Source organism: Mauremys mutica, chromosome 6 (genome assembly GCF_020497125.1).
Source record: "Mauremys mutica isolate MM-2020 ecotype Southern chromosome 6, ASM2049712v1, whole genome shotgun sequence".
Classification (NCBI taxonomy): domain Eukaryota; kingdom Metazoa; phylum Chordata; order Testudines; family Geoemydidae; genus Mauremys; species Mauremys mutica.
Window position 1 is genome coordinate 2462113 of NC_059077.1, and position 69927 is coordinate 2532039.

General features: G+C 60.0%; 1 protein-coding gene across 4 annotated transcripts; it reads right to left on the minus strand.

The window, feature by feature from the left end:
• Nucleotides 1-5884: 5884 nt before the first annotated feature.
• On the minus strand, nt 5885-43222 carry PHF24 (PHD finger protein 24). Of its 4 annotated transcripts, none has more exons than XM_045021444.1 (8): nt 42765-43222; nt 24260-24647; nt 19404-19589; nt 17003-17081; nt 16231-16433; nt 14612-14778; nt 14106-14207; nt 5885-11020 (listed from the first exon to the last, which is right to left on the minus strand). In XM_045021444.1, the coding sequence occupies exons 2-8, from the start codon at nt 24638-24640 to the stop codon at nt 10924-10926; spliced, it is 1215 nt and encodes a 404-aa protein (XP_044877379.1). In that variant the 5' UTR covers nt 24641-24647; nt 42765-43222; the 3' UTR covers nt 5885-10923. The 4 variants fall into 4 exon arrangements, with proteins under 4 accessions (XP_044877379.1, XP_044877376.1, XP_044877378.1 ...); XM_045021441.1 differs by having other exon boundaries at nt 5885-11023; XM_045021443.1 differs by lacking the exon at nt 42765-43222 and adding an exon at nt 35816-35831 and having other exon boundaries at nt 5885-11023.
• Nucleotides 43223-69927: the final 26705 nt, after the last annotated feature.

Sequence of the window (69927 nt, forward strand, 5' to 3'; positions counted from 1 at the left end):
GTTTCAGGGGGGCTGCCAAGCAGGGCCGGCATGAGACTTGCTGGGGCCCAGGGCAGAAAACGGAGCCCCACCGCATGGGGCTGATGCCCAGGGCCCTGAGCCCTGCCGCCCGGGGCTGAAGCCGAAGCCTGAGCAACTTCGCTTCATGCGGCCCCGTGTGGTGTGGGGCCCAGGGCAGTTGTCCTGCTTGCTGCCCCCTAACGCGGGTCCCAGCTCTTCTCTGCAGAAGAGCAGTTGTGGAACAAGCAGCCGTGGCGTTTTCATAGCAGGTGGGGGCTGTGGGTGGCCCGGGGTGTCACTGCCATGCCCTAGCCTGGCCAGGGTGTGTAAATGCTGCAGTGCGGCGTGCTGGGTCTCCCCGGGGCATGGGGCTGCTGGGGCGAGGAGGATCTGCTGGGCCTAGGGAGCAGCGAGGCCTGAGCTCCTGCCCGGAGCGAGAGGCTGGTGCTCAGAGCGCAGGGACCATCCCAGCCTCGCCAGCAGAGCGCCAGCCCATGCCAATCGCCGGCACCGGGCCCTGGCCTGCTGCCCTCTGACGGGCCCTGGGGAGAGGATCGCGAGACCCTCGCTAAAGAGCCGTGGCCCGGCCGGTGCCCGAGGAGCCACCCGGGGTGGCAGGTGGGACGGTTCACAAGATGCCCAGCAGGTGGCACTCACAGACCACCTCAGCAGCGAGCGGCTGGGGGGCTGCGGGGGGGCTAATGCAGATCCCTTCCCTGTGCCCCCCCCCAGGCTGCTGCCTCCTCCGGTCCCACCCCCCAGCCCCCCCCCAGGCCTTCCCAGCGGAGCAGACCCGTCAATGGGCCCCCCCACAAGCTGCGCCCGCGTGGTCCGCCTGACACTCGGGCCTACACTGGCTGGTGCCCAGGGAGCTGCTGCCGGCTGCGCTGCCCCCAGCCCCAGCGGGGCTCCGGCCCCCTGCCCCCAGCCCCACAGCCTGGCCAGCGCTACGGGGCGCGATCGGTACCTCTCTTCTCCTCCACCGCGGCGCTGAGGCAGAAGCGGGTGAGAAGCAGGACCAGGACAGCAGCTCGCCCGGTCCAGAGATGCCCACTGGCTGCTGCCCCGGCTGGCAGCTCCAGTCCCCCATCCTGGGCAGGGCTCGGTTTGGGTCTCTCCTCGTCCTCTCCCCGGGTCCACGCCCTGCGGCTCTGCTGAACGGCTGCCCGGGCACTGGGCGGAGACACTGGCACTGGGGCTAAGGGGTACGGGCACTGCGCTCCCCGGTGCCTGGCAGCAGCCCCCACCCCGTGTGCGCCTGGGGTGTGTCTGGGAGCTGGCGGGCTGCATGCACCTAGGAGCCGGGAGGCTCCCCCCCCCCGGTGATTTAAAAGGGCCTGGGGGCCCCTGGGCAATTGCCCCCTTTGCCCCCCCCCCCATTGGCGGATCTGCTCTCGCTCCCTCTGCGGGCCTAGGGCGTCCCTCCGCACTCACATCTGCAATTAGGGGAGAGCATGGCCCTCGTCTCCCCACGGGCAGCGGCTGGTCCGGAGGGGCCGACGGGGAGAACCCGTCCCCACGAGCCCCTGGAGAGCAGCGCCTCCGCCCCAAACCCAGCAGGGACAATTAGCTCCTCTAGTCCAGCACAGGCCACCACACCGGGCCTGCTTTGCCCTGCAGCGAGCCCAGGAACTTGGCTGGCTAAAGCGGCTCCTGGCCGAGTCAGAGACACGGAGCCCAGAAGGGACCCTGGTGGGCGTCTCGTCCGACCTCCCGCACAGCGCAGGCCGAGACCGCCCGGAAGTGAGACCAACAGCCAGTCTGGATTTAAAACTTGCCAGGGAGGGAGAATCCACCAGAACCCTCAGTAAATTGTTCTGCTGGTTAATGCCCCTCACTGGTAACCGTCCGCCTCATTCCCAGTCTGTGTGTCTGGCTTCCGCTTCCAGCCACGGACCTGCCTCTGCGAGACTGAAATGATCGAATTTCTGTTCCCCGTGTAGGTTCTCACAGACTGGGATCAGGTCACCCCGTAACCTTCCCCTTGCCCAGCTAGGCAGACCGAGCTCCTGTGGGCTTTCATCCTTTCATCAGCCTCGGGGCTCCTCTCTGACCCCCTCCGATCTCTCAACATCCTTCTGGGACTGTGGCCACCAGACCTGGGCCCAGGAGCCCAGCAGCGGTCGCACCAGTGCCAGGTACAGAGGGAAAATCACCTCCCTGCTGCTACTGGAGATTCCCCAGTTTATGCATCCCGGGATTGCATGAGCCCTTCTGGCCTGTGTCAGACTGTGAGCTCATGTTCAGCTGATTATCCACCATCATCCCCAAATCTTTTTCAGGGTCACGGCTTCCCTGGCTAGCGTCCCGCACCCCGTAAGTATGGCCTGCTGTGCTCTTTGGCCCTAGCTGTGTGACCTTACCCGTGGCTGTATTGACATGCACGTTGTTTGCTTGCGCCCACTTTCCCAAGCCCCCCAGATCGCTCTGTATCGGAGACCTGCCCTCGGGGTTACTAACCCCCCAATCCTGGTGTCAGCTGCAAACTTCATCTGTGAGGATTTTATGCTTTCTGCTAGGTTGCTGATAAATATGTGGGGCCCAGCGTGTACTGAGACCTCCTCCCCCTTGATCCTGGTGAATCACAACTCCCCCCAGGGGACGGGCAGGTGTGACATTGACAAGTACCTGTGAAGGGAGAGCGTGGGAGGACGCAGCTGGCTTAGGAGCACTACATAGGGGACGGGAGTGCAGTGCCACCCTCCTGATTCACCCCCCAGCCCAGAGCACAGGGGTGTCCCGGCTTGGCAGGATGGGTCTGGCTGAACACCTCCCCTGCTAACACAGAGCTGGAGCCAGTCCTTGCCCTGTCTTCTGAGCGCAGATGCACTACGGAAATGTCCCCTTTCATGCCGGGCTCTGCACCTTGTCAGCTCTTCGCAGCTGCATGCTGAATGTTAGCCCAGGCGAGCTGGGACCTTGGGACAGCCCCAGGCTCTCACGCTGGACTGCCCTGGGCCTGAAGGAGGAATAACAAAGTGGGAATTTGTCTTAATATTTTGTATGAATACTGTTTGTGCCTCAGTTTCCCCTATGTGCTGCATGGCTAACTAGGTGGTGGGACGGTCTAGGTTGGATGTTAGGAAACACTATTTCACTAGTAGGGTGGTGAAGCACTGGGATGGGTTCCCTAGGGAGGGGGTGGAATCTCCTTCCTTAGAGGTTTTTAAGGTCAGGCTTGACAAAGCCCTGCTATCCCTGCACTGTGCCCCCTTCACCCCTAATTCCTGCACCTCCCTCCTGCCCCCAACCCCTGCACTGTGCCCCCTTCACCCCAATCCCTGCCCCCTCCTGAGCCCCTAACCCCTGCACTGTGCCCCCTTCACCCCCAATCCCTACATCCCCTTCACTCCCAACCTCTGCCCCCTCCTGCCCCCCAACCCCTGCACTGTGGCCCCTTCACCTCAACCCCTGCTCACTTCCTGTGCCCCAATCCCCACGTCCCCTTCACTCCTACCCCCTGCACCTCCCTCCTGAGCCCTAACCCCTGCACTGTGCCCCCTTCACCCCAATCCCTGCCCCTCCTGAGCCCTAACCCCTGCACCGTGCCCCCTTCACCCCAATCCCTGCCCCCTCCTGAGCCCCCAACCCCTGCACCGTGCCCCCTTCACCCCAATCCCTGCCCCCTCCTGAGCCCCCAACCCCTGCACCGTGCCCCCTTCACCCCAATCCCTGCCCCTCCTGAGCCCCTAAATCCCTGCACCATGCCCACTTCACCCCATCTCTGCCCCTCCTGAGCCCCTAACCCCTGCACCGTGCCCCCTTCACCCCAATCCCTGCCCCTCCTGAGCCCCTAACTCCTGCACCCTCCTCCTGCACCCATGTGGGGAAACTGACCTGGATGCTCAAAGCAGCTCACATTGCTGCTCGCTCCCCACTGGGCTGCTGCTCCTCCGCCCCGGGCTGTGGGGGCGGGGGGGAGGGATTTCCCTAGCACCCCCTAGTTCCATGCAGTGTTGCCAGTGGAAACACTCGTGAAGTGATTTGTAAGCGAGGTCTGGATGAGCTCTCCCCTGACAGCCAGCAAGGGACCAGCCAAAGTGGATCCCTGGGGCAGCCCAGCTCTGCCTGCTGGCTCCGTAGGCAGAGCTGGTGGCCAGTGTGATGCCGAAGCCTTTCCACCCACCGCTGGCTCATCGCTGGCTGCCAGGGGCGAGCTCACCCAGCAGCGTCTGGTGAGCCCTGCCTGCGGTGCTCAGCCACAGCGCAAACCGCTGGCTCTGGAGGGATAATTTGTCCTTGGTTCGGAGCATAAGAACGGCCAGACTGGGTCAGACCAATGACCCGTCTAGCCCAGTATCCCACTGGCCCCTCCCCCGGAGTCGCGTCTGGGCCGCAATTCCCACTGCCCCCTCTGCCTGTCAAGATGTGGGGCAGTGCAGGGAGGGGGCTGGGCGTGTGGTCGCCATTGTGAGCGGTTTCATTTAACGTGCTGCTTTTTCATGTATGTCCTGTGGCCTTGTGCCAGGCTCCCAAACCGCCTGGCCTGGCTGCAACAGCTCAACATGCCAGACTCCGCTCCCAGTTACCCTGGGGGAAATCCAGAGACCTGTGCCCCATGTAAACGCGCCAGACCCTCTGCCTCCGAGCAGGCCGTGAGCCGTGAGCGGCTCTGAGCGAGCCTGGGGAGAGATGTCAGAGGCTGTGACTCAGCACATCACAAGCTCCATGCTCCGAAATGCAGCCTCTGCGTTTTTCCTCTGCAGAATAATCCTGTATTCCAAGGCCGGGACGTGTCCTTGCCCCTCCCTGCTGCATTCCCACCAGGCCCCCAAAGATCCGGGCTGCACACACCCACCTCCGGGTCGGGAACCAGCCGGGAGTCCCCGAGGGGCCAGAGGGGTCGCTGCCTTGCCATGCCAGCTGTTCCCCCTGCCCGGCCGAGAGCACTGATCTGGGAAGCCAGACACAGGGGGGTCAATTCATCATGGCTGGGGGGGTGGGGGCATTGCTGGTACAACTCCCAGCACCCCAGGGAGCATGAGCCGGGGGCTGGAGAGAGCGTCTCCCCTCTGCGCACTCCCAGCCCCCCAAAGCTGCAGCCAGTGTGGCCCCTTTGCAAAGCCCAGCCCAAAGCAGGAGCCTTGGTGGCGCGGGCTGAGGCTCAGACAAGAAGGCTTGCCCAATGGTTAGGGCACTAGCCTCGGACTTGGGAGGCCAGGGGTCTAAGCCCCTGCACTGCCACAGCCTCCCCGTGTGACCCTGGGCAAGTCCCTTTGCCTTGCGGTGCTGCGGTTCCCCAGCTGGGGATAATGCCTCGCTGAGCGGCTAATGCTGGGGTGGCGCTCAGTTACCGCAGCGATGGGCACGAGGGCAGCTGGATGGCGTCTCACCAGGCACAGCCCTGGAGGGGCCCTGGCAGCCGGTTCCCCTCTGATTTGGGTGGGGCGGAGTGCCCAGAATGGATGCGCCCACTTCTGGAGTGTGTTGGGCCTGAGCTGCACAGGCCCCGCCACTGCTGAGGATGCTAAACAAAGGCCCGGGTGGGACCTGAGTTCAAGTTCACAGCAGGTCCCCTGGCTTCCGAGCTGGTGGAGGGAGCTCTGCCCGGGGGGCTGGTGCTGGGGAGGGGCTGCTCAGGGCCTCTCTGGAGAGAGGGAACCAGGAATCACCTCACAAGCCACCGGTACTCGAGGGCAGCGGCCCAGGACAGAAGGGGCCACTGAGCGAAGTTCCCTGCCCCAGGGCATCTGGGCTCTGGACTCCCCAGGTGCTGCAGGCCCGTGATGCACCAGACAGGGTTACTGGACACTGGGTCACTGCAGCAGCCCCCCTGGGGCTAACCAGCAGGGGCTGGACTGGGGGGGCACCTTAGGAACCCCCCAGAGCCGCTGGGGACTCAGTGATACTGAAATCCAAAGACCAACAGATCTAGCGAGGTTGGACACAGCTGTTTAATGGACACATCTTGCTGCACAGCCCTTCTCACGTCCGCGGCCCCAGCCGTTACCCCGCTCCCGCCGACAGCAGGCGATGGTGCTGTCTCAGCAGTGCCGCCGGCAGGGTCAAGCCTGGGGGGCTGATGCCCCCATGTGCCCCCACGCCCGCTGCAGTCATTGGCACCTGCACAAAGTGGGGGTAAAATGCAGAGGGGTCGGGCTCCGCACAGGGGAACGGGCCCCTTCATCTGTACACTGAGCCCAGCCTCCACATGGCGTGTGGGAATTTGGGTAACCGACGGCTCTGTCCCCCATCAGCTCTAGCCCCCCGTGACCCTGGCCTCCTCGCTGCCTTGCCCCACGCACTTGTACACAGCCAGCGAGACCTGTGCCCCCAGCCAGCCCGCGGGGCTCACCACCACAGCTCCATGCATAAGACAGCATAGCCAGTGCACAGGCTGCAATGCATGTTGGGACGTGTAGTCTCTGCAGCTTGTGCCTCTGCTAAAGCTGATGGAGGCTGCCTGCCGCTCCTTTTTCTGCAAACCAAGGGCAGCCTTCAGGGCCCAAAGCTTGAGCCGCACCCTGGCTCACCAGCCAGAGACAAGCAGGCTGAGGGCTTCAGAGCAGCGCAGAGGGTGCAGAGGCAGGACTGCCCTCATTTCGATGGAGGATGTGGCTGGCTCCCCATCCGGTTACCTCCTGGGCTCAAGCAGAGAGATCCTGGAAGCTACCTGCTTTCCTGTGCCCGTGTCTTCTCCGTCCCACTAACTCAGCAGTGGAGGGACCCCCCATATATTATCCCTGTCTTGTACGTGCCCTCAGTTCACTACTGAAGTGCACTCGGCGATGTGCCAGCCATGGAGTGCGAGCACGAGGAGCGCTCGTCCCCAGCACACTGGCTGCTAGTGCTGCCTGAGCGCTGCGGCCACGCTGCGAGCGCTGCCCCGACTCCCCCGGGGAGGAAAGGTACCGCTGGGCGCTGACGCGGGCGTGAGAGCAGGGCCGGCTCGGACGTGCAGCTCATTCAGTAGCCCTGGTGGGTGGTGTCACTGCAGCTGCCTCGCGTGGCTTCTCGCCATGCCATGCCCCTGGTGGTGTCTGTTGGGGCAGCTCCACGTTCCTTCCCTCTCTGCCCTCGTGAAAGGGGCTGCCCCAGGGAGGGGAGGATTTCACAAGCAGGACCTGTGGGGGGTGGCCTTGGCTCGGACGCCCACGGGTCGAACGTGACTGAGGGTGCGCTGCAATGCAGCCCACAGCTCCACTCCATTCTGACGCAGGGCTGTGTGGTATGCAGAGACCGCGGGTCCCAGGATGTGCTCCGCCTTGATCTGGGGGGCATCGCGGCTGGGGCCTGTCGTCTCCTCTGGGGATGTGAGGGTGGGGACAATCTGCTCGGTGCAGCTTGCCAGCTGTTTGCAAGGTGCGAACAGAGTCATGCGGTGGCAAAGTCTGGGTGTATTGCTCCACTCTGTGCCCACGTACCAGGGCGAGAGGCACCGGAGGAACCCCTTAGATAGACAGCATGGCGGGGCTCCCGTTTGGGTCACTCCTGCGCACTTGAATCTTTTTACGTTCAGCAGCAGCAATCCTTCATCCTCTCCCCACGCACATCAGGTGTGGCCCCAGGTCACCGTCACCGTCCCGGTGGACATGAGGCAGGGCTGCTGAGACGGTGAATCGGGCAAGCCTGTAACGAGGAACTGGGATGGATGGAGCAGGAGGGGGCATTGCAGGCAGCAGGGCAGGCTTCCTTCTGAAAACAGGACAATGTTCTGGGCAGGTCCCTGAGAAACCAAGAGCTGCTGTGCTCCGAATATACTTGAAACAAGGGTAACTGGCCAGTGACCCCCAGGAATGGAGAGCTGCTGGATCTGGAGTGAGCGGTCATCCAGGAGCTGCTTCCCAGGAGACAGAGCGAACCCACTGGCCATCCAGTGACCACGGACTCGCTGACGCCGGGGTGGGTTGTATCTAGCCCCTCCCATCACAATGGGATGGATTCCTCCAGCACAGTCTCTGGCGCCGTGTCCTCTCCTTTCAGCCTTCCCAAGCCAGGCCCATTGGCAGATCTAGCAAGCGAAAGCGAAAGCATTTGCCACACTGGACCAGAGAGTTGGATCCTGCCTGTGGCAAGGGCGGCTATCGGGTGCTTCCGAAGTGACCCCCCGACATGTGACAATGCCCCATGGGTGGAAATTCCCTCCCGAGTCCTGCGGTGCTCCAGGCAGAGCTGTCGGGAAGGACTTTGTTTCCGGCGGTAGCTGGGCACGGCTTTGAAGCAGGCCATGTCTGATGTAACTGTTTTATCTCCACTAGGTTGAACTGTGACCGATTTCCCTCTCCCATTAGCTGAGCCAGCATTTGCTGCAGCCGCTCAGCTCATATGCGGCTGGCTCTGGGGATGGCCAAGTGCTTATTAACGAGAGGCAGAGCCCGCAGGGGGGTGGGGGAGTTCTCTGATGTTCTTGGTGCAGCTCACGGAGCCTCTGTCTACACAGGAGAGCTCTTGCTGTGAGAGGCTCACACCTTCTGCTTTCCCTCCCCGGAGAAACAGGACAAGAGCAAACCTCAGTTCTGCCCAGCACTGCTACCGGAGAGGCCCAAGCCCGCTGATTCTGAGCCCCTGCCCTTGCTGGAGGCCAAGGGGATCCTGTGACCTCTTGTAGCTCACCATGGATCTCCTCTCTCAGGCGTCTCAGCTTCTGTACTGGCTCTAGATGTCATGAATGCAGGCTGGTTCCTAGCTCCTCGATGTGCTGCCGCAACCTGATCCAGGCCCTTTTATAGGCTCCGGGGGCAGGGGATCTGTGGGTCAAGTAGCCAGAGGAATCCATGGCCACCTTCCTAATGAATACGTAGGTGCAGAGACTACAGATCCCAGGGTGCAATGCTTTTCTCTGGGACAAGGGACTGCATTCTCTGCCGGCTGCGCCTTCACGTTCAAGGGGAAGGTAGCTGGTCCCCGCGGCTGCGTTCTGTGGTGGTTAAGCTGAGTGGGGTGGAAATCTGGCCCCTCCTGATAGTGTCTCTGATGAGTTGCTGATCTTGCATCATGGTGCAATCCTGGCTTCTCTTTGTAGGGAACAGGAGGCATTGTTATGAATAGCTGTCAGGTACCGAGTGCCAGTGGGGGGCTGCTAGCACTGTGCCTGTGAAAGGTGAGCAGAGCTACTGCACATGTCTCACCATTGCCTCCTGTTGGGTGGAACTGGAACTGCTCACTGTGTGTCATAGCTCCTGTACTGCTAACAGTAAAAGAAGATTCTTCTTTGGCTCAGGGCAGTGGCCGGTGCTTTTGGAGCTGGAGGGCATGACTTCTATCCTGGCTTATGGCTGTGAAGTCACAGGTGGCTACAGATTCCATAAAGTCTGACGGAGGTCTCAGAATTCGCAGACATGCGATGCTGTGTAGTAAAGGCAGGTAGCTGGCGTCTGACAACTTTGAGAGGACTAAGAAATCACAAGAAGCCTCCCTTCTTCACACATGGCAAGGCCAGAAGGGACCACTGTGACCCTCCAGTCTGCCCTCCTGCCTAACCCCGCCCCGTGACGCCTGCATCCAGCCCGGCACTGGTGGGTGAGCTAGCAAGCGTCTTCTAGAAAGACATCCCGGCGCGAGGCCCAGGTTATGTTAGCGGCAATGCTTCTACGGCTCCTACCATGTCCTCGCTCCAGAAACACAGGGGGCCTGATCTCCCCCCCACAACCTCATCGCAGTGAACCAGGCTCACTTCACTGGAGCTGACACTGGTGGGACCGAGAGGGGAATCTGGCCCCGTGACAAGCAGCCGCCACACAGCCCAGCTCTCAGGATTGTCCTGATGGGCCCCTGGCTGGCAGAGCAGCACCTGGCACCTGAGCGGGGAGGAGGCCAGGAGGTGGAGCTGCTCAAAGGGAGTTCTCTGTGGCTCGTTTACGCAGCCGCAGCGGTGGGTTGGGTGTTTGCCAGCCTGAGGAAAGCAGCTCCCCACTGGGGACACTGAGCTGTTCTGCTTGGTGGCCCCGAATCCACCCTGTCCCCCACCCAGCCCTCCTGGCCAAGGCAGGACTGTCGCTCGGACAGAGACCAGGGCCTGAGTCTTCCCCCGGAGATGGGTGTGAACCAGGAGCAGCTCGGTGGTGGCGGTCACACTGCTGTCCTTGTGGTGGTGGTGAGAGGCGACCCAGGCCTGCGATGCCACGTCCTCGCTGGGGTCTCACGGCGTTCGGCTCTTGCTCCGTGCCCAGCTCTCCCAGCCGGGGATCGGCTCACCCAGGAGGCTGGAATATGGGCGTCGAGAGCCGCCGTGCAGAGCGGAGAGGGTAACACTGCCCTGGCCGCTGGGGACCGGCCCTGAGAGCCTTTGGTGTGTGCGTCTGGGGGCGGGGGTGGTCCCAGAGAGCAGGGGAGAGGCTGGGACGGTGCCCGGCCCAGCTTGCCAGCTGCAGGGCAGCCCCACAGGCCTCCCGCTGCTCTCCAGCAGGCATGCCAGTGCCAGTGCCAGTGCCAGGCCAGCCGGGGGCTCATTAGTCCACAGCCACCGGGGTCACGCCCAGGCCGCCGACCTGCAGCAACGGCACAGGGCGACCTCGACGCTGGAAACCGTGGGGGCTCGCATGGCCTTTCTCGGCCAATCAGAAGCCAGAACGCTGCTGGACTGTTTGCGTTCAGCCCTCTCTCCGCTAATCAGAAAACTGCCGAATTGTGTGCGGGTTGCGGGGGGTGGGGGGAAGCTCCCTCTCAGCCAATCAGAAACCAGAACTCTACTGAGCTGGGGGTGTGGCCGGGCGTGGTGCGGGGTTTGGGGCCTTGCTCCGCCAATCAGAAGGGACGTGGCTGAGGGCGGGGGAGCCGGGTGTGGCTCCCCGAGGCCCACGGGAGCCGGGGCAGCAGGCTGGAGCGCCCCTCTGGCGTGTGAAGCAGCCTGTCAGCTCCTCCAGCTGCAAGCTCAGCGAATACAGAACACAATGGCTAGGACTGGGCTCCGTGCGCCCGGCCTCCCGCCCGCTCATGCATCGTCCAGGCTGGGAGCCCTCGCCCGGCCCCTGTCCCGGGCGGCGGCTACGCCAGCGGCTTCAGGTGGATGGCGGCGCTGTTGGGGCGAGCGGCGAGGATGTAGATGACGTTCTCCTTCAGGAAGGTCGGCCAGTCGACAGGCCTGCTGGGGAGAGCGGAGGGGGTTAGCGTGGGGGCCACACGGGCAGGGGCTCGGACTCCAGCCCATGTGTGCTACGCAGCAGCTCCTGGCCTGACCACGGAGCAGCAAGCCCGTGGGCCATACAGACCCCATCGGGGCTCTGCCTGTGTAGGGACCACTGGGGAGACAGGGTCCCCTCGCATGATGGATCTGCTAAGCAGGGGTCTACAATTCCCATCTGCCCCCTCCCCACTGCACATCCCCTTCCTCCTGGCCAGGTAAAGGGGCACAGAAACCCTGTGAAAGACCCTGAACCGGGATCTGATTGGGCACCCAGGGGAAGCAGCAGCCGCCTGGCGAGGCAGGAGCAGCAGAGAAGCTGGACGCAGAGAGGAACCCCCAGGAACTGGATGCAGAGTCCCGGGCGGAAGGCTGTGTCGGCCGGACATCACAGCTGGGTGCAGGTCTGTGTGGGGGGTAGGGGGCCGCAGCAGCAGCTGGGCAGGGAGCCAGGACAGAGGGATCCCGATGAGACACACCTGCCTGGGAGCCTGCAAGCGCCTATTTGCTGGAATAGCGCCCGGGCTGGAGAGGGCAGCCCAGGCACGGACGAGCCGTCCATGACCCTCGAGTGGGATGCCCCCCAGACCCAACCAAGAACCGCTATTGCTCTTCAAGCCTCGGTACCTTCCCCTTTCCTGGCAGCCCCCGTAGAACACCCTTCCCTTAGCACGGGACCGCCAGCCTAGTGCCTGCAGGGCCCAGCAGCGGAAGTGCTTTTCAGTGCTTGTCTCCGAGTTGCGGTGCAGCTGGCAGGCTCCTGGCCCAGGGGGTTTGGGGCACTCCCGCCCTGAGCAGCTGTGATCATCACCCTGGGACGCTGCACAAATGAGCTCCTAGGGTAGCGCACTCGGGTCCCCCGTGATTCCCGGCCTGCGGAGCAGCCAGGGCGGTGGAGCCGGCGATGAGGGGGGCTGGCAGATGGCTAGAACACAGAGCAGCACATTTTCCGGCCCAGCAGCTGGTTTCTGCAGTGCTTGGCGCAGCTCCAGTGTCTCCTGCCCGCCCATCTGCTGCGTCATGCTCCAACCTTTCAGGGCCTGACCCCTAAGTCCTGGGTTTCTCCGGCAGCAGCTGTGGAGCTGCTTTAGGCGTTTGTGTCTGTGCCATCACCGTGGAAATGTCGGATCCTGATCTTAAGTTAACAATACTGAAGAAGTGGGTATTCACCCACGAAAGCTCATGCTGCAAAACGTCTGTTAGTCTATAAGGTGCCACAGGATTCTTTGCTGCTTTTACAGATCCAGACTAACATGGCTACCCCTCTGATACTAAACATGAACGAGTCGCCCCACGCCCCCGGGAGACAGGCCAACACCATTAGTACAGATGGGAAACTGAGGCACAGGGAGGGGAAAGGACTTGGGTCACACAGCGCGTCGGTGACAGAGCCAGGATTAGAAACCAGGAGTCCTGATGCTCAGTCCCCTGCTCTAACCACTAGCCCCAGCTCCCTCTTTCCTGGGCAAGAGGACGAAAAGGAAGAGCGGCTTTGCTGACTATTCCATTTTAAAACATATTCACTTGCCAGCAGAAATCTGTCCCCCGGGAGGATTCTGCTAACGAGCCGGGTGCTTTTACCAGCGCGCTCCCGCCTGCCTGGGAAAGGGACGCCATCACAATCCTTCCCTGGGTGGAAGAGCTGACGTGTCTGGCACACAGAGAGCCCCACTCAGCCCTCTGTCCCTGCAGCTTTGCACTGATGGGACGCTGCTAAGTTCAGTGATGAAGCTGGCCCTTTCTGCGTGGGCTGAACGCCATGAAATACATGGAGCTATGGCTTACCGAGGTTATTTCCCAGCTGGGTGAATTTCTTCAACCACCCAGTGATTTTAACAGGAGACAGACCATTTTCTCCAGACGCATGGACTGGGGTGGGATAATTATACTGTCTGCCTCATATATCTATAGTGCTTTTCATTACCCTGGAGACTCTCTGACTGCTTTCCCCTCACCACCACCCCACGCTACAGAAATGCAGCCACCTCTGGGGTGCAGCAGTACAGCTGTTTGCTGCTGGCAGTGATGGGAGATTCTCCGGGCTGCGGGAGCGCAGTTCTGCTCTAGCTGGAGTAGAAAACTATCTTGATTAAGCTGCTGATTTCTGTGGATTCCAGGAAAGCTGCTGAGGACAAGTTTTCCTGGACAATGTCACCACTCTGCACAAAGGTGCCTGTGGCTCTGCGTGGGCTTGTGCATAGAGCACTAGGGTGGGACTCTGGAGACCTGAGTTCTAGTCCTGGCTCTGCTACTTGCCTACTGGGTGACATTGAGCAAGTCACTCTACTGCCCTGTGCCTTGGTTTCCCCATGTGCAAAATGGGGGCAAGGACACTGGTCTACGGGTGAAAAGTGCTGTAATTACTGTTGACCCCAAAGAGGTGCCAGCTCAGTCTCACCTGGCAGGTGGCACCTCCAGCAGCCCACACTGGTTTCTCGCCAGCACTGCGCTTAGTGCACGAGGGGACTCACTGGCTGGGTGTTAGGGTGGATCGCCGATCGAGCACCAGTCAACAGGGTGAGGTCATTGTGAAACAGCCTAGTATTGTTAGTCTTGAGAAAAGAAGGCTGAGGGCGGAGCGGCTACTAGCCCTCAGCTGTGGCAAGGGCTATTCTAAAGGAGACAGAGATCAATTGTTCTCCGTGGCCACAGAAGGCAGGACACGTGGTGGGCGTCATCTGCAGCAAGGGCGCTGTCGGTCAGTAGCTCTTAGGAAAGGCTTTCTCATGCTCAGGGGGTTAAGCTCTGGAGCCGGCTCCCAAGGGAGGTTGTGGGATCCCCGTCACTGGAGGCTTTTAAGGCCAGGCAGGACAAACCCCCATCAAGGAGAGTCCAGGTTTACTGGCCCTGTGGCCTAGGTGAGCTCTGGAGGACTCTTCCAGCCCCACATTGCTATGACACCCCCTTTAACACCCCTCCCCACAGCAGCTGGACAAGCTGCACTGGCTTGTGGGGGAGCCCAGCAGAGCTGAACGGACGCTGCCGCCACGGGCCTGGAGACTCCTGCGGCAGAACCCACCTTCCCCCCACACCCCACCCCGCTCACCTGGATTCCTCCTGCTCGGTGCCCAGCAGGGTCTTCTCCTGGCTCCTGCTGCTGCCGCTGCTGGCTGGGCTGCTCTCTGACATGGGCCCCACGTGGCTGATGCTGCGGAGGAGAAAGGGCATTTCCTTCCTTTGCCCCTGGGCCGCAGGAGCCGGGCTGGGACTGGCCCAGTGCCCTGGGGCAGCCGTATGACAAACACGCGTTGCCAGGGCCGGCCGGGCTCCAGCTGTGCCTCACACGCTGGGCATGTGGCATCGGGTGTGTGAGGGGAGATGGGGGGCTCCCCATGCCAATCTCAGGCGGGGGGAGGGAGATGGGGGGACGCAGAGGGAAGTGGGAGCTGTTGCTGGGGGATCTGGCTGATGCTTTGGCCTGCGCTGGGCAGACACTGGGCAGGGGTTCTGGGTGCAATCGCTCCGCTAACTAACCAGGAGTTTGGGCCTCCTGCTGCTCCCCCGGCTCTGGCTGGGGAAGGGTTCTCCCCCTGGGTAGCCCGGCCCTGTTACCTGACGTTGCAGGACGGGGCCTCCTTCTGATGCTTCCGAAACCACGTGTGCTGGGCTTTCCGGCACTCGCCCTCGCTGATCAGCCCCTGGCTGTCCTGGCTGAGGGGCAGGAAGGCGGCTCGCGCCCGCTCCCGCTCCTTGGCTGTCAGTAGCCGCAGCAGGGAATTCTGCAGGAGGGAGAGACCGGAGGAGGGCAGGGGTGCTGGCTGGAGCTCCTGGGCATGGCTGGAGAGGGTGCCGGGGGCAAAGCTCCCCTCAGGCACAGGGACACAAGCCGAGGGCTTGGGTTCATTACAGCTGTGCCAGCCCCAGGCAGCACTGAGGGATGTCCTGGACAGGTTCTTCTCCAGCCATCCCAAGCCGGGGCGGTGGGAATACAGCCCCATCCTGCTGATGGGTGGGGGGAGAGGACACCACACCTCAGCTGGGATGGCCACTGCCTCAGCCTGACCTACAAAAGGGGAGGCTGACTAGTGATGGGTCCTCCATATAATCTACCCCTCTTGGGCTGACAGAGGGGTTCAGATCTGGGACTCTCTCTCAGCATGAGAAGGTCTGAGCCTCTAGGGCTGGAGCCAAAGGAGAAGTTCCTTAGCTGGCTGCTCTAGTGGGCTCTTATCCTCTTTTGTTTCTCAGTGTGTCAGCCAGTGTGTCAGCCAGTCGGGTGGGACAGAGACAAGATCATAAGAGCGGCCACACTGGGTCAGACCAATGGTCCATCTAGCCCCGTGTCCCGCCTGCAGACAGTGGATGGTGCTGGCCTCAGCGGGAATGAACAGAACAAGACAATTTTGAGTGATCCATCCCGTGTCGTCCATTCCCAGCTTCTGGCAGTCCCGAGGTTTACAGACACCCAAAGCATGGGGTTGTGTCCCTGCCCATCCTGGCTAATAGCCATTGATAGACCTGTCTGCCAGGAACTGATCTAGTTCTTTTATGAGCCCAGTTATACTTTTGGCCTTCACAACATCCCCTGGCAACGAGTTCCACAGGTTGTTGTGTGAAGAAATACTTCCTTGGTTTGTTTTAAACCTGCCGCCTATTCATTTCGTCGGGTGACCCCTGGTTCTTGTGTTATGAGAAGGAGTAAATAACACTTCCCTACTCACTTGCTCCACACCAGTCATGATTTTATAGACCTCAGTCATATCCCCCCTTGTCATCTCTTTTCCAGACTGTATAGTCCCAATCTGATTAATCTCTCCTCATACGGAAGCTGCTCTATATCCCTAATCATTTTTGTTTTCTGAACCTTTCCAATTCCAATATATCTTTTTTGAGATGGGGTGACCACATCTGCACACTGTATTCAAGGTGTGGGAGGACCATGGATTTATATAGAGGCAATATGATATTTTCTGACTTATTATCTATCCCTTTCTTAATGATTCTCAACATTCTGTTCGCTTTTTTGACGCCGCTGCACACTGAGTGGATGTTTTCAGAGAGATCTCGAGGAATGGGTAGCTCATTGGGATGGGGAGAGGCACTGGGGCAGTCTCTGGGATGCTCAAGGATCCCCCTTGGCCTCCCGACCTCCCCATGGGGTGCCCCCCACTCCATGGCATTGCCCCAGGGGGCCTGGCTCCGTGCACTCGGGGGGGGGGCTGTCGCAGTACCTGTGGCCGGAGTTTCTGCAGCAGCACGATGGACTCGTGGGAGAGGAAATCCGGCCACTCAACGTGGCCCTTCTTGTCGGGGTCCAGCGCGGAGAACTGCAGGGCAGCTCGCTCCTCCTGCTCCTCGCTCATCGGCCTCTCGAAGTGGTGCTTGTGGACCAGGTGCTTGTAGTGCAGGAAATTGTCCTGCGTCAGGCAGGTCTCTGCAAGGCCAAGCCAGGCACATGTCAGCCCTGTGCTGCGCTGCCGAGGGCGGCCGGGACGCGCCCAGGGGAGAGCACAGCCACAGGAGCCGGCACTGCCTTCACAATCACACGGGTCACGCAGCCCCCTGCACCTCCACTCCCATGCCGGGACCTGCAGCCAGGCCTCCCGTGGTGCCCTGGCAACCACCCATGACATCACAGGCACACTCTGCATTGTGCACCTGTGATGTCATGGATGTGGCCAGGGAAACATGGAACCTGAGTGTAGGTTTTGGCAGGTGAATAAACAAGGAGCAAACCGGGGCCCAAAATCTTGCTCACCTGCTGCCCCAGGGCTTTCAGGACTGGGGGTGCGTGGCTGAAATCCGGGGTGCCTGTGTGAGGCTGTAGGTATCCCAGACGTGTGCCGCATGGGCCTAACTCTGGGCCTGCAAACCCTGGTCTCTCTGCTTGAGTTAAAGGAGAAACTCCACCAGCCGTCAGCAGTAGTAGAGCTTTTATCATCTGTAGCCCCTATACACCCAGGGGCCAGCACACTGCAGGGTGAGGCAAAGGACAGCACATACCGGGGATGATCTTGCATTGCTGGAAGGTCTCCATCAGGCTGTACATCTCCTCCTCCGTCAGCAGGAGGTTGAGGTTATCCTGCCGCAGGGAGAGACGTTCAGAGAGAAACACCCAGGGGTTAGTTAGCACCTGGAGAACAGCCCCCGGAGCTCCACCCCAGCTGCCTAGTAGGATCAGTAATCCCGCCAGGGACTTCGCTGGCCCATCGCCGCAGCATCTGGCGCCTCCCAAGCGTTTAGCCACGGAAATACGGAGAGCCACCTGTCTGTCTTTCTCCCTTCCCAGCACGCAGTGGAACTACTCAGTCAGCTTGCAGGCTGTTGTTTACGGGAGGGAAGCTGTGCTCCATGCGTGTGGATGGGGGAAGGGTGCTGTGTTTCTGTGTGTGTGCACACGCGTGTGAGCATGGACGGGGGTGCACGCAGTGCAGTGTCGCACAGAGGGGTCGAAAAGGATTTAGCAAGGGAAAGCCAAAGTGACAAAACAGGTTTTGCATTTTGTTCTGAACATGGCGAGGCCTGTTGTCAGGTTATTAGAGCGAGTGCGGGGGCGGGGCACACCACTGTGTTATTGTAGGGCTGCGGGGGAGTGCGGGGGCGGGGCACGCCGCTGTATTATTGTAGGGTTGTGTGAGAGTGCGGGGGCGGGGCACGCCGCTGTGTTATTGTAGGGCTGCGGGGGAGTGCGGGGGCGGGGCACGCCGCTGTGTTATTGTAGGGCTGCGGGGGAGTGCGGGGGCGGGGCACGCCGCTGTGTTATTGTAGGGTTGTGTGAGAGTGCGGGGGCGGGGCACGCCGCTGTGTTATTGTAGGGTTGTGTGAGAGTGCGGGGGCGGGGCACACCGCTGTATTATTGTAGGGTTGTGTGAGAGTGCGGGGGCGGGGCACGCCGCTGTGTTATTGTAGGGTTGTGTGAGAGTGCGGGGGCGGGGCACGCCGCTGTGTTATTGTAGGGTTGTGTGAGAGTGCGGGGGCGGGGCACGCCGCTGTGTTATTGTAGGGCTGCGGGGGAGTGCGGGGGCGGGGCACGCCGCTGTGTTATTGTAGGGCTGCGGGGGAGTGCGGGGGCGGGGCACGCCGCTGTGTTATTGTAGGGCTGCGGGGGAGTGCGGGGGCGGGGCACGCCGCTGTATTATTGTAGGGTTGTGTGAGAGTGCGGGGGCGGGGCACGCCGCTGTGTTATTGTAGGGTTGTGTGAGAGTGCGGGGGCGGGGCACGCCGCTGTGTTATTGTAGGGCTGCGGGGGAGTGCGGGGGCAGGGCACGCTGCTGTGTTATTGTAGGGCTGCGGGGGAGTGCGGGGGCGAGGCACGCCGCTGTGTTATTGTAGGGCTGCGGGGGAGTGCGGGGGCGGGGCACGCCGCTGTATTATTGTAGGGTTGTGTGAGAGTGCGGGGGCGGGGCACGCTGCTGTGTTATTGTAGGGCTGCGGGGGAGTGCGGGGGCGGGGCACGCTGCTGTGTTATTGTAGGGCTGCGGGGGAGTGCGGGGGCGGGGCACGCCGCTGTGTTATTGTAGGGTTGTGTGGGAGTGACACTGTCTGTCTGGGCTGGGGGGACCGACACTGTCTATCTCGGTGGGGGGTGACGCCGTCAGTCTGGGCTCCGGGGTGGGGGTGACGCCGTCAGTCTGGGCTCCGGGGTGGGGGGTGACGCCGTCAGTCTGGGCTCCGGGGTGGGGGTGACGCCGTCAGTCTGGGCTCCCGGGCGGGGACTGACGCCGTCAGTCTGGGCACCCGGGTGGGGGTGACGCCGTCAGTCTGGGCTCCGGGGGGGGGGTGACGCCGGCAGTCTGGGCGCCGGGGTGGGGGGTGACGCCGTCAGTCTGGGCTCCGGGGTGGGGGTGACGCCGTCAGTCTGGGCTCCGGGGTGGGGGTGACGCCGTCAGTCTGGGCTCCGGGGTGGGGGGTGACGCCGTCAGTCTGGGCTCCGGGGTGGGGGGTGACGCCGTCAGTCTGGGCTCCGGGGTGGGGGGTGACGCCGTCAGTCTGGGCTCCGGGGTGGGAGGTGACGCCGTCAGTCTGGGCTCCGGGGCGGGGGGTGACGCCGTTTCCTGGGGCTGACGGGGTTGTGGGGGTGGACACAGGGTTTTGGTTATGGGAAGCAGAGCCTCTGCCTGGCGGGTCTGGCCCCAGCCAGGTGCCTCTGTCAGCCTCTGGCTCCTGCTCTGTGCCCCATGGGGCAGCGGGGCCCTGGCGCAGGCACGGCCCTCGGCCTCGGGGCAGGTCAGGGCGCAGCTTACAGCATGCGGCAGGTGTCAGAGACTTGCCTGCTGCTGCCCGGGCGGTGCCTGCTGTGGGTGTCCCCAGCTCGGAGCTCCCTGCCCACCATTTGCACGGCTCCCCAGGGAGCCGTGGGGCCCGGCGCTGGCCCTAGTGCAGCAGCCGGGGGGGCCACACTCACGCAGTAGTAGCAGCTCCAGCCCGTCTCGGTGTGCGCCGTCTCCGTCACCTCCACGGCGCTGCTGTTGTGCAGGAAGCCCATGCGACGCAGACAGCCGTCGTGGTAAACCCGGGTGCACACCCTGCAGGGGAACAGGCTCTCCGCCGTCCACACCTCGCAGATCTCGCACATCTCGTCGCTGCTCACCTGGGCGTGGCAGGCGGGAGAGACGGGGGGAGTGAGCGAGGGGGGACCCGTCACACACACCGCCTCGGCGCTCCCCTCATTCCCTCGGCCCGCAGCCTGCCCGAGGCAGCCACGCAGGATCTGTAACTAGTGAGGGTGCTGTGTGCGGGGAGAAGGGGACTCAGCTCCTGTGGGGATGGGGGCCACATGAGGGAGAGGGCAGGGGATGGATGGACGGAGGGGTACGTATGGGGATGGATGTAGGAGGTGTGTGTGGGGATAGACAGAGGGGTGTGTGGGGTAGATGGAGAGAGGGGTGTATGGCAATGGATGGATGGATGGATGATTGGATGAAGGGGTGTGTAAAGGGAGGGATGGATGGAGGGGCTGGAGGGAGAGTCAGTTTGGAGCTAGCAGGGGACGAGGAGTGAGGGCAGACGTGGGTGTCTGGCTCGCTGCCCCCCCAGAATGGACCCGGCCGAGGGGTCCTGTTCTCTGCACCTACAAGCTCTGTGTTAGACCCTGTTCCTGTCATCGAATAAACCTCTGTGTTACTGGCTGGCTGAGAGTCACGTCTGACTGCAAAGTGGGGGGTGCAGGACCCTCTGGCTTCCCCAGGACCCCGCCTGGGTGGACTCGCTGGGGGAAGCGCACGGAGGGGCAGAGGATGCTGAATGCTCCAAGGAGAGACCCAGGCGGTGAAGCCGTGTGAGCTTCTTGCCCTGCAGACAGGCTGCTCCGAGGGAGAGGAGGCTCCTCAAAGTCCTGCCTGGCTTTGTGGGGAGCAGTTCCAGAGCAGCGCCCGGGGACTCCAAGACAGGAGCGATGGATGGGGATGGAGGGATGCGTGTGTGTGTGTAAGGGGATGGATGGATGAAGGGAGGGAGGGGTGTGTTGGGGGAGGGATGGAGGAATGGAGGGGTGTGATGTCATATGTTTTATGAAAATATGCTAATGAGTGTGAATATAATGTATCTAGAATATGCTTCATGCAAAAGGTCTCTTGTAAGGTATCATTACAAAGGTTATAATCTACTGAATATATTCATCCTGTTTGTATGACTGTATCATTCCTGTATCTAAAACTAGAATAGACTCATAGCCTTCAAGGTCAGAAGGGACCATTATGATAATCTAGTCTGACCTCCTGCACAATGCAGGCCACAGAATCTCACCCATCCACTTCAATAACAAACCCCTAACCTATGTCTGAGTTATTGAAGTCCTCAAATTGTGGTTTGAAGACCTCAAGCTGCAGAGAATCCTCCAGCAAGTGACCCCTGCCCCATGCTGCAGAGGAAGGCGAAAAACCTCCAGGCCTCTGCCAATCTGCCCTGGAGGAAAATTCCTTCCCGACCCCAAATATGGCGATCAGTTAAACCCTGAGCATGTGGGCAAGACTCACCAGCCAGCACCCAGGAAAGAATTCACTGCAGTAACTCAGATCCCACCCCATCTAACATCCCATCACAGACCACTGGGCATACTTACCTGCTGATAATCAAAGATCAATTGCTAAATTAATTGCCAAAATTAGGCTATCCCATCATACCATCCCCTCCATAAACTTATCAAGCTTAGTCTTCAAGCCAGATATGTCTTTTGCCCCCACTACTCCCCTTGGAAGGCTGTTCCAGAACTTCACTCCTCTAACGGTTAGAAACCTTTGTCTAATTTCAAGTCTAAACTTCCTAGTGTCCAGTTTATATCCATTTGTTCTTGTGTCCACATTGGTACTAAGCTTAAATAATTCCTCTCCCTCCCTAATATTAATCCCTCTGATATATTTATAAAGAGCAATCATATCCCCCCTCAACCTTCTTTTGGTTAGGCTAAACAAGCCAAGCTCTTTGAGTCTCCTTTCATAAGACAGGTTTTCCATTCCTCGGATCATCCTAGTAGCCCGTCTCTGAACCTGTTCCAGTTTGAATTCATCCTTCTTAAACATGGGAGACCAGAACTGCACACAGTATTCCAGATAAGGTCTCACCAGTGCCTTGTATAACGGTACTAACACCTCCTTATCTTTGCTGGAAATACCTCGCCTGATGCATCCTAAAACTGCATTAGCTTTTTTAACGGCCATATTACATTGGCGGCTCATAGTCATCCTGTGATCAACCAATACTGCGAGGTCCTTCTCCTCCTCTGTTACTTCCAACTGATGTGTCCCCAATTTATAACTAAAATTCTTGTTATTAATCCCTAAATGCATGACCTTGCACTTTTCACTATTAAATTTCATCCTATTACTATTACTCCAGTTTACAAGGTCATCCAGATCTTCCTGTATGATATCTCGGTCCTTCTCTGTGTTAGCAATACCTCCCAGCTTTGTGTCATCTGCAAATTTTTTATTAGCACATTCCCACCTTTTGTGCCAAGGTCCGTAATAAAAAGGTTAAATAAGATTGGTCCCAAAACTGATCCCTGAGGAACTCCACTAGTAACCTCCTTCCAGCCTGACAGTTCACCTTTCAGTATGACTGGTTGTAGTCTTCCCTTTAACCAGTTCCTTATCCACCTTTCAATTTCCATATTGATCCCCATCTTTTCCAATTTAACTAATAATTCCCCATGTGGAACCGTATCAAATGCCTTACTGAAATCGAGGTAAATTAGATCCACTGCGTTTCCTTTGTCTAAAAAATCTGTTACCGTCTCAAAGAAAGAGATCAGGTTGGTTTGGCACGATCTACCTTTTGTAAAACCATGTTGTATTTTGTCCCAATTACCATTGACATCAATGCCCTTAACTAATTTCTCCTTCAAATTTTTTTCCAAGACTTTACATACTACAGATGTCAAACTAACAGGCCTATAGTTACTCGGATCACTTTTTTTCCCTTTATTAAAAATAGGAACTATGTTAGCAATTCTCCAGTCGGAGAGGGATGGCTGGCTGGAGGGGTGCATGTAACAGGAGGGATGTGTAAGGGGAGGCGTGTGTACAGGAAGGATGGATATATGGGGAGCTCCTTCTCCTTGTCCCCAAGCTGAGGTTGCCTGCACTGTGGAACGACCACCCCCCACCCTCATCCAGGGGTCACCAGGTCCCTCCATGGCATCCCTAGCACCTAGCGGGGGACTGCAGGTCAGAACTGAGGGGCATGGGCCCAGGAGCGGTGGGGAGCGCAGCACGGTCAGTTTGAGGCATCAGCAGACCAGCACATGGAAGTCGAGGCCTAGCCCGTCGGGGAGCGCTGGAGCTGAGGGCTGACAGGTGCTAGACGTACTGAGTGCAGAGCCCAGGGCCGAGAGCGCGGGGGGTCAGGACTGCGGGGCACCGGCGGAGCCCAGGGAGCAGGGGGGTCAGGACTGCGGGGCACCGGCGGAGCCCAGGGAGCAGGGGTCAGGACTGCGGGGCACCAGCTCTCTGCTCGGCTTGGGCAGCCTGGCACGGCAACCTGGGCTCCTCTCCTAGGGACCCTAAAGGCCTTTCTGGGGTGTAGAGGTGCAGACTCATCCCTGCGGCACCTCCTGCTGGTGACTTCTGGGAATTAGCTCGTTCCAGCTCCAGAGCACCCTCTGCAGGCCGGTGATCCCCCTGTCCTCTGGCCACTGTGTCCCTCCCAGGACCCCAGTGCCCCTTTAGCTGGGATGCTGCCCCCTGGCAGTCCCCCACCAATCTGGGTCTCCCCTCCGTGGGGGACCCCCAACCCACTACCCCCACTTCACCTCAGTTTTCAGCTGCTGCCAGTCCCCATCTAGCCCCCGCTCACTGGGGCAGGCTGCAGTGTCAGCCGCTCATCACAGGCAAAGGGGTTTGGACCTGCTGCCTTGGCCTACCCCTGGGCTGCCCCCTGCAACCCCCAGTACCTCTTGGCCTTATGCTAGGCCGCAGCCTGGGGCTTTCCAGGCAGGAGCTCCCCAGCCCTGCTCCACTCAGGGACCCTGTGTCCAGCCCCCTGCAGCCAGGCCCTTCTCCCTCTCCAGGCAGAGGGAGACTGACAGGGCTCCTGGCTCCCAGCCTCTTTATCCAGGCCAGCTGGGGCCTGACTGGGGCGTGGCCCAGCTGCGGCCCCTTCCCCAGCCAGCCCAGCTATTAGAGCTGCAGCCTCCTCCAGGGCTGCTTTTTAAACCCCTCCGGGCAGGAGCCGGTGTCCACCCCGCTACATGGGGCCAAGAGCCCCGACTCCCTGTGCACATGACCCTTCTCCAGCACCCACCGGCCAGTGGCTGAGCCTGGCATCCAGAGCAGCACAAACACGCCTGGGCCACAGGGCTGGGCACAGGGTGGGCCTCTGGTCCCCCCACCCCCACGTGTGCAGCCAAGATGACCCAGGCTGCAGGCATGTGGCTGAGGGTCAAAGGTTAAGCCCCCCATGGCCCGTGGGCTGTGATTGCTGCAGTGACTTGTGTCCCGGGCATGGGGCTTGCAGCCCCCAGACGGTCTCCCCAGGCCAAGAGGCAGCCAGGGGCTTTCAGCAGCACCAGCGGCATCGCCCACCTCGGCATGGTCACCCGCTGGGTCCTGGCGCCCAGGATGAGGGGATGTGACCTGCCCTGGAGCAGCGGGTCTGTCTGCCAGCCCCAAGCTCTGGGAGGCCCCTGCCCCTTCCCACCTGCCTGCCCCAGCCTGGGGAGTAATGGGGAGAGCTCCTCTAAAGTGTCTACCTGAGCTCCCCCATCTCCATGATCGGTGCCCCCCACATCCTCATCTCCATGGCAGGTGTCTCCCCAGCACTCACCTGCTCCCGTTGCTCCAGGCTGATCTCCAGCGGCTCGTCGTCGTGCAGCTCGCGCGTGGGCCGGACGAAGGCCGGCGGAGTGAAGCGGTTGGCACGGTCGAACTCCTCCGGCTCCACACCCCGTCCGTCCCGCAGCCTTTCCCAGGCTGCCCGGTTGGCACGGCTCTCCTCCCGCTGCGTCTGTGAGGGGCCAGCGGCCTCTGGCCTCTCCTCCTGCACCTCCTGCACCACGTGCTCCAGTGTCCCCCGCCGCCCGCCCCACGCCTCTGCCTTGCGCTTGGTGGAGGGCCGCTCCCGCAGCCCGTCCTTGAAGGCAGAGACAGCCAGGCTGACCTTCTGCACCTGCTCCACCGTCTGGCGCCGGGACATCAGCACCCCCATGGCTCTCCTGGCAGGAAAGACGGGGTGGGGGGTTCAGGGGCAGCCTGCCTCACAGCTACCAGCTGACAGCTCACAGCCCTTCCTATCACCGAAAGCCAGCCTCTTCTGGGGTGTGCCATGGCGGCTGCCTCAGCAGGTCTCACTCACCACTGAAAGGCCACCGCCTCTGGGGCAGGGCACAGCAGCACTGCACAAGACTCACGCACCTATGTCTGAAATGCAGCCATCTCTGGGGCAGGGCACAGCAGCTGTTTAACAGTGCACAGCAACCCAGCACCACAGAGTAGGACAGAAGAATTCCTTGTCCAGCTGAAGCTCCGGGCAGGGGTACTGGAGAGTGTGGGGAATCGACTGACCCATGTTAGGCTCTGACCAGGGTTTATGCCCAGATTCTTGTAGAAAGTGCCCAGGTCCTGCCCTCGGTGTGCTTGTAGCTCTGGCCTGAAAGAGGTGTTCAGGGGAGGATGGGACAAACGGAGATCAGCCATGGAGAAGCCCCTCAGCTCCCTCTGACCCTTCCCCGGGGCCTGGGCAGCCCCAGCCCTTCACGCTGCTCCCCGTCAGGTGGCGGCTGCTCCAGTGACGTGCTCCCACCCCTCCCGCAGTGGCGGAGGAGGGGTCTGGGCCAGGCAGTGGCAGCTCCAGGCCCAGCTCAGACACCTTGAGCAAGTCCCTGCACCCATCTCCTTTCCGCCCCTGGAAAGGGAGCCCAGGGTGTTCTCCTGGCTCTGCCGCGGGGAAGGGGCGTCAGCCAGTGTGTGGAGCCGGCATTGCAGATGCAAACCCCGCAGCGGGATTGTCTGTCCGGGAGCAGATCGTGCCTAAGCTGGCGTGGAAATTGTGCTTTGCGTGTCGCCTGTCCGATGAACAGTTCAGCGAGCCCTGGCCGGGTCAGGGAGTGTGAGCACGGGTCAGCCCAGCCCTGCACCCCGCGCTGGCCGTCACACGCAACATGCGCTGCTGCCGCATGCCAGTGCACACGCGTCTCCCTCCTCCACACGCAGCCCCACAGCCCTGTCACATGCAACATACTCACCCAAACACCGGCACACACACACCCCTCCCTCTGTCACCCACAGCCCTGTCACATGCAACACACCCACCCAAACAGCGGCACATACACACAAACACACACACACACCCTCCCTCTCCCATCCACAGCCTCCGCCACATGCAACACACTCACCCAAACACCAGCACACACACACACACACCCCTCCCCTCCCTCTCCCACCCACATCCTCCTGTCACATGCAACACACTCACCCAAACACCAGCACACTCACACACACACACACACACACACCCCTCCCTCTCCCACCCACCGCCGGTGGGGAGGCTGAGTGAGAGGCTGGAGGGAGTTTCAGTTTGGCGCTGGCTGGGAAATGGAGGGGAGCCCCGATGGGGCTTGGGCTTCCCAACGGGGCTGTGGCCTCCCTGGGGCCCCCAGATGGACCTAACTGAAGGGGGTCCTGTTGTCTGTGCCTGCAAGCCCTGTTTTTGACTGTGTTCCTGTCGTCTAAATAAACCTCTGTGTTACTGGCTGGCTGAGAGTCACGTCTGACTGCGCAGTGGGGGGGCAGGACCCTGTGGCTTCCCCAGGACCCCGCCTGGGCGGACTCGCTGGGGGAAGCGCACGGAGGGGCAGGGGATGCTGAATGCTCCAAGGAGAGACCCAGGAGGTGAAGCCATGTGAGCTTCTTGCCCTGCAGACAGGCTGCTCCGAGGGAGAGGAGGCTCCCCAAAGTCCTGCCTGGCTTTGTGGGGAGCAGCTCCAGAGCAGCGCCCGGGGACTCCGTGACACCCCCCCCACAGCCCTCTCTGTCACATGCAATACAAACACCCAAACACAGGCACATGCACAGACCCCCCCTGCCCCACACACTTTCAAGCCCCCCCGTCCATGGGTTTGCAGTTCAAGTTGAGGACACAAAACCCCAGTATGTCCCAGCCCTCGGGCCCCATTGCACCCTCTGTTATTGGACCCGGGGTCACCCGGGCGACTCTGCACCCCCAGCTTGCCCCCACACCACGCATGCACCCCCCCCCGTGTTCCCGCTGGGCCAGCGGCGGCCCCGCACCCCAAAGCGCTGCCCATCTCCCTGCGCGCTCTGCAATAGAAATCAATCTATTGATTTCCTCCCCGGTTGCCAGGGCAACCCAGGCTCCCGAGGCCGGGGCTGGCAGGCAGGTGATTTGCGGATGCTCTGCTGGGGGAGTCGTGTGCGGGTCCTGGGCCCCCCCACGGCAGCGTTCCCGCGGAGTCCTAGTGCCCCGCAGGGCGGAGGGGGCCCAGCCCCCCTGCAACGCAGCGCCCCTCCCTGTGGCACGGCCCATTGATGAGGGAGGGGAGAGCCGGGGGAGGCGCAACGCTGCAGGCCCAGCCGGGAGCATCGGCCCAGCGCCAGGAGAACCATGCAAGGGAGGAGACCCAGGGCCCGGGGCTGGCAGACAGCAGCTGCTGGGAGAGCCGTGGGCTGGCTGGGGGAAGCAGAGTGTGGACAGGTGGGCGGGCGACAGGGCCACGGTGGGCACTGCCATGGGGGCACCATGGCACCGGGAGAGGACACGAGCACAGGTGGGGCAAGAGGCACCGGCGGGCGGCGTGGGGCCCTGTGCAATGGGGCTGCTCACTGGTCACGCTGCACATGTGGGTCTCCGGCTCCCGCCATCCCTTTGAGAAACACCCACACTGCTCCCCCCCACACCGAGAAACACTCACACTGAGAAACACACACACTGCCCCACACACACACTGAGAAACACACACACCGAGAAACACTCACACTGAGAAACACCCACACTGCCCCCCCCACACTGAGAAACACTCACACTGCCCCCCCACTGCCTTCACACACACACACTGAGAAACACATACACCGAGAAACACACACACCGAGAAACACACACACTAAGAAACACACACACTGCTCCCCCACACACACTGAGAAACACTCACACTGCTCCCCCCCACACACTGAGAAACACTCACACTGCTCCCCCACACACTGCTCCCCCACACACTGAGAAACACACACACTGCTCCCCCCACACTGAGAAACACACACACCGAGAAACACACACACTGCCCCCCCACACGCTGAGAAACACTCAAAGTGCTCCCCCCACACACTGAGAAACACACACACGAGAAACACACACGAGAAACACACACACCGAGAAACACACACACTACTGCCCCACACACTGAGAAACACACACACTGCTCCCCCCACACACTGAGAAACACTCACACTGCTCCCCCCACACACTGAGAAACACTCACACTGCTCCCCCCACACACTGAGAAACACTCACACTGCCCCCCCACACACACTGAGAAACACTCACACACTGCCCCCACACACACTGAGAAACACTAACACTGCCCCCACACACACTGCCCCCCCACACTGAGAAACACACACACTGCCCCCCCGCACTGAGAAACACACACACTGCCCCCCCACACACACTGAGAAACACACACACTGCCCCCCCGCACTGAGAAACACACACACTGCCCCCCACACACACTGAGAAACACACACACTGCTCCCCCCCACACTGAGAAACACTCACACTGCTCCCCCACACACACTGAGAAACACACACACCGAGAAACACACACACTACTGCCCCACACACTGAAAAACACACACACTGCTCCCCACACACACTGAGAAACACACACACCGAGAAACACACACACTACTGCCCCACACACTGAAAAACACACACACTGAAAAACACACACACCGAGAAACACTCACACTGCTCCCCCCACACACTGAGAAACACTCACACTGCTGCCCCACACACACTGAGAAACACACACACACTGCCCCCCACACACACTGAGAAACACTCACACTGCCCCCCACACTGCCTTCACAAACACACACTGAGAAACACACGCACTGCCCTCACACACACACTGCCCTCACACATGCACACACACTGAGAAACACCCACACTGCTCCCACACACGCACCCACACACTGAGAAGCACCCACACTGCCCCCCCACACACACTGAAAAACACACACACTGCCCCCCCACACTGCCTTCACACACTGAGAAATACACACACTGCCCTCACACACACACACACACACTGAGAAACACCCACACTGCTCCCCCCCACACTGCAAAACACACACACTGCCCCCCCCACTGCCCCTCACACACGCTGAGAAACACACACACTGCCCCCCACACTGAGAAACGCACACACCAATAAACACACACACTGCCCTCCCACACACACACTGAGAAACGCACACACTGCCCTCACAGACACACACACTGCCTTCACACACACACACACACACACACACACACTGCCTTCATGCGTACACACACTGCCCTCACACACACACTATCTTCACACACACACAAACACACACACACACACACTGCCTTCACGCACACACTGCCTTCACACACACACACACACTGCCCTCACACACACACACTGAAAAACACACACTGCCTTCACACACAGACTCAGAAACACATACACTGAGAAAGACACACACACACTGCCTTCATATATATGCGCATTGAGAAACACCGACACACTGCCCTCACACACACACACACGCACAGACAGAGCAAGTAAGCACACACAGTACACAGACGCATTGAGAAACACACACACACTCCCGCACACACACACACACACAGCAGCAGGCACCCTCCCCCCGCCAGCGCCGCAGGAAGAGGTGTGTATGTGCACACAAACACAGAGCAGAACCGCCCTAATTCCCACGCTGCTAATGCGCAGCCACAGCCGTGCTGAGAGCCGGCAGCCCGGCCCGCCCCGCTGCAGCGCTGTGAGAGCTCAAGGACACGGATATTCTGATTAAAAAGCGAGCGCTTGCTGTGCAGTGTCACCGGCGCCCACGGTAACCAACTGGCTACGGGAGGGGGAATCCTCATCGAACGGGGTCCTGGTGGGATGCCACCGGGCTCGGTCCTAGGCCTGACGCTTTTCAACGTCCCCCCGTCCCCCCGCCCCGATCGGGCAGTAAATATAACCCCCTGCTGGTAAGACGTGCGGCTGGCACACAGAGTGGCGGAGTGGCAAACAGTGACGAGGCCGGGCAGCCACACCGGGCGATCGGGGTCGCTGCGTAAGCTGGGCCTGTGAAAAGCGAAGCGGGTTAATACAGCCAGGCGGAGTTCTACAGGTAGGACCAGACCCATGGAAGCGGGGCTGTGCCCTGGGAAGCAGCGACTGGGGCCAGAGCAGACAAACAGCCCAACACGAGCTCCCAGGGCGAGGCTGTGGCCGAAAGGGCGAATGCGATCCCTGGCTGTACGGCCGGGAGGAGAACGGGGGGTGGGGGGGTGGTTCCCCCTACATGCGGAACTGGTGGGACCAGGGCTGGACATTGCATCCAATTCTGGTAGCCACCATTTAAAAAGGATGCTGAAAAATTGCAGAGAGGGCAGAGAAGAGCCACCAAACTGATCTGAGGGCTGGTGAAAAAAGCCTCAGTGAGAGAGCCCTAACGAGTGCCATCTGCTTAGCTTATCAACGGAGCCTGAGAGGCGGCTCGACGCACCGCCCCGGGGAGAAAAGCCCAGTACCAACGGCTCTTTGGCCTAGCAGACAAGGGCGGAACAAAAGCTGAAGCCAGACAAGTTCCAACGAGGGGAGGCACAAATGTTGAACAGTGCAGGTCACTAACCATTGGCACAACCTGCCCAGGGACATGGCGGATTCCCCATCTCTTGGGGTCTTTGCATCCAGCCGGAGGGTGCATCAGCCAAACCCGTTCCTGGGCTCAAGGCGGGGGGAACAGGGGGAATGTCCTGGCCTGTGAGCTGCAGGAGGGTCAGACTAGATGAGCTAATGGGCCCACAGGGCCTGGACAATCGTTATCATGGTTATAGGGCTGGAAAAGTCCTGAGGAGCAGGAGCTGTAGTGAGAGAACACACGGCTGAGCCTGCCTTGCTGTATAAAATACGCCCCGGTGCACTCGCCGCTGTGCTAGGAAGTATCATCTGAAATAATTACAGCTACACGGCGCTTGTCAAAGGAAATGAGCAGACGTGAGTGGCTTTGATCGTGTTTGTTCGCCTGCTCGCTAAGCTGTAAAATACAGTGCCCGGCAATGGCTCTCCCAGTCAGTGAGCACTCGCCAGGGTCTGCTGTAGACACAATCAGAGACACCCACACACCTCACACGGACACACACCTGCAAACACACTCTATTGTGCTCAGATCCCCAGACATAATTCTGCACAAACACACTCAGCCAGGCGTATAGCCTCCCCCAAACACTGACTACTGCACACACATGCACAGAGGCATGATCATACACACCCAGGCAGAAAAACACACATACACACACTCACATGCAACTCTCTAGTCACATGCACAGACATGCCTGCAGTAGAATTACAAAGGCACACATGCACCAGGATATGTTCATGGCCACTTGTGTGTTCAGGCAGACACACAGGTATATATTCATGCACACCCACGCACAGAGGGCTGTTTTCTTGCACACTCACACACACAGAGGGGCATTTTCATGTGCACACACAAACACACACCCAGGTGTGTCTTCATACACCTCCCACTCACATTCACACAGAGGCATGTATTCATGCACCCACACATGCACACGCACACAGAAAGATGTGCATTCACACACATGCACACACAGAGGTGAGTATTCACATGTACGCACACACAGAAGTGTGTATTCACGCACACACAGATGCATATATTCACACACGCACACACAGAGGCATGTATTCACATGCACACACACAGGTGTGTATTCATGCACATACACACAAAGAGGTGTATATTCACATGCACACACAGGGATTTGTGTATTTACGCTCACACATAGGTGTGTATTCACACACGCACACACAGAGGCATGTATTCACACACAGGCATACATAGAAGCATGTATACATGCACATACATCGGTGTGTATTCACACCCACCCACAGAGGCGTGTATTCACTCACACACACAGAGGTGTGTATTCATGCACCCCCAGCCCCGTCTGGAATCCAGCCCACCGGGTTGATACGTGATTTCCAGAGAGGTGGCATGGAGAGGGAAGGCAAGGCGGGTGTGTGAGTGGCAACGCAGCGTCTCCGTGTCTGCGTCTGTGTGGGCAGCCACCTCCGGGAATCCTCGGCTAATCTGCTTTCGCCAGTCTCGCCTCCCCCACACGCTGCGCTGCCCTGTCAGCAGGTGCTGGAGATGCAGACACCACCAATACCCCAAGTAACAGCCCTCTGACCGCCAGTACTCTGAGAAACAGGCCTCAGAGTAACACCACCAATACCCCAAGTAACAGCCCTCTGAGTACCGGTACCCTGAGAAACAGGCCTCAGAGTAACACCACCAATACCTCAAGTAACAGCCCTCTGAGCGCCAGTACTCTGAGAAACAGGCCTCAGAGTAACACCACCAATACCTCAAGTAACAGCCCTCTGAGTACACCACCAATACCCCAAGTAAAAGCCCTCTGAGTGCACCACCAATACCCTGAATAATAGTAATAGTGCCTCAGGTAACAGCAGACTGAGTACCAGTACCGGTACCTTCAACAACAGGAACAGTACCCAAGTAACAGTCCTCTAAATACCAGTAGCAGTGCCCTTTACAACAGCAACGGTGCTAGAGGTGAGAGTACCTGAAGAACAGTACTCCAAGTACAGTATCAGTATCCCATATCAATGTGTCTGGAGTAACCATGTCCATACTGCAAATAACAGCACCCCAAACAACCCTGTCCATACCCCAAGTAACAGTTCTCCAAGTGCAGTAGCACTCCTCAGGGTAACAGTACCACCAGTCAGAGTGCCAGGCCCCTGTCCCACAGGGGAAGTGCCTGTCTGACTCCTGCCCGCTGCAGGCAGCTGGTGCTAAAGGAGCCATGGCCCTCGCCTGCTTCCATGGCTGCACCGCGCTGATCTATCGCCAGAGGAATTAATGATTTTTCTTCGCTGAGGCCAAGACCAATATCTCCTCCTTGGGCCTCCCAATCACTCCTCACCCCCCACGCCGGCCTGCCGCAGGCTGGGCCTAGAATCTCCTTAGCCGGAGGCCTCAGCGCTCCCTGTCTCCAGCCAACAGCAACGCGTCTCGGCTCCACTGGCAGCCCTGCCCGTGGACGGTCCAGAACAGACGACTCCCCTGTATTTATTATCAGCCCCCCACCTGCGTGGGCTCTTCCCACAGCCCCGGGACCCCTTTGCCAAGCCCTCCCTCCCGGCAGAGCTGCCGCGGGGCACAGGGCCTGTTCCACGCTCTCATGGTCTCAGAGCATCGTGAGCTCTCTCTGTGCCTCCCTGCCTGGCCGAGGGCTCAGGGCTACCACCACCCCGGCCTCCACCCCCTTGCCACCACTACAGACTGGCGCGAGCTGGGCCTAGCATGCTCCAGGGCGTCGCCGTGGCCCAGGCCTGGCTTTACGGGAACACCGAACAACATGGCTAGACCCTCAGGCTGCAGCATCCCTCTCCCAGGTTGCGCTCCCCATGCCCCAGGGTCAGCGCCCAGGCCCTCGGGGCAGGCAGGCAAAGGCAGCTGGTGCAGCTACCCCTGCCCTGGGCTCGGTCCCTGGAGCCCACGCTCCCTGTGTCACAGTCTCCCCGGCGCTCCCTGGGCTCCCCGTGCATTGCAACGGTTCTCCCGGGCTCTCACCCACCCAGGCGCTGGGTCCAGCCAACCTCCTGGGCCTGCGTCTCTCCCCGCTCCCTTCACGTGTTCAGCGCGTCCGCTCTGGGTGCGAGAACCTTCCCCTCTGCAGCACCCGCCCCGGCACAGCCTCCTGTCTCCCTCCTGCCAGGGCACGTTAGCCCCTGACCCGTGCTTGGCTGTCTCCAGCTCTCCCGCCCCGCAGCCATGGCAGAGACACTACGCATCAGTGGTGCTGACGTGGCAGCCCTGCCCGTGCCACGCTGAGCCCTGCTGGCAGGTCCCGCAGCGTGTGCTGACACCTTGGCATGGAGTATCCGGTGCTGCCGCTCACCTTGGCACGGGTTAGTGCCAGCCTGACCTTGTCGCCTGGTGCAGCCTAGGGGCTATTTTTATCTCTCCTTTCTGGAGACTCCAAATCTGGCTGCAGACAGCTGCAGTCTCCACACGCCGGCTGTCCTCAACCTTCGCGCGGGAGTGCCAAGCTTCAAGCAAGAGGCTGCAGCATCCCCCCACCCCCTTCGCCAGCTCGCCGCCCGTCCCTCCCCACTGAGGGCCGGGGGCAGAGCCCACCGCCCCGCTGGCAAAGAACTCAGCCCTGGGGGTGAAAGCGCTCGGCACATCCCAGGCTCAAACGAACGCATCCTCCCCTCCCCTGCGAGAGGGACCCGGAACTGCACCCCCACATACAGAAGGGGAAACTGAGGCCCAAGGGTCACACCCCATATGTGTCAGAGCTGGGCACAGCCCTCAAGAGGAGCCGGCTCCTAGACCTGTGCTCTCCTGCTCGCGCCACAGTGCAGAGCGATGCCCACAGGCCCTGGGAGCAGCACACGCCCAGAGCAACTGAGGCAGGCAGCCTCTTGGCAGGGTGTGAAACAAACTCCCAGCGACAGGAGGGGTACATAGGAACGGGGGGTGGAGGGATCTTTGGAGCAGTGTATAGACAGGTGCCATCCCAGGGTTGCACCCCCTGGCCTGGGGGGCCCTGCAGGCACCCTGCCTCAGTTTCCCTCAGGTGCCAAAAGTAACTGATTCACGCCCGGTGCCTTTACAATAACAGCCCTCCTCTCCTGGGGCCTCATGGAGTCAGATTAACCCGCTCCCCTTTTAGAGTCAGGGGTTTGCACCCTCCTTCCTGCCTCTCCCCAACCGCCTTCCTGGGGCTGCATCTGCACTGACCTTTCCCCTCAGCAGCTCCCCCTTGGCTGCGTTCGGAGCCTCCTCTCTGAGCCCCTGCCCAGTCATTTGGCCCCAGGTGGGTCTCATCATCCCACACCCCTGGCTGGCCCCGGTGGGAGACAGGGGATCCCTGCCCTGCCTGCTCCTGGACCCTGCCGTCCCCCTCCCAGGCACCGACTGGTCGCAGGCCCAGCTTCCTCTCCTGCTCTGACCCCATCAAGGCCTTCGTCCGCTTCCCCGGCCCAGGTGAACGGGGGACCTCACCGTCTCCTCCGGCCGCCAGGGCCAGCCCCACTCCAGCCGCGGTGCCGGGGTGCATGTGCACGACCCACGCGTGGCTAGAGGGGCCGAGCTGGCGGCTGGGGCGGCTCAGGGCTTGGGAGCAGCCTCAGGGCTCAGGCCTGCAGCGGCGGGAAGCAGCATGGTCTGCTGGCTGGCTGAGATCCCACGAGGCGAGCTGGCGAGGCACAGCCTGGTTCCTCGGGGACAAGGGCCCACCTCGGGGACACCCTCCCCCCCGCCCTGGCAGAGTGGCTGTGGGGACTGACCCCCCTTCCGGGGCAGGGCTCAGGCACTGGTGGGGGTTCGGGGGTGGTGCCTGGGGGGTGGCGTAGTGCTGGTACGGCCGGTTCTGTGCACGGGGCACGTCAGGCCTCGCCTCTCCCCTGGGCGAAGAACACGGTTCCCTAAACCCCAGGGGGTGGCCCCAGGCCCCTCCCTGGTGGGGAGTTCTGTGCCGCCCTGCCCTGCCCAGTGCCCAGCCCAGCAGCCCCATCAAACACACACTGGAGAGAGGAGCTGCCACCTCAGCCAGCTGCCCGCCGGGGGCCAGCTCAGACCCCCTCCCAGCCCAAGCTCCCCTCCAGCAGATTTCCCCGCTGGGCGGCCTCCACTGCAGATGGCATTAAAAACGGCTCAGCTCCTGGGAGAGGCACCTGCACGATGGCAGGTCTCTCCTGCTTTGTGTCCCCCTAGTAAAAGCCCCTTTTCCCTTCCCCAGCCCCCGGCCCAGTGCCTGCACCTGGCTTCTCCCGACAGGGCAAGGCAGGCTGGAGATGCCCCCCTTAGAGGGGGGAAACTGAGACATGGAGAGGGGCTGGGATCGGCGCTCACGTGACAAGGTCCATGGTGGGAAGGTGCCAGGGGCTGGGGGTGAGAGCTGGGGGGCATGGAGTTGCTATGGGAACGGCTGGCACAGTGTGTGGGGGGGTGTGAGGGGCTGGGCTGAGGGGGGAGGGATTGTTCCAGTGGGAGGTAACAGACCCAGCCCTGGCACCACGTCGGGCACCTTCCTGCTGCCAGCTCTGACCTGTAAAACAATTGCTCCGGGCCCTGCCACCTTCAGAGCTGCCCTCCCTGCCAGGTCCCACTCTGAGCCCGTGTCATGGAGTGTGGGGGAGTCAGGGCCCTGCACCCCTCCTCCTGGGATTCACCGGGACTCTCAGCCAGCCAGTAAAATGGAAGGTTTATTGGACAATAGAAACGCAGGCTAAATCAGAGCTTGTAGGTACAACCAGGACCCCTCAGTCAAATCCTTCGGGGGGCGGGGGTTGGGGTTCAGGGAGCTTAGACCCCAGCCTTGGGGTTCCCTGCGTTCCACCACCCAGCACACAACTGAAACCAAAATCTCCTCCCTTCCCCCAGCTCCTCCTCTCCTTTGTCCAGTCTCCCAGGCAGAGAGTGGGTGTCACTTCTCCCAACCCCCCTCCTGGCTCAGGTTACAGCTCAGGGATCTTCCTTCAAGGGAAGTCCCCCATCCCCAATGTAACTCCCCTGCAACATTCCCAGGTCAAATCCGCCCTGCTTCCTGCTCCGCCACACCCCGCCAGCCCCTGCACTGGCAGCAATGCCTGCGGGTCGCTGCCGTCTGGCCATTGGCACGGCTGGCACCCCTGCACCTAGCCGCAGGGCCCCCGAATGCGTGCATCACTTGGCCCATCTGCACAGGCACCTGGCCATCTCCGAGGTGGCGAGCGTCTTGGGCCCACCCTGGCCCGTCCGTCTGCACAGCACCTGGACAGCCCTGAGCCCACCCCAGGGTGCAAGCAACTCTGCTCTCCTTGGCACCACCTGGGCTCCCCACGCTCTGCCCCAGCCTGGCCAGGGCTCCCTGGACACTGGCATGGAGTTGCTGGGGCTGGGCCCTTGTCCTGAAATCCCAGTCCGGAATCCGGAGGGCCCTGCCCCGCTGCCTAGAGACGAGAGCGGGTGGCAGGGTGCTGCGCTGAGACGTCCTGCCTGCCTGTGCTCTGCTGCTGAAGGCAGGAAGTTTGGGGGTCTGGGGTCTGGCACCGTTTCCATCAGCAGCTAGTCCAGGCCTGGGTAGGGTGACCAGACGAGAGGAAGAAAATATCGAGACACGTGTGTGTGTGTGTGTGTGTGGGGGGGGGGGGGATATGTCACCAGCAGAGCACAAAAAATAGAAGAGCGGAGCAAAACAACAACAACAACAATGAAACATTCATCGGGACGCAGGACAAACACCTAGATATCGGGACGCTCCCGATTTTATCAGGACGCCTGGTCGCCCTAGGCCTGGGCCCCCCAACCCCACCTCCCAAGGGCCCCTCAGCCCTGACCTGCAGCCCCCTGCCAGTCCCTCTGCTCAACCTGACTGTGCCGGCCCTACTGGAGCTGTGCTAACCAGGATTTGCGCCACCGCTCTCCAGCAAAGTGCACAGCCCCCGCCGTATCGCTCCCAGCCACATATGCCCAGGAATCTCCTCCCTCCCCCCACAACTACAAACCACTAACCCAGTCCCCCAACCCAAATCGATGGGTCCTGGGCCCCAGACCACTGCACCATTAAAGTCCATGCATCACCCCCGCCTCCCGAGCTACAATCCATTCACTCTCGGCCGCCTCCTCTCCCCAGGCCAGTCACCGCCCCAGCCCAGCTGAAATCCCGCTGACCCTAAGTACCTGTCAGTATGCTGTCTTAGGGCTGTGAGAAAGAGGGTTGGGTTGTTATTGTCAGGCTGAGAGCCCAGCACTGGGTTATTATGACTGGGTTGTTATTGTAGGGTTGTAAGCACAGGGATGGTTGTTATTGTCAAGTGGAGAGCCCAGCGCTGGGTTGTCATGGTCAGGTTGTGAGCAGAGGGCTAGGTTGTCATGGTCGGGTTGTGAGCCTAGCGCTGGGTTGTCATGGTTGGGTTGTGAGCACAGGGCTGGTTGTTATTATCAGGCGGAGAGCCCAGCGCTGGGTTGTCATGGTCGGGTTGTGAGCAGAGGGCTAGGTTGTCATGGTCGGGTTGTGAGCCTAGCGCTGGGTTGTCATGGTTGGGTTGTGAGCACAGGGCTGGTTGTTATTGTCAGGTGGAGAGCCCAGCGGTAGGTTGTTATGGTTGGGTTGTGAGCACAGGGCTGGGTTGTTATTGTCAGGCAGAGAGCCCAGCACTGGGTTGTTATGACATGGTTGTTATTGTAGGGTTGTGAGCACAGGGCTGGTTGTTATTGTCAGGCGGAGAGCCCAGCGCTGGGTTGTCATGGTTGGGTTGTGAGCACAGGGCTGGTTGTTATTGTCAGGCGGAGAGCCCAGCACTGGGTTGTCATGGTCAGGTTGTGAGCACAGGGCTAGGTTGTCATGGTCGGGTTGTGAGCCCAGCACTGGGTTGTCATGGTCGGGTTGTGAGCCTAGCGCTGGGTTGTCATGGTCGGGTTGTGAGCACAGGGCTGGTTGTTATTGTCAGGCGGAGAGCCCAGCACTGGGTTGTCATGGTCGGGTTGTGAGCACAGGGCTGGTTGTTATTGTCAGGCGGAGAGCCCAGCACTGGGTTGTCATGGTCAGGTTGTGAGCACAGGGCTAGGTTGTCATGGTCAGGTTGTGAGCCCAGCACTGGGTTGTCATGGTCGGGTTGTGAGCACAGGGCTGGTTGTTATTGTCAGGCAGAGAGCCCAGTGCTGGGTTGTCATGGTCGGGTTGTGAGCACAGGGCTAGGTTGTCATGGTCGGGTTGTGAGCCTAGCGCTGGGTTGTCATGGTCGGGTTGTAGGGCTGGTTGTTATTGTCAGGCGGAGAGCCCAGCACTGGGTTGTCATGGTCGGGTTGTGAGCACAGGGCTAGGTTGTCATGGTCGGGTTGTGAGCACAGGGCTGGGTTGTCATGGTCGGGTTGTGAGCACAGGGCTGGTTGTTATTGTCAGGCAGAGAGCCCAGCGCTGGGTTGTCATGGTCGGGTTGTGAGCACAGGGCTGGTTGTTATTGTCAGGCGGAGAGCCCAGCACTGGGTTGTCATGGTCAGGTTGTGAGCACAGGGCTAGGTTGTCATGGTCGGGTTGTGAGCCCAGGACTGGGTTGTCATGGTCGGGTTGTGAGCCCAGCACTGGGTTGTCATGGTCGGGTTGTGAGCACAGGGCTGGTTGTTATTGTCAGGCGGAGAGCCCAGCGCTGGGTTGTCATGGTCGGGTTGTGAGCCTAGCGCTGGGTTGTCATGGTCGGGTTGTAGGGCTGGTTGTTATTGTCAGGCAGAGAGCCCAGCACTGGGTTGTCATGGTCGGGTTGTGAGCACAGGGCTAGGTTGTCATGGTCGGGTTGTGAGCCTAGCGCTGGGTTGTCATGTCAGGTTGTGAGCATAGGGCTAGGTTGTCATGGTCGGGTTGTGAGCCCAGCACTGGGTTGTCATGGTCGGGTTGTGAGCACAGGGCTTGTTGTTATTGTCAGGCGGAGAGCCCAGCACTGGGTTGTCATGGTCGGGTTGTGAGCACAGGGCTGGGTTGTCATGGTCGGGTTGTGAGCACAGGGCTGGGTTGTTAAGGCTGAGTTGCTCCTGAGGTCTCAGGCTGCATCTGGTGAGTTAATGAGAACTCAGCATGTGGCCTTTGTGTGGAGAAGGGAAGCATGGAAGGCCTCAGACCTCCTTGAGAGCTAATGTGGAGCTGGGACCCCGGGGGGGAACCATCCACCCCAGGCTGCTGCAGTTCAGCATCAGCCCCTGCTCTGAAGATGGTGTCCTGGGGTTTGACCTCTTGTCTCCAGCCCCCCTGGTGGGCCTGCGCCCTCCAGCCCATCCGACTGGGCTTTGCCTGGGCTCCATCGGTCTGTCCCCTGCAGTCTAGTGCTCAGCACGATGGATCCCTCAGCGTTCCTCTCCCGCCTGCCCTGGAACGTGACCGGCCGGACCCGTGCTGGGCTGATTACAGCCGCCTGCGCCCTCCTGCCCTCGGAGAGGAGCCTGTTCTCCGGGGGGCACCGGGCGCTGTGGGTTTGCACCCTGCCCCCACTCCAGTAACTGGGCCCGGCGCACACTTCTGTCACTAGTGCAAATGACGGCTCAAAGCTGGCGTCTGCATGGGGCCCTCAGGGCTTTCTGTGCAGCGTTCCCCGGAGCGGGCAGGGAAGGAGCTCTGATCTCGCCCCCTCGGGGGAAAGCCCCTGGGAAGGAGGGAAGCCAGCTGCCGCTGCGTGTCTCTGTGCTGGGTCTGTCAGACACTGGGGTGGGGCTGGCAGTCACGGCAGCCAGGCTGCCCCTGGGCTGGCGTCTCCTCCAGCCGCTCCGCCCGGTCTGGGTGCAGCTCCCCCTCCCTCTTTGGGTCTCCCCACCATGTCAGGGTGGCTTCCCCGGCTGACGGCCCACGGCTGGAGGAGATCCCCGGCTGGGCAGGCTTCCCTGACGGTGGGTGTATGCTCTGCCCCTGCTGGTGGCCACCCTGCGCGGTGCAGCGATGGTGTCTGTGCCAGGGCAGCAGCTCATAAGAACATAAGAACATAAGAAAGGCTGTACCGGGTCAGACCAAAGGTCCATCTAGCCCAGTATCCTGTCTACCGACAGTGGCCAATGCCAGCTGCCCCAGAGGGAGTGAACCTAACAGGCAATGATCAAGTGATCTCTCTCCTGCCGTCCGTCTCCATCCTCTGACAAACAGAGGCTAGGGACATCATTCCTTACCCATCCTGGCAAATAGCCATTTATCCTGGCTAATAGCCATTTAAGCTCCCCTTATACTCGGTGAGGGGTGCATGGGGGGAGCACATGGCAGCCAGACGCCCAGGCTGGCACAAGGTGGAGAGGGAAAGACGCCTCCTGCTGCCTACCCCGAATCCCTGCTTTGGCAGCAGGGCCCTGGTGTCTGCGCTGGCCGGGGGAGAGTGCGGGTGGAGGAGGTGGCCTGCGGAAGCTGCTGTGTGGCTCGTGGAGGAGGATGCAGCTGGGTGCCCCGTCCGACACAGCGCTGTGCCGGGTCGCTGTCACTGAGTGCCCCGGGGAGGAGGAGCAGGGCAGCGGGACGGTCACTGCTCTTTATACGGAGCCCGGGAGCTCGCAGGCTCCCTCCACTCCAGGCATGCACCCTGCCCCTCTGTCGGCTCTGCCACCCGTCACTTCACCCCTCGCTTTTCCCCACTGGAGCCCGTGGCTGCCCGGCCTCCCAGCCCATGGGCTGGCGTGTGTGCAGGGGGCGCGGAGGGGAGGCTGCAGTCAGAGGCTGGGGAGGGCTGGGGCAGCCCAGGGGGGGTCACCAGGGGTGAGGGGAGGGCGAGAGAGAGCCAGGAAGAGCTGTTGAGCACGAGGTGTGTCCAGCTGGGGAAGCAGGGAGCTGGGAGCCCTGACGGTCCCGTGGGACGGAAGGGCTGGGAGCGGGTCACCGCGCTACGCTCTCCGGATTCCAGCCGATGCAGGCCGGGCGAGGAAAGGGCTGAGGTGGGCACCTGGAGCCAGTGATGCTGCCCCAGGGCCGAGGTGCCCGTCCCTGGTTGGGGCAGACGGACAGACAGACTTCAGGCCGGGAGAAGCTCCAGAAGTGACTGCGGGTGATGGCCCAGGAGGGTAGAAGCATGAGGAGCCCGTGTCTGGGCGTTGCCAAGGCGGGACGGACCTTGCAGGGGCACTGCCCCTGGGGCTCCGCAGTGAGCTGTGGGCTCACACTCCCCAGGAGGGCAGGAACGACCCTGGGACCTGGCCTCGTTGGGGTCCCTGTGTGGGGCATGGCCCAGCAGGGGCTGACAGCCCCATCTATGCGCAGGGCAACAAGGGACAGCTGTGGGTGGGCTGGGAGCACTGCGGGTGCCTGGAGAGGGGACAGGGTCTCAGGGCCCATTGTCCCCCCCAGCTGGGCTCAGGGCGATTCCCCCAAGGCCAGGGGGGCTGGGGGAGGGCTACAGTCTCCTCTGAAGCATTCAGCATCGGCCCCTTCTTGGAGCCTGGGGAGCAGGCAGCGTGGGCTGGTAACCTGCGCCGGCTGGAGGCTGGGCTAGCATTCCTGGGAAGCCCAAGAGGGGCGCTCCCCGCACCCCCTGCTCCTGCTTCATTGGGGCAGGGCCCCCCGGCTCTGTTCACCCAGCGTGGTCCTGCTCGCGCCGGGGCCGCGCTGCAGGGTCGCCTGCGGGAGAGGGGGGCAGAGGGACTGACCAGCAGCCGCGCCTGGCCCGTGCAGGGCAGCTGGTTCCCGGCTGCTGGCCCCCTTCGCTTGGCTTGGGCGTGGGCAGGGGCAGGCGGGCCTGCGTGGCTCAGCAAAGGCGGGTTCTGGAGGCAGCGCTGAGGGGCCCAGGACGCTATTTCCACTGGCTCTGCCTGCCCCCACCTTGGCACTGAGCTGCACCGAGACCCAAGTGGCAGCCCCCGCGGGCACAGGGGCGCAGCCGGTGCCCAAGCTGCCCCTGCTCTGTGGCTAGCTGGGGATTCTAGCCCCAGGGCTGCCTGCCAGCACCTTCCCCAGCACCCAGGTCACTCGGACGAGATTCAAGCAGCGGCAGGAAGGGAAGGGCTGGAGCAGCTCGAATTGGGGCTTTCGCAGGCTGCTGAGCTTGCAGCAAAGCAGCCGATGGGGCTCAGGGCAGCCTGGCACCCCGGCCCCGGGGCAGGAGGCTGGGCTCTGCGGGCTCAGAGAGCAGGAGATTTTGTTGTTCTGTCGCACGTCTCCATCTCCCAGAGGGCAGCAGAAATACCAAGACAGCACAGTCCCCGGCCCTACAGCACACTCAGCACCCCTCCCCCCGTTTGCACGGCGCTCCCACGCCCACCTGAGACCCCCTCAGGCCAGCACCACATCGGGACCCTGCACCCAAGGGAGAGAGCCAACCGACTGGCCCTGGTGTCTGACTTTCCGCCCCAAGGCGACACCAAGGCCAGGTCCCCCACCGGCTCAGACTGGCTCTGAACCCCTGCTCCCCAGGCCAGCAAGAGGGGTGCCTGTTCTGGAGAGGAGGGGGGCCAGCGGGGCGACGTGCCCCGCCCTGTCACTAACGAGTTCCCGAACGCTCTCCGCCGGGCATTCACAGCGGGCTCGGCGCTGCTCCCCCGGACGGAGGCTACGCCTCACTTACCGGAGAGGGGATCCGGACGCGCCGCGAGCCCTAAGGAGCTGCCCGCACTGTGCCCATTCCGTCTGCTTCTCCCAACCGCCTCCTCCTTGCCCGCCTTCACTGCATCCCTGGTGGGGCTCCCTCGCCGCCCCAGAGAGGGGCTGCCGGGACGTGGGCGCCCAGAGAGGCGATGCCTGCGACTGGAGCTGGGAGGCTGGTACCCGGAGCAGATGCTGCCGGAGGATGCGGGAGGAGGAAGATGCTGGCAGCTGGTGGCAGAGCCTAGCGCGCGTGCACACGGCTGCGAGCAGGAAGCAGGGCTGAGCAGATGCCGCCTGGCTTGCTGGCCCTGTACCAGCTACTGCCTGAGCTGCGCTAGACGCCTCGCTGGGAGATGAAGCGGGTTTTTAACCAGTCTGACGTTGGCTGGGACATACCAATAAAATCCTTCCCCACGTCTCTGGCTCCCAGGCTGAGCTGCCCTCATTAGTGACAACCTCAAGGACTGCAGCGGGGGACTGCATCCACTCAGGAAAGAGCCGAGCAAGGTCAGCCCAGCCTCTCCCCGCCCCACCCAGCCCCAGCCCCAGCCCCGGAGATCCCACACGCAGCCTGTGGGGCTTTAACCCTTCCCTGCCTAGAGAGGTACCTTCCCAGAGCCCGAGCAGCAGAGCCGGAAAGGGCCGGCTGGGGGCTCCCCAGCCCACGCCCCTGTGGCCAGGGCAGGATCGGTCCCTCCTGGACGCCGGGTTCTCGCCTGGCCATCCAGCGAATGGAAGGTCACGGTGAGCTGGGTGCAGCTAGCTGAGGCCCTGCACGCCCTCGGCACCGCCTGGCCCCTGCCGCACCTCAGCCGGTCTGGGGGGTCTCTGGGAATTGGCCCGGCTCCCTTGCAGAGCTGGGATCAAATCCCAGGCTAGGTCACAAGTGAAATGAGTTTGGTGGATTCTCATCCTTTCGAATGGGCCACGGGGTTGGCCACACGAGGGAGTAACTGGGAGAGGACTAAGCGTGGAGGCCGGGATGGAAGGGCTCTGACAGAGATGGTGACGGGTGTCTGCGAGCCCAGGGCTGGGACAGCAGGGGGGCAGGATGGAGGGACACTGTCAGAGCTGGGAGGTCAGCCCCATCCTGGGGCTGATCCATACCCCCCCACCCCACCCCGCAGGGGAACCAGCAGCTTCTCCCTTCTCTGCTCTGCACCAGAATCCAGCCCCTAGCACTCACGGGGCAGAACTGCAGTGGGGCGGTGCGAACAGAGGGGCAGCAGGACAGACCCACACTGGGAGCTGGGCAAGGTCCTGGGGCTGAGGGGGGCTGGGTCAGGCTCCTGGGGTGGGTGGCTGGGAGCTGGGGAGGGGCCTGGGCTGGGCCAGTCTCCTGGGGTGGGGGGCTGGAGCTGGGGCAGGATCCCAGGCTGGTGGGGGCTGGGTCAGGCTCCTGGGGAGGGGCCTGGGCTGGGTCAGGCTCTTGGGGTGGGGGGCTGGAGCTGGGGCAGGATCCCAGGCTGGTGGGGGCTGGGTCAGGCTCCTGGGGAGGGGGGCTGGAGCTGGGGCAGGATCCCAGGCTGGTGGGGGCTGGGTCAGGCTCCTGGGGAGGGGCCTGGGCTGGGTCAGGCTCTTGGGGTGGGGGGCTGGAGCTGGGGCAGGATCCCAGGCTGGCGGGGGGCTGGGTAGGATCCCCCATATGGTCTTTTTTTTTTTACTGATCCCCCAAAAGCCCATTCTGTGCCCATGGAGCCAGGAACCTCCTTTCCCAGCTCCCTCTGCCACCAGCCAGCTGCTCCCACAGCAGGCCAGGGCAGCCTGCATGCTCGGTGCTGAGGGCCAGGACATCACCAGCCACGCCCGCCTCATGCCCAGCTGCTGCCCACAGCGTGGGATGCCAGCCCTGCAGTGGCAGCCGCTCCCTGTCTGTGCCCTGTGTCTGGTGCCATCGCAGGCAGAGGGACGGCTGGTGGTGCCTGGGGCTGGGCTGAGGGCGCTGACTTCACGGCGCATTTACCGTCCGGCTGGAGCCATTAGCCGCAGGCGGGGGACCCGTCGGCCCCTGCCCGAAGCCCCACGGCGCTGGTTCCCTCGTGCACGGCATGATGTGGCTGGGGTGCCTGGAGGCCAGCTGGGCCCAAGCCCAGGGCACCAGGGGTGGGGTGGTGGGAGGTGTCCTGCATCCCCGGAAGTTAGCCCAGGTGAAGACATCACTGCTAATGGCCAGGCTGAGGGCAAGGTGGGGTTAATCACCCCGGGGAGCCCCACATCTCCGGGGAGGCTCTTGGGGAGCAGAGGCACCTCCTGGGTGCCAGTGCTCACGCTGCTGCACAGGGAGAGGGGTCCCAGGTCTCCCGCATCCTCTCCTCCTAGCCCTGCCCAGAACTGCTCCCTCCAGCCTGCCTGGCTCTTCGGTAGGATCCCAGTCGCCCCTGGTACCCAGCGTTCTGCGTGGCTGCACCAGCAGCGCCTGGGCCGCTCACCGCCCCCCGTCAGGCAGGCACCAGGGGACTTTGTATTTCTCTGCACAGAAGAAAAGGTCTGGTCAAGCCGTGGGGGCTGGCAGAGCCATATCCACTCGGGGCTGCCTGCAGCTGACGGGGGGCAGGGGGGATGGGACTGTTTTAAATCCAAGTTTAACCCCTCCCAGCTCCTCCCGCCCCCCAAGTTTCTTCCTGTCACATTTGTCTCTTCTCCTTTCCCCGCAGGGCAATCCCTGGCTTTGGGCCCCTGGACACGGTACCGCACATTTAAAGGGGTTCACACCACCTCCCCTTCTGGGGAGCTGCGGCTGATTCAGCCCCCTGCACTGGCAAGGGGGCCAGGGTTGGGTGTGTGGCTGGTGCGCAGATCCAGACCCAGCATCTCGTGGGCTAATGAGCAGCCAGTGGATCCCGGCTCGCCGGGTTTCCGGGAAAGCGCCGCATTGATTGTGCTCTCTCGGTGCACTGCAGGCCAGGCTGGATGTGCAGCGACATCACTCAACAGCAATCGAATCATCCTCCTGGCTAACAACGCTCCCGGCCTTTCCCCGCACCCCAGGCCCAGCCAGCACACGGCAGCTGCCCCCTCTGGCTGCGGGCGTGGAAAGCAATGGGCCGGAGGAGACGGCACGAGCCGCAGAGATGGAGCGTGAAGGGGCAGAAGGGGCCAGGAGCCGCCCAGGGCGGGAGCTGCGGAGCAGAAGGCTCTTGCACGCGTTGGCACAGGGCTGTTGGGATGGACGGAGACGGGGCCGTCACTAGGAGCGGGACCAGGGGAGTTGCGCCGTTGTCTCCACTTTGGCTCAGGGCCGGGATGAAGAGCGGGCGGCGGGAGGGACAGGGCTCGGGAGAGTGGCGGGAGGGAGTCTGTGCAGGCCCCAGTTCTGATCCCCTGGAGGTGCACATCAGGCTGGGGTCACCCCTGGGGGGGAGGTGTGAGCCGGCTGGGCGAAGGGCGGCTCAACGCCACACACCACACTGGGGCGGCCAAGAACCCGAGTGCGAATGGAGCCTCTGCTCGCCCTCTGCGGGCTCGTACAGACAGCTGCTCCCCCCACCCCTGCAGAATGCCCCCCCCGCACTCACCCCCTGCCACTGCAGAATGCCCCCCCTGCACTCACCCCCCGCACTCACCCCCGCCCCCACAGAATGCCCCCCCCCGCACTCAGCCCCCGCACTCACCCCCCGCCCCGGCAGAATGCCCCCCCGCACTCACCCCCTGCCACTGCAGAATGCCTCCCCTCCAGTCTCCCCCCACACTCACCCCCGCCCCCGCAGAATGCCCCCCCTGCACTCAGCCCCCGCACTCACCCCCGCCCCCGCAGAATGCCCCCCCTGCACTCAGCCCCCGCACTCACCCCCGCCCCCGCAGAATGCCCCCCCTGCACTCAGCCCCCGCACTCACCCCCCGCCCCTGCAGAATGCCCCCCCGCACTCACCCCCCGCCACTGCAGAATGCCTCCCCTCCAGTCTCCCCCTGCACTCACCCCCGCAGAATGCCCCCCCTGCACTCAGCCCCCGCACTCCCCCCCTGCCACGGCTGAATGCCTCCCCTCCAGTCTCCCCCTGCACTCGCCCCCAACCCCCGCAGAATGCCCCCCCTGCACTCAACCCCTGCACTCACCCCCCACCCCCGCGGAATGCCCCCCCGCACTCAGCCCCCGCACTCATCCCCGCCTCTGCAGAATGCCTCCCCTCCAGTCTCCCCCCACACTCGCCCCCGCCCCCGCAGAATGTCCCCCCTGCACTCAGCCCCCGCACTCACCCCCCGCCCCCGCAGAATGTCCCCCCTGCACTCAGCCCCCGCACTCACCCCCCGCCCCCGCAGAATGCCCCCCCCCCAGACATCCCTTGCATTCCCCCAAACCCATTTGGGCATGAACACAGCCAGGTAGCCGTCCCCGTCCCCCCCAGACTCGCTAATAAGAACGGCCAGACTGGGGCTGCCGACAGCGGCCAATGCCAGGTGCCCCAGAGGGAATGAACAGAACAGGGCAGTTATTGAGTGATCCACCTCTGCCGCCCACTCCCAGCTTCAGGCTGATGTCGCTGTGTGCTGAGGTTGGGCTAAAGTCAAGATGGCAGGCTAGGCAGGTCCGTGTGGGGGTACGTGTGTGTGTGTGCTACATGTGGGTGTGCGTGTGGGTACGTGTGTGGTCGGGTACATGTTTGTGGGGGATACGTGTGGTGTGTGCAGGGGGTACATGTGTATGTGGGGGTACATGTGTGGGGGTACATGTGTATATGAGGGGTGGGGGTACATGTGGGGTACATGTGTACATGTGGGGTGTGTGTATGTGGGGGGGTAGATGGGGTACATGTTGGGGTACATGTGGGGTGTGCATGGGGGGTACGGTTTTTGGCCCCGCGTCGCTGTCTAGGGAGGGAAGGGCGGAAAGGCCCAAGACCCAGTAACTGGTCTCGTCTCTGCAGCGTGGGCTCACCCGCCCGCTAGTCCTGCTCCGCTGCAGACGCGCGACCCCCAGCTCGGGGCAGACGGGGCCAAACCGGGGCTCAGAGAGCGTGTGCCGGCAGCAAAGGGGGCGGAGCCGCCATCTTGGTCAGGCTGAGCTGGATGGTTAACATGGGCTGTGAGTTGGCATTGGCTGGGCACAGCCTCCCGCTCCCGCCTGGGGACGAGCGCTCCGCTCAGGCCTAGCTCCGCACACCATAGCGAGTCTCGGCTGGGACGAACCCCTGCCCCAGCTTACAGCCTAAATAGACAAGACAGACACAGCGTGAGAGGGGAAACTGAGGCCCAGGGCAGGCCCAGGGTAACCCATCTCTCCTGAGTCCCAGTCTGGTGCCGTGTCCGTCTGACGACATTGCTTCTCCACAGCCTGTAGTGTCACCCACATCCCATCACTCCCAAATGACACCCCATACCATCATCCACAGTCCTACACCCCCAGACATACACCCCACATCACCCCAACCCGTTCTCTCAGACACGTACATGACACAAACAGCCCACAACATGGGCCAGATCCTGCCCTCCTTCACCCCAGGGCAGCCCGACTGCAGTGGGGCTGAGAGGCAGCGCTGCAGGCAGGTTGCTGCTCACTCTCCACTCTGCTCCCTGGGCTCTAGGCATGTGAGCTGCTCCCATGGGGACAGCTGGGAGGGGCCAGCGGGTGCCGCTCACTTCACTTGTCTTTCAGGGCCCCGGCTGCTGAAGCCCCTTCGCTGTGAGCAGAGGGGAGCAGGGGGTATGTGCACCCCTGTGTGTGTGGGGTGGGGGATGGGCCCAGATCACACCCTTCTCAGAGCTTGTCTGGCTGGTCCCGGGGACTGGCGGCCTCTTGGGCACATTCTAGACACTGGCAGGGGGATACCCACGCCCGGGCAGGCTGCCAGACTGGCCCCAGATCTGGCCCCTGCCTCCTCCCAGCCCAGCTGGAGGTCACTTAACTCCTTTCCTTCCCCCAGTGTCTCCAGCATCAGCAAGGCTGAGTCTCCAGCTGCTCCGGGATCTGCCATAGAAACAGCGTGGCACCTCCTACCCATCCCCCCTGCTCACCCCAGGCAGCTGGCCAGGCACAAGGAGCTCCTGCCAATCTACCTAAGCTCTACACGGTGCCCAGCTGCAGACCACGTGGGTAAGTATCGCTGAGTGCCCACCTCTCTAGTGAAGCGGCCGTTTGATCTCCAGTGAAGATGCCTGGATCAGCTTATGGTCCGCAGGGTGATCCTCACCTGGCAGAGGGTCCTGCCTCGGCTCCATTTCAAGAACACCCTAAAGCTACAGCACCCACAGCCTGTAGTGTCACCCACAACCCATCACCTCCAAGCCTACACCCATAGCATCACCCACAGCTGGCTGAGCACAAGACTGCGAGATGATCCTGCCTCTGACTCCATGGCTCTGTTCGGCAACTCACGCCCCCTCTGTGTGCCTCAGTTTCCCCATGTTCAAAATGGGAATAATAGTGGGGGGGAGGAACCTGCAGCAGATCTGGCTTTTGCACGGCCCCAGGGTTGGGGATCCGACAGTAGCTCTTGCCTTTCTCCTTTCAAGGGGTGATACCAACAAATATCGGCTCTTTGACTTGCACCGAGCCATGTGCTCTTTAGGGTATCTGGGTCATTGTAAGCATGGACTCACCCCTGCGGCGCCTCCTGCTGGCTGGTCCCAGGAATTAGCTGGTGGTCCACTACCGCTTGGCCCCCCTGTCCCTCCCTGGACTCCGGTGCCCTGTTAGCTGCGGTGCTGCCCCCTGGCAGTAACCCCTGTCTCTCAGGGTCTCCCCTCCCCAGGGAACCCCCACCCTCTATCCCCACCTCGCCTCAGTATAAGCCCCCATCTAGCCCCGCCCCCTGGGGCAGGCTGCAGTGTCAGCCACTCAGCACTGGCAAGGGGGGTTTGGACCTGCTGCCTTGGCCTACCCCTGGGCTGCCCCCTGCAACCCCCAGTACCGGTTAGCCCAATGCCAGGCCGCAGCCTGGGGCTTTCCAGGCTGGAGCTCCCCAGCTCCTCTGCCTGTCCCCAGCCCTGCTCCCCTCAGGTATCCTATGTCCAGCCCCCTGCAGCCAGGCCCTTCTCCCTCTTCAGGCCGAGGGAGACTGACGGGGCTCCTGGCTCCCAGCCTCTTTATCCAGGCCAGCTGGGGCCTGATTGGGGCCCGGCCCAGCTGCGGCCCCTTCCCCAGCCAGCCCAGCTATTAGAGCTGCAGCCTCCTCCAGGGCAGCTTTCCAGCCCTCCCAGGCAGGAGCCGGTGTCCACCCCGCTACAGTCACCCATGGCATCAGTCGCTCACTCACCCCCACTGAGGTGAGGGGACTCCTTCAAATGATCAATGAGTGACCGGTCCCCGCTGCTACCCAGGAGCTGCTCTCCCGGGCGAGCCCGGGACCGAACTAAACCCAAAGGGAAGCCACTGGCAGTTTGCGCCGGTCCAAAGCGCGTCTGTCTCCGTGAACTCGGCCCCTGGGCACCTCCAGGCAGCCGCCCTCATTAATAGGTTCAGACATTGTCCCTCCTCCCGCTGTGCAGCCTGCCGGCGCCCGGCCCGCACCGTCCCAAAGGGAGCAGCCTCCGCCGTTCGCCCGGAGACGGGCCCTGCCAGCCCGGGGAGCCTGACGGGCTCAGGCAGCCGGGAGCCGGGGAGCAGGTTCCCAGGCACCCGGCACTGAGTCCCTGTGTGCCAACACATGGCACAGGCACCCCCACTTCACAGGGACACACACACACACTGACACAGGCACCCAACCCCCCTTCACAGGGACACACACACACACATACCCCCCGACACAGGCACCCAACCCCCCTTCACAGGGACATACACACACACACACACACCCCGGCACAGGCACACAACACCCCCTTCACAGGGACACACACACCGACACAGGCACCCAACCCCCCTTCACAGGGACACACACACACACATACCCCCCGACACAGGCATCCAACCCCCCTTCACAGAGACGCACACACACACACACACCAGCACAGGCACACAACCCCCCCTTCACAGAGGGACGCACACACACACGCACACACACTGCGACACAGGCACACAACCCCTCCTTCACAGGGACACACACACACACACACCCGACACAGGCACACAACCCCCCCTTCACAGGGACATACACACTGACACAGGTACCCAACCTCCCTTCACAGGGACACACACACACACACACACACTGGCACAGGCACACAACCCCCCCTTCACAGAGGGACACACACACACACACAGACACACACACACACAGAGGCACACAACCCCCCCTTCACAGGGACACACACACACACACACACACACACACACACACACACACACACGACACAGGCACACAACCCCCCCTTCACAGGGACACACACACACACTGACACAGGCACAGGCACAGAACCCCCCCTTCACAGGGGGACACACACACACCGACACAGGCACACAACCCCCCCTTCACAGGGACATACACACACACACATCTTCCACACCAATAAAGACACACACCCCGGGACACACACACACCCCCTTCACACTGACACAGACACACGCCCCAGGACACACACACTCCCTACACACTGATAGACACACATCCCGGGACACACACACATACACCCTCCACACCGACACAGACACACACCCTGCCCCCCCCTCCACACCGACACAGACACACACCCCGGGACACACACACACACACACTCCACACCGACACAGACACACACCCCGGGACACACACACACCCCCTCCACAATAACACAGACACCCCCCCCTCCACACAGATTCGCACATATGCACCCCCACTACAGGGACACACCCACACAACACTCCTCTCCTCCCCGCCAGTGCAGACAGACAGCCCCGCTTTCACATACGTGCCCCCCACGCCCCCGAGGGAGACACACACCCCCCAGGTCCCGCCACAGCCATACAGAGCAGCTCACACGCACTGAATCGCGTACCTGCACATAGCCAGTAGTCCCCCAAACTACAGTGCCACACAGCTACACACACACACACACAGCTACACACGCACACACAACCCCTCCCTAACAGAAACATAGTGCCCCACTCGCTCAGACCTCACCACCCCACCCCCCGAGAGAAACTGCCTGGCACAGACCCAGGCAATCGCACCAGCAGAGAGATGCACATGTGAGCCCACAGCCCCCGCACCCGAGTGACACAAAGGGCTGCGTTCAGCCCCCAGCCGCTGGGCTCAGGAGTTGGCTGTTGACCACGGGCGAGGGAAAATGCTCAGAGCCCCGGGTGCAGTTCTGCTGGAGGCAGCGGGGCGGGAGAGGCGCCCATGGCGTGTTCCTTCCCTCCAGCCCCTTGATGTCTGTCTTTTAATTATGCTGGAGTCTGGCTGCCTGGTCTCCAGAGCCGCAGCCGGGCTCCACCGAGACTTCCCCAGCCAGCCAGAAGCTTTGCAGCAGCGCAGCCTGGGCCCCTTCACCCTTTGCTCCAAGGCAGGCTGGGTGCTGGAGCCAGACGCAAGAGACACGGTCCTGGCAGGAACCGTCCTGCCTGGGGTAACGCCAGCCCTGCCCCCCAGGCAGGAGTTCCAGGAGCCCCCTGCCAGCTTGTCAAGGGCTGCAGCTCTGCCGCGCCCTTCCAATGTCCGTCCGCCAGCGGGGGATTTCGGGGAGTCTAGTCTAATCTCCCGCTGCTGCCTGGCCTGGCTCACGCCTACCCACCCTGCACCTCGCCCTGGCCTCCACCCTCACATCCCCTTTCCACTCCCTCTGGACCAGCCCAGCTCCTGCCACCTCCTCTCCTCTTGGGACCCATCTGACATCCAGTCTGGTCTCCCACACAGCACAGGCCTGGGACTCTCCGCCAGTGACCCCTGCATCCAGCCCGTCACCGCTGGCACAGCCACAGCGCCTCACTGAGAAAGAGACCCCTCGGCCGGATTTCAAGGCAGGGGGAGGGATAGCTCAGTGGTTTGAGCATTGGCCTGCTGTGACGTTATTGATATACTTTGGGACCATATAGAACATGGTTGCAACCAAGGTCCTGTAGTGGCACCAAATCTTAGGTAAAGGGGGTCATATAAGGTGTCTAAGACCAGGTTCTGGGTTGCTGGTTACGATTATGCTGTCTGTGTGCATGTGTCATTTTTGTAGTTGAAGTTATGAATATTGGCTCTATACTGTCTGTATTTCAAACTTATGCTGTGCTTCTGGGAGACATCCCAGACAAGTTGGTGTCAGCTCTGCCTAGCCTGCTTGATGGCCCATTAAGGACCATCAGCTACACAATTGACCCATGGAGAGAAGGCAGACACGCCTTGTGACTCAGCAAAGTATGCAGGGACTTTCCCATGTGACTCCAGACTCCATTTTGCTGTAATTTTCCACAGTAAAGACAAAGAGGTTCTTACACCTGGAAAAACTATAAAAGGCTGATGCCTCATCTCCATCTTGTCTTCAATCCTGCTTCTTACCTCTGGAGGGACTTTGCTACAAACTGAAGCTCTGAACAAAGGACTGAATGACCCATCCCAGCGGGGGATGTTCTCCAGAGACTTGATTTGAACCTGCAGTTTACTCCATCACTGCTACAAGCCTGAACCAAGAACTTTGCCATTACTGTATGTAATTGATTCAATTTAACCAGTTCTAGCTCTCACCTCTACCTTTTTCCTTTTACGAATAAACCTTTAGATTTTAGATTCTAAAGGATTGGCAACAGCGTGATTTGTGGGTAAGATCTGATGTGTATATTGACCTGGGTCTGGGGCTTGGTCCTTTGGGATCGAGAGAACCTTTTCCTTTTATTGGGGTGTTGGTTTTCATAACCATTCATCCCAGGACGAGTGGCACTGGTGGTGATACTGGGAGACTGGAGTGTCTAAGGGAATTGCTTGTGTGACTTGTGGTTAGCCAGTGGGGTGAGACCAAAGTCCTCTTTTTCTGACTGGTTTGGTTTGCCTTAGAGGTGGAAAAACCCCAGCCTTGGTTGGTAACTGCTCTGTTTAAGTGATTTGTCCTGAATTGGCACTCTCAGTTGGGTCCCGCCAGAACCGCATCATCACACCTGCTAAACCCAGGGTTGTGAGTTCAATCCTTGAGGGGGCCACTTAGGGATCTGGGGCAAAAATCTGTCTGGGGATTGGTCTTGCTTTGAGCAGGGGGTTGGACTAGATACCTCCTGATGTCCCTTCCAACCCTGATATTCTATGATTCTAAGTGGTGGAGAAGCCGCCCTGCCCCAGCTCCTCAACCTGCCCTCAGTCAACCCAGACAGTTTCCAAGGCGCCAATCTGAGCCCTGGCAGGTCTCACTCCATCTCCCTTGGCCTCTCACCCCCGTTCTGGGCTTGAGGAATTACTTGCTGCAGCCTGTGAACTCCTTGGGACAGGGACAGGGACTGTGTCTTGTTCCCCTTCTCCAGGGCTCGTCTGGGTGCTGGATGAGTGAAGCACACTGCAAAATAACGAGCCAGTGAAACTTGCCTTCAGTGGTGAACCAGGGGCTGGCAAAATGAGCGGCCTTGAAGTGGGGGATCTTTATGCAGAAGTGGAACAAACGTGCTGGGAACCTCGGGAACCCTTTAAAGGCAGCACGGAGGAGTGGGGTGTGTGGGGTGGGGCAAATGGCCATTCAGGCAGCTTTCACTGTAGAATGAAAATATTCACTCACAAAGCACTTTGCTGTGGGTCACCCTGCACAGTGGGGCCTTCTGCTCCGCACCCCCATGCTCTCCCAGAACACAGGGCTCTCCGTCACCCCAGACTCAACCGCTGGGGAACTAGGGTCTGCCATGGAGTGCTGGAGAGAACACGAGTGTAACGGGAAAAAGAAAACCTCAGACACAGCAAACCTGACCCGGCCTGCTTTGGGCTGCCATCCCATGGACCCCCACCATCTCTGTGCACCATGGTGATACCTGGGAGGGCTGGGGGCCTGGAATAGGGCAGGCGGCCTCTTTAAGGGCCCTGTTCAATTAGTCCCAGCCCGCTACACCTGCGCTGGGTGGAACAGGAGAGACGAAAGGCCAGCAGTGGAGAGTGGGCTGCAGGGGAGGTTGCTGGCTGTGGGGAGCCAGAGGAGGCCTAGGGGGCTGGCCAGGAAGGGAGGGGGAACGACATAAGAATGGCCACACTGGGTCAGACCAAAGGTCCATCTAGCCCAGTGTCCTGTCCACCGACAGGGGCCAATGCCAGGTGCCCCAGAGGGAGTGAACAGAACAGGTAATCATCGAGTGATCCATCCCCTGTCGCCCATTCCCAGCTTCTGGCAAACAGAGGCCAGGGACACCATCCCTGCCCAGCCTGGCTAATAGCCACTGATGGACCCGTCCTCCATTAACTTATCTAGTTATTTTTTGAACCCTGTTATAGTCTTGGCCTTCACAACATCCTCTGGCAAAGAGTTCCACAGGTTGACTGTGTGTTGTGTGAATAAATACGTCCTTTTGTTTGTTTTAAACCTGCTGCCTATTCATTTCATTTATTGATCCCTAGTTCTTGTGTTATGAGGAGTAAATAACACTTCCTTATTCATTTTCTCCACACCAGTCATGATTTTATAGACCTCCATCATATCCCCCCTTAGCCATCTCTTTTCCAACCTGAAAAGTCCCAGTTTTATTAATCTCTCCTCATACGAAAGCCGTTCCATACCCCTAATCATTTTTGTTGCCCTTTTCTGAACCTTTTCCAATTCCAATAAATCTTTTTTGAGATGGGGCAACCACATCTGCACACAGCATTCAAGATGTGGACGTACCATGGATTTATATAGAGGCAATATGATATTTTCCATCCTATTGTCTCTCCCTTAATGATTCCCAACATTCAGTTCACTTTTTTGGCTGCCACTGCACATTGAGTGGATGTTTTCAGAGAACTATCCACAATGACGCCAAGATCTTTCTTGAATAGTAACAGCTAATTTAGACCCCATCATTTTATATGTATAGCTGGGATTATGTTTCCAATGTGCATTACTTTGCATTTATCAACATGGAATTTCATCTGCCATTTTGTTGCTCAGTGAGATCCGTTTGTAGCTTCACAGTCTGTCTGGGATTTAACTATTTTGAGCAGTTTTGTATCATCTGCGAATTTTGCCACCTCCCTGTTTACCCCTTTTTCCAGATAATTTATGAATATGTTGAACAGCACTGGTCCCAGTACAGACCCCTGGGGGACAGCACTATTTACCTCTCTCCATTCTGAAAACTGACCATTTATTTCTACCCTTGTTTTCCTGTCTTTTACCAGTTACTGATCCATGAGAGGACTTTCTCTCTTATCCCATGACAGCTTCCTTTGCTTAAGAGCCTTTGGTGAGGGACCTTGTCAAAGGCTTTCTGAAAATCTAAGTACACTATATCCACTGGATCCCCCTTGTCCACATGCTTGTTGACCCCCACAAAGAATTCTAGTAGATTGGTGAGGCATGATTTCCTTTTACAAAACCCGTTGACTCTTCCACAGCAAATTATGTTCATCTCTGTGTCTGACAATTCTGTTCTTTACTGTAGTTTCAACCAGTTTGCCCGGTACTGAAGTCAGGCTTCCTGGCCTGTAATTGCCGGGGTCGCCTCTGGAGCCCTTTTTAAAAATTGGTGTCACATTAGCTGTTCTCCAGTCATTTGGTACAGAAGCTGATTTAAATGATAGGTTACAAACCACAGATAGTAGGTCTGCAATTTCACATTGGAGTTCCTTCAGAACTCTTGGGTGATACCATCTGGTCCTGGTGACTTATTACTGTTAGTTTATCAATTTGTTCCAAAGCCTCCTCTAATGACACCTCAATCTGGGACAGTTCCTCAAATTTGTCACCTAAAAAGAATGGCTCAGGTGTGGGAATCTCCCTCACATCCTCAGCCGTGAAGACCGATGCAAAGTATTCATTTCGTTTCTCTGCAATGGCCTTATGGGAGGTGGACAGGAGCCTGGGAAGGGTGAGAGCTGAGCAGGGTGAGAGGTGGGCAGAAGAGAGCGTGAATCGGGGGGAGAAGGCAGAGCCCTCAGGAAGGAGGGGCTGGGCCCAGTGGCAGCCTGGGTCAGAGCCTCTGAGGGGTGTTTGCTTTGGACGGGGCTACCCTGGAAGTGCTCAGACGGGGCAGGTGGGCGGGAGGGGGCCAGCAGTGCTGGGATCCTGCCGTAAGAGACTCTAGTGGTGGCACAACTTGCTTGCTCTGGGGCCAGGTGGGGAGAGTGGGAGGGGTGAGCGAATAGGGGCTCTGGGGAGATGTGGGGAAGGGACGGCTAGAGGGAGCCTGGCAGGCAGGCGGGTGAGATCAGTGGCAGGGTGGAGACTGGAGCTAACAACCATCGGCAGACAGAAATGAATGCACAGCCCGCTGACATCACTGATGTGTGGGGGTTCTCCGGGGCGGCGAGGGGAGACCCCTGGGCTGGGAGCTCTGCTTGGTGGAGTCCAGGGAACCCTTCCTGGCCTGCTGCTGCTCCCTGGTGCGGCTGGGAGTCCTCGTGCTCCTAGGTATTCTTCCTTCCTTCCTGCCCCAAACAGCTCGGTGGCACTATTGGGTGGCTGTTAAACAGCTGCTCCGCTCCACCCCAGAGGGGGTGCATTTCCACATGAGCTGAGGCAATCTGTCTCCGCCCATCCAGCATGCCAACTGTCAGGCACCCAGGGCAGGGCTGGAAGCACTCTGCATAGCTGATGACAGGCACTCTGCGGATGCCAGTCATTATTGCTCATCATCATCTGTGTCCCTGGAGCACTCCAGCGTGTGAGTGCTGAGAACGCTGCCTCTGCCAGCTGGAGCCTGTGTGGGGAGCTGGGAATAGCTCTGAGCGGTGGCTGGTGGGGGATGGTGGCAGTTCGCACAGCCTCAGCTGGGACCCCAATGCTGGGCTGTGTCAGCAGCTGCCCCATGGCAAGGTCACCGGCTCCTGCTCCCCCGGGTGACAGCTCTCAGACCCATCCCTGCTGAGCCTGCAGCTCAGCATGGACAGAGCTAGCTTATCTGCAAAGCACTTACAGGCACTAGCTACGTCACCCTCCGCACCCTGCCCTTCAGCTGCTCCTACGACATAAGGCCCCGCCTGGGCACTGCACCCCTGCTCTGGAGGGACCCCAGCGCTTCTGGAGATGTGGAACCTTCCCACGAGGAGCCAGGCCGAGACCCATCAGCTCACCCTGCCCAGGCCTCCAAAGAGTGGCGGGTGGTCACAGCAACACCCATCAACGGAGAGCCCCGATCTCCCAGGGGACGAGCCCCATGACGAGGGCTGTTTCAAACTGGGTGCTGGAGAGAGCAGTGGCCGGGCAGAGACCGTGATGACTGTCCCTGCCTATGACTGTCCCTACTACATTGAGGAAGGAACAATCAGTTGCACACACTCAAACTGGGACATAGCCTAGGAAGAAGCTCTGCACAAAGGGATCTGCGGATCCTAGTGGATGACAAGCTACATATGAGTCAACCATGTAACACGGTTGCAAAAAAACCAAACATCGTTCTGGGATGTATTAGCAGGAGTGTTGTAAGCAAGACACGAGAAGTAATTCTGCTCTACTCCGCGCTGATTAGGCCTCAACTGGAGTATTGTGTCCAGTTCTGGGTGTGACTGTTCTTAATGTTTCCTCTGCATGCTGTGTGGGTGCCTCAGTTTCCCCTATGCAGTTCTTAAGTCTCCAGCGTGCATAGATGGCCGACACTTTGTATCCTGGCAACAAATGGCTGGGGCCCTTCCCCTTCCCCCTGCAAGGGGATGCTAAAGGTGGGGGAGAACAAAGAGATCAGGTGACCTTCTGCCCCGGGAAAGAGACAAAGGCCAGAAAGGAGGGGCTGGAGGGGGTTTTGAGTTTGGGAGCTGGCTGGGGACGGGAAGTGAGGGCAGACGTGGGGATCTGCCTCGCTGGGCCCCAGAATGGACCCGGCTGAGGGGTCCCGTTCTCTGCACCTACAAGCTCTGTTTTAGGTCGTGTTCCTGTCATCGAATAAACCTCTGTGTCACTGGCTGGCTGAGAGTCACGTCTGACTGCGCAGTGGGGGGTGCAGGACCCTCTGGCTTCCCCAGGACCCCGCCTGGGCGGACTCGCTGTGGGAAGTGCACGGAGGGGCAGAGGATGCTGAATGCTCCAAGGAGAGACCCAGGAGGTGAAGCCGTGGGAGCTTCTTGCCCTGCAGACAGGCTGCTCCGAGGGAGAGGAGGCTCCCCAGGGTCCTGCCTGGCTTTGTGGGGAGCAGTTCCAGAGCATCGCCTGGGGAGTCCGTGACACTGGGTGCCACATTTCAGGAAAGATGTGGACAAATTGGAGAAAGTCCAGAGAAGAGCAACAAAAATGATGAAAGGTCTAGAAAATATGACCTAGGAGGGAAGATTGAAAAAAATGGGTTTGTTTCGTCTGGAGCAGAGAAGCCTGAGAGGGGCCATGATACCAGTTCTCAAGTACATAAAGGGCTGTTACAAGGAGGAGGGGGATAAATTGTCCCCCTTTACCTCTGAGGACAGGACAAGAAGCAATTGGCTTAAATTGTAGCAACGGCGGTTTAGGCTGGACATTAGGAAAAACTTCCTGTCAGGGTGGTTCAGCACTGGAATCAATTGCCCAGGGAGGTTGTGGAATCTCCATCATTGGGGATTTTTAGGAGCAGGTTGGACAAACCCCTGTCAGGGATGGGCTAGAGAATACCGAGTCCTGCCCTGAGGCCGGGGGCTGGACTAGAGACCTCCCGAGGTCCCTTCCAGTCCTATGATTCGAGGATTCTCTGCAGCATCGGTGCTGGAGCATGACCTGGCTACGCGTCGGTAGAGGGGAGTCAGAACTGCTCCCTCCGCCTGGACCTGGAGTCCTGGTGCCCCGGGGTGCGCAGGGAGGGGCACCTGGACCGGGGCCAGCGCAGCAGAGCGGGCACAGGGGGTGCTGACTGGACTGGCTGCTTGCCCCTCAGAGCAGCGGGGAGTGGGAGGAGACTGGCGACAGTGGTATCTCCTGGGGCAGGGCCCTGGCCCCGGCCCTGCTCAGCTCCGTGGGGAGAGCTGTTCTGACTAGCACCATCTGACCCATGAGTTTGTGCCGTCCCTGGGGTAGGATTTCTTCTAGGCACCACACCAGGCTGGCCGCACCGGCAGCAATCCTGTCCATTAACCAGCCAATCGGTCGCTCCCCGGCTATGCAGCCAGCCAGCCCATCCAGCACAATGCTAACCGCCATCAGCCCTGCGACTGATCCGGGGGAACGTCCCGCTGCTGGGAGACAGCCCCAGGGAAAGGGGCCCCTGGGGGGCTAAGAACAGGCTTCCTTGCCTCGTCCTAGGGAAGCCCAGGGGATGCTGGCCCTCAACATCCAGGTGACTGGCTGGCTACTCAGTGACGGAGTGTGACACTTTGCAGGGGTGTCCGGGGCAAATGGCTACCCCCTGCTCGTGCCAGGAGGGAGCTCAGCAGTGTTCAAAGCTGGGCCTGGGCCATGTGTGCAGCGCGTGTCAGCGCAGACACGCTCAATCCCCTGGACTCCGACCTGTGCTGCTGTAGAACAAGAGGATGGGTCCCGGCACGCTGGGCTCGCTTCGGTCCAGTGAGGTTTCCCGAACCTAGTGACTTTCCCATGAGACGGGGGGCAGAGCGGGGATGAGACTCTAGGAACGCCTGCCTAGGGAAAGAGCAGGAGACACGGGCTGCAAGCCAGGATGGACGGCAGGGCTGTGCTGGGAAGCGCTCCAGAAACTCCCTCAATCAGGGATGCTGCAAAATGCCCCCACAATGTCCATTCACTTCCCATGAAACTCCCGGCCCCAGTAGGGGCCTGGCAGACGCCACTTGGGGAGGAGCGGGCACCAGGAGCTAGATTCGCAGGGTGCTGAATGGCAGGGAGTCAAGGTGACACCTGGCCCTACCTCCTTCACGGGACAGCAGCAGCTTTGCGTAGTGTGGGTGTGGGACGGAGCAGGAAGCAGGGCGGATTTGACCTGGGAATGTTCCTTTTTTCCCCTTAATAAGCTGTCTGAAGCATTTGACAGAAGTAAGCAGTTTGGCTAGATTGTACTCAAGTCTTCTAAGCATAAATGCCATTAAAGAAGAACAACAAAGGTGGGGGGGAGAAGAACCCCCCCCCCCAAATGAAACAAAAATAAACCTCAACCCAGACTCTAGAATGTTGCAGGGGAGTTACACTGGGGATGGGGGACTTCCCTTGAAGGAAGCTCCCTGAGCTGTAACCTGAGCCAGGAGGGGGTTTGGGAGAAGTGACACCTTCTGCCCAGAGACTGAACAAAGGAGAGGAGGAGCAGGGGGAGGGGGAAGAGCTGCTGGAGGAGGTTTTGTTTTCAGTCTTGTCCTGGGGGGTGCAACGCAGGGAACCCCAAGCTGGGGTCTAAGCTCCCTGAACCCCCTGGAAGGACTTGATTGAGGGGTTCTGGTTGTGCCTACACGCTCTGCTTGGGACTGTGTTCCTGTCAGCTAATAAACCTTCTGTTTTGCTGGCTGGCTGAGAGTCCCGGTGAATCCCAGGAAGAGGGGGGTGCAGGGCCCTGACTCCCCCCCACTCCATGACAGGGTGTTAGACCCATGTTAGCAATGCAGGTAGGGCTGGGGCCAGGGCGAGGGCACACATGCCGGCGTGAGTCCACCAGCCCCTTGGAACAAGCCGTAGCCTAGCGATATCATTTCCAAGGCCTCCGCAGCTCTTGCCGTCAGCCTCCTCTCCTGGGTCTTAGGGGGCGCAGGGGAGAATCTAGACAACATCCACCTACCTCTCTGCTCTTCCAGCCTCCCTCCCTTCGCCCCTGGAGACCACAGCAGCACACGCTCTCTGCACTCCTTCCCTAGGCTGAGAGCGGTAGCAGTAATTGCATTGTTGATTAAGGAGCTCCTTAAATGAACCGAAAATTACAACCTAGAATTGCTGCTGTGATTATGAATCCATCCGTCACTCTCCTCTGGTACTGCATCAACAAATGGTGCCACCCACCCGGAGCCAAAGAGGCTTCCTGAGCCCCCACCTAGTCTGGCTTCCCCGGGGGCCAGTACAGGATGGTCCCAGTGCCTTCTCCAAGCTAGTTTTAATAGCCTAAGGGAATGAGGCTCCCAGCATCACCCCAGCTCTGGCCAGTCTCTGTCCCAGGGCTCTGCTGCCAGTGATGATCACACGGAACAGATGCTCACCCGAGATTCCCATATCTGCCCGGATTCAATTGGGGTCAAAAATACCTTGGGAACAGACTTCCACCTGGCTGCCCCTGGGAAGCGCAGAGGCAGCTGCATTGAGAAGCATCAGCCAGAAAAAGGACTGAGCTGGGCTTTGCAAATCTGAGGGAGTCCCGGGCCAGTCGGAGTTCTGGACAGGCACAGTGTGAGTTAATGACAGCTCCTCGGAGCAGCCAGTCCTGAAACCCACAGGGCAGAGGCAATTCTTGATTTAGTTCTAAATGGCTCATAGGATCTGGTCCAAGAAGTGAATACAGCTGAACCCTAATGTAATTAAATGTAACATCTTTTTGTGTGTGTGTGTGCAGGGGCAGGGTGGGGGATACCAAAGAAACCCACCACAGTAACATTTAACTTCAAAAAGGGGAACTACACAAAAATGAGGAGGCAGGAAAAATGGAAATTAAAAGGAACAATCTCAAGAGTGAAATGCCTGCAAGCTGCATGGAAACTTTAAATACACCATAATAGAGGCTCAAATGAAATGTACGCCCCAAATTTAAAAAAAACCTAGTAAGAGGATGAAAAAATGCCACCATGGCTAAACAGCCGAGTAAAAGAGGCATTTAGAGGCAAAAACTGGAAGTTTTTAAAAACTGGAAGTGAAATCCCACTGAGGAAAATAGAAAGGAGCATAAACTCTGACAAGTCAAATGTAACTGTGTAATTGGGCGGCCAAAAAAGAATTTGAAAAGTAAGTAGCGAAAGACACAAAAACTAACAGCAACTTCTTTTATGTCTGTCAGAAGCAGGAAGCCAGTCAAGCAAGCAGTGGGGCCCGTGGATGACAGGAGTGCTCAAGGAGCACTCAGAGAAGGCTGTTGCAGAGAAGCTAAATGGATTCTTTGCATCGGTCTCCATTGGAGGGGATGTGAGGGAGACTCCCACACCCGAGCCGTTCTTTTTAGGTGACAAATCTGAGGAACTGTCCAAGATTGAGGTATCAGTAGAGGAGGTTTTGGAACAATTTGATAAATTAAACAGCAACAAGTCACCAGGCCCAGATGGTATCACCCAAGAGTTCTGAAGGAACCCAAAAGTGAAATTGCAGCACTACTAAGTGAGGTGTGGAACCCATCGCTTTAATCAGCCTCTGGCCCAGAGGACTGGCAGATAGATACTGTGATGCCGATTTTTTAAAAAGGCTCCAGAGGCCATCCCAGAAACTAGAGGCCGGTAAGCCTGACTTCAGTCCCAGGAAAATTGGTTGAAACTTTAGTAAAGAACAGAATTATCAGACGCAGATGAACACGATATGTTGGGGGGAGAGTCAACGTGGCTTGTGTAAGAGGAAATCTTGCCTCACCAATCTGTTAAAATTCTCTGGCAGTGTCAACAAGCATGTGGACAAGGGGGATCCAGTGGATATAGTGTACTTAGATTTCCAGAAAGCCTTTGACAAGGTCCCTCACCAAAGGCTCTTAAGCTAAGTAAGTTGTCATGGGATAAGAGGGAAGGTTCTCTCATGGATCAGTAATGGTTAAAAGACAGGAAACAAAGGGTAGGAAGAAATGATCAGTTTTCAGAATGGAGAGAGGTAAATAGTGGTGTCCCCCAGGGGTCTGTACTGGGCCCAGTCCTATTCAACATATTCATCAATGAGCTGGAAAACGGGGTAAACAGTGAGGTGGCAAAGTTTGCTGATGAACAAAATAATTCAAGGAGTTAAGCAGACTGTGGAGAGTTACAAAGGGATCTCATAAAACTGAATGACTTGGCAAGAAAATGGCAGATGAAATTCAATGTTGATAAATGCAAAGTAATGCACATTGGAAAGCACAATCTCAACTATGCATACAAAATGATGGATCTAAATTAGCTGGTACCACTCAGGAAAGATCTTGGAGTCCTTGTGGATAGTTCTCTGAAAACATCTGTTCAATGTGCAGCAGCAGTAGAAAAAGCAAACAGTATTAGGGACCATTAGGAAAGGGATAGATATTAAGGCAGAAAAGATAATGCCACTCTATTAATACCTGGTACACTCACATCTTGAATACTGCCTGCAGGTCTGGTCACCCCATCTCAAAAAAAGATATAATAGAACTGGAAAAAGTTCCAAGAAGGGCAACAGAAATGATTAGGGGTATGGAACAGCTTCCATAGGAGAAGCAAGAAAAAAGGCTGAGACTGTTCATCTTAGAAAAGAGACGACTAAGGGGGGGGGATATGACAGAGGTCTATAAAATCAGGAGTGGTGTGGAGCAAGTGAGTAGGGAAGTGTTATTTACCCCTTCTCATAACACAAGAACTATGGGTCACCCAATTAAATTAACAGGCAGCAATTTTAAAACAAACAAAAGTACAACACGCAGTCAGCCTGTGGAACTCTTTGCCAGAGGATGTTGTGAAGGCCAAGACTATAACAGGGTTCAAAAAGAACTAGGTACATTCATGGAGGGATAGATCCATCAGTGGCTGTTAGCCAAGATGCTCAGGGAAATAATCCCAAACTCTGGGTGTCCCTAAACCTCTAACTGCCAGAAGCTGGGACTAGATGACAGGGGATGGATCCCTTGATAAATTGCTTTGTTCTGTTCATTCCCGTGGAGCACCTGGCAGTGGCCACAGTAGGAAGATGGGATACTGGGCTAGATGGACCTTTGGTCTGACCCAGTGTGGTGTTTCTTATGTGCTTATGTTTACTCAGAAGGTTCACCCCAAAGCCCAGCGTGGAATCTCACCGGGATGCAGCCAGGCGCTCTTCCAGCAGCCAAAGCTCACATTGAACAGTGTGTTAGTGCGATGGCCGTGCTTGGCCCAACTGCAGGCTTTGCTGGCAACTTACCAAGAGCCTGAGGGCTGCAGATAGATTAGTGCTTCCCTTATCTTGAATGCATCTCATCGTGTTTCTCAGCTGCTCCATATTAAGTGGCAGGACAAGATCAGCAATGAGGATATCTGTAGCCAAATCTACCAGTCGCCTCAGTGAGCACTGATTTGGTCGTGGTGGCTTTCTTGGTAGGGACATTTTGTTGGGATGGAAAACCGATGATTTATGAAGCGTGTTTTCCAAAGAATGCTGTTGGATGGCCGGCGAGCACGTGGTCACCAAACGCTTTCGTGGCACTGAAGGACCTCAAATGCTGGACCTAGATGGAACATCCATCCAGCATGTCTAAAGATTGAGCTGGATGGTGTGTGATCTGCAAGGAGGCGATGTCCCTTTGGGATTTGCCTTGCTGCTGCTGCTGCTGCTGCTGACTTGAATCCAGAGGTGAGGGCCAATGGAGACTACAGGTGCCAGCATGCTGTGCTCCAGCTGGGTGCACCGTGGCCTCACTACGTTTCATGCTGGGATCCATAGTCTCGGTGCCACCGGCTGGCCTGCAGGAGTCTGCACTGGAGCAGGAGTCCTATCGCGTGTGCTGACAGCATATAGAACGGAGACCGGCTCAAGCGCCAACATCCAGCCTCCGCACAGCCCAAAGCCCGAGGTGGGTTGGATCCCACACGGTTGGGGTCAGCACATTTTGAAGGGAGGGGCGATTTGTAAAATCTGGGCCTGGCCTGTGGTTTGGTTCCAACTTCCCCAGCACTGTGGGGAGGGCTGGGACTTTGCTTCTGGTCTATGGTTTCCTCACCCAGACTCTTTACCCCATGTCTCCTCCATGCTAATTGTGACTCACCCTTCCTGACTGGGCTCCACACTCCCTCCCGCTCCCCCCCTTCCACGGTGCCGGCTCCTGAGGTCCTACTGAGTTTGCAGCCTGGTGTTTGCCACTCCCCCTCCAGACAGAGGGATGCAGGAATCTCAAGGGCCGGTTGGTGACCTCCTTAAGTCAGCAGGTACAATTACAGAGTGCGATGCGGCGAGCACTCGCTGATGTCAGGGTCAGCCCTTCTCCAGAGGGGAGTGCGAGCAGGCTGGCGTGCACGCGGCTGCAGCCTTGAGACACATGGGGAAAGGCTCATTAATACGTTACATGCAAAGCTATTGTCATAGGGGCAGAATCACAGGCATCAAACTCATCTGCTGTGACAAAGCCAGAGGAAACCAAGGCACTGGCACGTGAGCCCACACACAGACACGCATGCTTCTGCAGATGCACAAGTACACACACCGACGTGTACAAGCTTCTGCAGATGCACAAGTGCACACAAACATACATGCATGGCCATACACACATTCTGACTCATGCCTGCACATACACAAAACGTATGTGCACTAACATCCATTCATATGCCACCCACTTTGGAGCTAGTCCATAGAGGCAATAACAGCCTACTACTTCTGCCCCCTGATGGAGCTACTCCTTTAGCTCAAGAGGCAGAGGTCTGTGCTTTGGTGCTGAGGGTTGCAGGTGGGGGATTGTTACACACATTTCCTACTCAGGTCAGATGAACTTTGTCCTGTACAGGCTCCTCTCTGCTTTCTCATGGCCCTCCCCCTGCAACTCTTGCTGGCAGCGGCTGGGCCCCAGGGTGCAGTGTGGCCCCAGGTAGACACAGTGCACCCAGGGCCGGCTCCAGGGTTTTTGCCGCCCCAAGCTACGGGGAAAAAAAAAAAAAGCAGCGATTGCGATCGGCAGCAGCTCCACCGCCCCGCTTTCTTCTTCGGCGGCAGCTCCTTCCCTCCGAGAGGGATCGCGGGACCCGCCTCCGAATTGCCACCGAAGATCCCGACGTGCCGCCCCTTCCCCTTGGCCACTCCAAGCACCTGCTAGCTGAGCTGGTGCCTGGAGCCGGCCCTGAGTGCACCGGTCCCTGGAGCTGGGCTCTTTGCGGAGCATCTTCCGTGCCATCGCCCAGTGAAAATGAAGCGTCGCTGGGAGCCCTGCGTCACCGGTGGCTGCTGCGGCCTCCATGCCGCCGGGTGGTGAGGAAATCGCGGCTGTGCCGGGCCTCCTTTGCTTTAGTCCCCTCCAGCTGGCGAGCTGGCCTGGGCTGAGCTGGGCCTCTCTCCTGCCTGCTCACTGGTGCGGACGCCAGGGGCTGGCGCCCAGATGATTTCCTCAGTGTCCCATCTCTCTCTCCCCATGTTAATCTGGGCCCAGGCGTCTTATCTTCCCCCAGCGTTTTCCTCGCTCCTGCTTGTCCCTCGTATACACCAGGGCTGGATGACGCCCGTCCTACACCCCTGTGCTCTCCACCACTGCCTCTTCGGGATCTTACCAGGGACTGCACGGGGTGCTGCAGAGAGTGACACTGGTGACCCCGTAGGGGGCGCTCTCCCCTCACGATCAGTGCTCACCCCAATGGCCCAGCGCAGTGCTAGGGGGCGCTGCTGCTCTGCAGAGAGTGACACTGGTGACACTGGTGACCCCGTAGGGGGCGCTCTTCCCTCACGATCAGTGCTCACCCCAATGGCCCAGCGCAGTGCTAGGGGGCGCTGCTGCACTGCAGAGAGTGACACTGGTGACCTGTAGGGGGCGCTCTCCCCTCATGGTCAGTGCTCACCCCAATGGCCCAGCGCAGTGCTAGGGGGCGCTGCTGCACTGCAGAGAGTGACACTGGTGACCTGTAGGGGGCGCTCTCCCCTCATGGTCAGTGCTCAACCCAATGGCCCAGCGCAGTGCTAGGGGGCGCTGCTGCACTGCAGAGAGTGACACTGGTTACCCCGTAGGGGGCGCTCTCCCCTCATGGTCAGTGCTCACCCCAATGGCCCAGCGCAGTGCTAGGGGGCGCTGCTGCACTGCAGAGAGTGACACTGGTTACCCCGTAGGGGGTGCTCTTCCCTCACGGTGAGTGCTCACCCCAATGGCCCAGCGCAGTGCTAGGGGGCGCCGCTGCACTGCAGAGAGTGACACTGGTGACCCTGTAGGGGGCGCTCTCCCCTCACGGTCAGTGCTGGCCCCTAGTGCAGTGACAGTCCGTGTCCCCGTGCAGGGCCCTGAGGCGGAGTGCGCTAGGCAGTGAGCTGTGGTGACAGGATACGAGCAGTAGAGCTGGCTGGCAGTGCCATGCTAGGAACCCCTTTCCCTTGCTCCTCAGCCCCAGCAGGATAAATTACTAGCCCGGCTCCCCTCTGGCTGTCTCGGGACCTGCCAGACCCGTCTCCCCCGTTCCCTGATGGGGCAGCGCTTCCCTGCTGGCTCCCCCGGACCTTGGCATGGGCCTTCTTGCCTCAGCCCTGCTCCCCGTGCCCATTCCCCACCAGCTCAGCACCCCACCGTGGGTCGGAGAAGGAAGGAGCATTCCTGCCCCCAGCTTTCCCGTCCCAGGTGGCAGAAAGATGCAGGCGGGGGAGAGCCGTGCCCTGCGGTCGAGGGGGAAGCTCCCAGCGCTCCCTGTGAGCAGCCCTCCAGTCCCGGTGGCAACCCAGAGCCCGTGTGCGGGGCCCCAGGCGGATCTGGGAGCTCTGGGCAGGCCGAGCAGACCCCATGGAGAGAGCTGAGTGACTTCGGAGCTTGGCTCGGCCCTGCCGCGGGGGCTGTGGAGGGGCTCTCTGCTGAGTGACCACGAGGGGGGCTCTGGGGAGGCGGGGCAGTCACCTGAGGGGGACACACTGCTGAAATCCCAGTGACAAGAGTCTGTTGGAAATAACCAGGGGGCTGGGCCCCTGACGGGGATCCCAGGCTCTGATCCCTTCCTCACTGCCGGGGGAGATTGCTGGCTGCTGGGCACCATGCGTGACAGGCTGCAGCCCCCGCTGCCCTGCAGACAGACTGGCACGGACCGGAAGCCAGCTCGCTGCGCTCCGGGCCGCGCTGGGGCGGGGGGTGTTCAGCCGAGATGGCTGGGGGGTGCGACAGCCCAACCGGACGGCTGCCTGGGTAGGGTGACCAGATAGCAAGTGTCAAAAATTGGGATGGGGGTGGGGAGTAATAGGACCTGTACAAGACAAAGCCCCACATATTGGGAACTGTCCCTATAGAAATGGGACATCTGGGCACCCTGTGCCTGGACAGTGTGGAGATGGCAATGGGGCAGGCCGAGTGCTGCTGTCTGCGTGTCTGGCAGGTGCCCCCAGCACCTCCCCTCTGGGCTGACGGGCTTGGGGCAGGTCCCCCCACCCCGCCCAGCACCTTCCCTCTCTGACACGGTGCCCTGCTTCGGGGCATTTCCAGCCACAGGACATTTTGTCCTTTGGAAATCATCACAGATCATGGGGTGGAAACCGGGATGGGAGGGTCTGAAGCATCGCCCTGCCCTGTTTCCTCTCTTGCAGACATACCAAAGAGCAGGAGATGTTAAGAGCCTTGCAGACTGGATTGAACCTGACATTTGAGACAGGGAGGGAGGACCCCTTACGCCAGGCAGAGCCCTCCCCGCACCATTGTCTCCCATGCGGTATTTCCTAGCTGTGAAGATCTTGGCGTGAGACTCGTTCCTGGGAAGCTCTGGCTGCGCGTGGAGCTGCCTGGCACGTCTCCAGAGGAATGATTTACTGTAATTCCCCTGGAAAGCCACTTTGTCATCACTCAACTGGAGAGCTTGAGCCGGACTTAAACAACAGGCTCCTGAGGAGCCTTGAATAATTCACTGTAATAAATATTAATCACTCCCATCTATTGTGGCGGGCGTGTAATTGCCAGGAGTGTTCTGGAAGCTCTGGGCCGCCTGCAGTACGTTAACTCTGCCATTGCCATGTGGTGACAGCCAGGACACGGGGACACGGCCTCCCGCCCGGGCGCTGGCTGGAGCGCATGTCTGCAGCGTGCCGGACGCAGCCTGGCCCACGCTGCTTGAGGAACGCCGGCGCCCACCGCAGTGAAACGGGGAGGAGCATTAGCAGCCCTAGCTATTAGGGCAAATTCCTACGGCGAGGAGAACCCTCTTGGGGTGCCACAGGCCTGCTGTGTGGTGCTGGCACGGCTGAAGATCCGGAAAGCGACAAAAGACAATCGTAGTTCGATTTCAACAAGCCCCCTGCAGCGCCTTGAGTCTGACACCGGGCGTGACACCGGGCATGGGCTGGGGGCTTGGGGTTCTGCGGCGTAAAGCCCCCTGCAGCACCTTGAGTCTGATACCAGGCGTGACACTGGGCGTGACACTGGGCGTGGGCTGGGGGTTCTGCGGCATAAAGCCCCCTGCAGCGCCTTGAGTCTGACACCGGGCGTGGGCTGGGGGCTGGGGGTTCTGCGGCATAGAGCCCCCTGCAGCGCCTTGAGTCTGACACCGGGCATGACACCGGGCGTGGGCTGGGGGCTGGGGGCTGGGGGTTCTGCGGCATAG

What these genes read in the sequence shown, in the direction of transcription:
- PHF24 (XM_045021441.1), bottom strand. Translation starts at nt 24,640, where the DNA reads ATGGGGGTGCTGATGTCCCGGCGCCAGACGGTGGAGCAGGTGCAGAAG. An exon ending in GCTGGAGCTGCTACTACTGC is followed by an intron (nt 17,082 to 19,403) that starts GTGAGTGTGGCC and finishes TCCCTGCGGCAG; the next exon opens with GATAACCTCAACCTCCTGCT. An exon ending in TGCAGAAACTCCGGCCACAG is followed by an intron (nt 14,779 to 16,230) that starts GTACTGCGACAG and finishes TCCCTCCTGCAG; the next exon opens with AATTCCCTGCTGCGGCTACT.